At 29.8% G+C, this 72,089-nt stretch overlaps 6 protein-coding genes across 8 annotated transcripts; 1 reads left to right on the top strand and 5 right to left on the bottom strand.

Moving 5' to 3' along the window:
• The first annotated feature begins 35 nt into the window (after window positions 1–35).
• LOC126682401 (chloroplast protein FOR GROWTH AND FERTILITY 2-like) lies at window positions 36–3,208 on the top strand. The gene is made up of 2 exons (XM_050378064.1): window positions 36–423; window positions 2,016–3,208. Exons 1-2 carry the CDS (start codon window positions 118–120, stop codon window positions 2,853–2,855), a joined length of 1,146 nt encoding a protein of 381 aa, XP_050234021.1. The 5' UTR covers window positions 36–117; the 3' UTR covers window positions 2,856–3,208.
• A 1,461-nt stretch (window positions 3,209–4,669) lies between these two features.
• LOC126683287 (CDP-diacylglycerol--inositol 3-phosphatidyltransferase 1-like) lies at window positions 4,670–8,190 on the bottom strand. The gene is made up of 12 exons (XM_050379136.2): window positions 8,079–8,190; window positions 7,747–7,871; window positions 7,555–7,649; window positions 7,390–7,474; window positions 7,260–7,309; window positions 6,809–6,848; window positions 6,642–6,686; window positions 6,473–6,538; window positions 6,234–6,348; window positions 6,078–6,134; window positions 5,868–5,966; window positions 4,670–5,100 (listed from the first exon to the last, which is right to left on the bottom strand). The coding sequence occupies exons 3-12, from the start codon at window positions 7,619–7,621 to the stop codon at window positions 5,041–5,043; spliced, it is 684 nt and encodes a 227-aa protein (XP_050235093.1). The 5' UTR covers window positions 7,622–7,649; window positions 7,747–7,871; window positions 8,079–8,190; the 3' UTR covers window positions 4,670–5,040.
• Window positions 8,191–17,723: 9,533 nt separating this feature from the next.
• Window positions 17,724–21,330, bottom strand: LOC126681474 (uncharacterized). Its single transcript, XM_050377012.1, has 6 exons — window positions 20,509–21,330; window positions 20,179–20,400; window positions 19,992–20,049; window positions 19,421–19,858; window positions 17,886–19,375; window positions 17,724–17,792 (listed from the first exon to the last, which is right to left on the bottom strand). Exons 1-6 carry the CDS (start codon window positions 21,328–21,330, stop codon window positions 17,724–17,726), a joined length of 3,099 nt encoding a protein of 1,032 aa, XP_050232969.1.
• A 2,400-nt stretch (window positions 21,331–23,730) lies between these two features.
• LOC126682987 (beta-amyrin 16-alpha-hydroxylase CYP87D16-like) lies at window positions 23,731–29,326 on the bottom strand. Of its 2 annotated transcripts, XM_050378795.2 has the most exons (9): window positions 29,043–29,326; window positions 28,636–28,969; window positions 28,119–28,268; window positions 27,721–27,972; window positions 27,225–27,311; window positions 26,874–26,952; window positions 26,212–26,318; window positions 24,424–24,551; window positions 23,731–23,942 (listed from the first exon to the last, which is right to left on the bottom strand). In XM_050378795.2, exons 1-9 carry the CDS (start codon window positions 29,246–29,248, stop codon window positions 23,852–23,854), a joined length of 1,434 nt encoding a protein of 477 aa, XP_050234752.1. In that variant the 5' UTR covers window positions 29,249–29,326; the 3' UTR covers window positions 23,731–23,851. The 2 variants fall into 2 exon arrangements, with proteins under 2 accessions (XP_050234752.1, XP_055961639.1); XM_056105664.1 differs by lacking the exon at window positions 27,721–27,972.
• Window positions 29,327–30,369: 1,043 nt separating this feature from the next.
• Window positions 30,370–42,510, bottom strand: LOC126682988 (beta-amyrin 16-alpha-hydroxylase CYP87D16-like). 2 transcript variants are annotated; one of them, XM_050378796.1, is made up of 8 exons: window positions 42,288–42,510; window positions 41,673–42,006; window positions 41,044–41,193; window positions 34,627–34,878; window positions 33,778–33,867; window positions 31,618–31,696; window positions 31,438–31,544; window positions 30,370–30,729 (listed from the first exon to the last, which is right to left on the bottom strand). In XM_050378796.1, exons 1-8 carry the CDS (start codon window positions 42,482–42,484, stop codon window positions 30,511–30,513), a joined length of 1,428 nt encoding a protein of 475 aa, XP_050234753.1. In that variant the 5' UTR covers window positions 42,485–42,510; the 3' UTR covers window positions 30,370–30,510. The 2 variants fall into 2 exon arrangements, with proteins under 2 accessions (XP_050234753.1, XP_055962058.1); XM_056106083.1 differs by lacking the exon at window positions 34,627–34,878.
• An 11,674-nt stretch (window positions 42,511–54,184) lies between these two features.
• LOC126680065 (probable BOI-related E3 ubiquitin-protein ligase 2) lies at window positions 54,185–55,641 on the bottom strand. Its single transcript, XM_050375106.2, has 2 exons — window positions 55,103–55,641; window positions 54,185–54,977 (listed from the first exon to the last, which is right to left on the bottom strand). Exons 1-2 carry the CDS (start codon window positions 55,397–55,399, stop codon window positions 54,432–54,434), a joined length of 843 nt encoding a protein of 280 aa, XP_050231063.1. The 5' UTR covers window positions 55,400–55,641; the 3' UTR covers window positions 54,185–54,431.
• Window positions 55,642–72,089: the final 16,448 nt, after the last annotated feature.

The following is a 72,089-nucleotide window of genomic DNA, read 5'->3' as shown; positions in this document are numbered from 1 at the left end:
TTCCCTGCCAAAACTTTATCCTCACCATCAACAACCCCACCCCACCCACCCACCCACCCACCTCCTCTTCTTTTCATTTCTTCCCCAAAATAACAGGAAACTCACCAACAGAAGCCAATGGAAAGGCTTCTCCACTCTCCTTCTTCGTCCCCAGCTCTCAAATTCAACCTTAAACCCACCACCACCACCTCCTCCTTTCTCCTCCGACTCAACCGAATTGACTCTTCCAAACTCGGGTTTCCCCCTCTAACTCGTCCCGATTCCAGGCGATTCAACTCAGTCTTTTGTTGCAGATATGACAACTCATCGGCAACTCGTTCGGTTAAGGTCCCTTCTCTATCTCCTCTTCACCCAATTGGGTCTTCTCCAACATCCCGTTTGGAACCTAAGCAGATCGAAAATGGAACATCTTTGCAACAAAAGGTATTGTCTTTGACTTGTTGGTTGATTGTGCAATTTTTCTTTGTTTAATCTTTGTTGTGGTTCAATGTGTTCTTGCATCTATGTTGGATTGTTGTTTTTGCTTGATTAGAGAATAGATTTGATAATTTGTTTGTGAGTGTCGGACCCAGAATTTTTTATATATAAGGTGTGCAAGATTGTATCGAAAGTTCGTAAACTTTAAGGTGGTCTATAAATTTTAAGACGGAAAAACTATACTATTAAATTCCATATACATACTTTTTTAAAGATTCAAAATAATAAAATGGACAAGTTTCCGCCACTGATTGGAATTGTTAGTAGATTCTCTGATTTCCGCCAATTGAATTTTGCGTTAGAATGACTCTATAATTGTGGTGCAAAGACTATTTCTTTTTTGCAGTTTATGTGTTTGATGTCCTGAATTGGAAGATTTAAAGTGTTTTTTGTTGTTATTTTAAAAAGATTATCCAAAGTTAAATAATTTCATTGTGTTTGGTGAGAATTTGGATGCAAGGAAGCTTACAAAGTTTATTTGACTTACTTACAATTTGTAGACTTTTGTGAGAGGATTAGAAAATAAACTTTTGTAAAATGATATTTATAGTTTTGTGTGTCAAGAAATGCATTCTAGGTGGAAGCTTCAGTTGTAGATTTAGTAAATTATCGAAGGACTAATCATTTAACTAGGTTGCAAAAGGCGAATGGTTGAAAGAAAAGTGGATGTGATTTAGATGTCATGAATGTTTTTGAAAAAATAATATGATTTGTGCTACTTTTTCACAATGAGGACATAATATTTCAGAAGATTTTCCCCATTTGGTACTTGTCGATCGCGTAAGTTATTGGTTCGCGCACCTCCACTGTGCCTCAATACTGTTTTTAGTGAAGTAATGAATATGACTGTCATGAGATAATCCATTGGCTAAAGATTTAAAGTCGGGTGATGGTTCGTTAGCGAGTGAAATTGGAATTTACTGATGTGGTGCAAGTGTCTTTTATGCTTCAAGCATTCAATAGAAGTCCTTAACATAAATGCATGTGTACACTACCTTAAAGTTCAATGATTGGGTAACATTTCTTTGCCAGAGCTACTTTACGTCTCAAATGATTTAAATTTGGATTTTGTATTGTTTCTGATATTCTATTTGTGCATGATCTTTACTTAACGTATTTTCGCCTTTATTCAATGTTGTTCATACTTCTATTTTGTAACATTTATTGTTTGAGGTCACATTTGGCTTTAAGCACGTTATACAATGAATTTTATGTTATAAAACCATATATACTGTTCTTACTTTCTATTTTTCCCTTTTTACATGCATGGTGATTGTTTAATTGTCAGCAAAGATGCTTAAAGGTGGTGCAACTTACATGTGTCTGATCCTTCAGAACAATTAAAGTATACAGCTGAATATAAGAAGGCTTATGAAACCTATTACTTATATATCACTTTCAGAATGTCATGCGAATTTGAATGCAGATTAGCATTATGAACTGTATCAAAAAAAAATCGATTTTTTTTTTGCACAGTTTAGTGTTAATATGGCAATTGTTTCCACCTTTTCTCAATATGTATTTTAAAATATTTCCAGGCAGCTAGTCTCGGGACATTTGTGGTACTGTCAGCTGTCATTATGTTCTTAATCCATCCGGTTTTTGCTTCACCTGCATTCGCCACCTTTCAAACTGCTGCAAAGGCTGGGGGTCCTGCCGTTGGTGTAGGAGCCAAACTGATGCGTACTGAATTATTAAGTAGTGCTTGGACTGGATTCCTTGCTGGTTGTTTACATACTCTTTCAGGGCCTGACCACCTTGCAGCCTTGGCTCCGCTCTCAATTGGTCGTTCACGAATGGAAAGTGCTGCTGTTGGAGCTCTTTGGGGCTGTGGCCATGACGCTGGTCAGTTAATATTTGGCTTGCTGTTTCTATTGCTAAAGGATCGACTCCATATTGAGGTTATCAGAACATGGGGAACTAGAGTAGTTGGTTTTACGCTACTTGTTATTGGTGCTTTGGGAATTAAGGAAGTTTCAGAAGTCCCGACTCCATGTGTTGTTTTAGAAAATGGCGAATGTGATGTCAGCAGCGTCTATGGAACACTAGAGAACCCGACAGTTGGGAAGAAGAAGATTGGTTTTGCTACTTTTGCCACCGGGATTGTCCATGGATTGCAACCAGATGCATTGATGATGGTATTGCCTGCACTTGCACTGCCTTCGCGCTTAGCCGGTGCTGCATTCCTCGTTATGTTTCTAGTTGGGACTGTTGTTGCAATGGGAAGCTATACGGTATTCTTAGGATCATGTAGTGAGGCATTAAAGGATCGAATACCAAGAATTACGGAGAAACTCACATGGATTTCTTCTCTAATAGCAATTGCTCTTGGCCTAGCCATTATTGTTAGCCAATTTTTCGGGTTTAGCTTGTATTGAGCTATCTGAACTGATATTTGCAAGCTAGCAATTTAGTGTTAGAGAGCTCTTTAGAAATAGTTATTTATTTCCGGCAAAGAAATATCAACGGGAACTTGTCTTCTTTATTTTTGTGAGTTCGTTATTTTGATATAGAAGTGAAGCCTATCTCATGGGAGATCTTTGTATTCCTTTAAGATAGAATTTCAGTTTGGTTGAACAATTTTAAGTTACTTGTATGCCTTGTGGAAGTATGTGACCTTATAAGGCTAAAAGAATGGTAATGTGCACAAGTAGGAGATGTGCATTTGGTTCAAATTGAATTGAATTGAATTAAAATTAAATTAAATAGAATTAATAGATTTGGCTTTTTCTTTTTGGTTTGTATTCATATTCAGTTTGGTTTGTGTTCATACATTTTGCATATCAGTCCATGGCCAACTAGGTGGGAGTAAGACTGTAAATGAACAGAGCTGAGTTTTGAGGTGTATATGTTCAGTTTGTTACGGAGTTCAGTTCATGTTTGTTCGATTTTTGGATGAGGTGTTCATACTCGGTTTCTTTTTAAACTTTATAGTATTTAGGCTAAACCCATCTAGAGGCCCTTGTACTATATCATTTTTGTTCAAAAAGCCCTTGTACTATTTTTTTATTCTTCAGGTCCCTTTACTTACATAATTTTTGATTTTCAGGTCCTTTTTTAATTTTTTCCAGTCCCTCTACTTACAAGTTTTTTGTTCCTCCAGTCCCTCAAAAGGACATGAAAATCGGAATTTTGCCAAGTACAGGGACCTCAAAAACAAAAAAATAGTACAAGGGTTTTTTGAACAAAAATAATATAGTATAAGGGCTTTTAGATGGGTTTAGCCTAGTATTTATGTTCAGTTTATGTTTATTAACTTGTGTTTTTTTTTTTGTTTAGCTGTTAAACGAACTGAGCTCGTGAACAAGCTCATTTATACATAAACAAACGAATACGAGTTAAACACGAGCCGTATCTAAATGAACGAGCTAAACAAATTAAAAAAAATGTCCAGCCTAGTTTATTTTTATCAAAATTACATAATTTTGTTGAAACTATAGTTTTTTGAAAAAATTTATATAGTTTTTGCTACATTGTTTTTAGAAGTAAAAAATTATATAGTTTTATACAAAATTATGTAATATTATGATTAATATTTAAAATATTTATATTAAATTAAAAATCAACATATATTTAATATAAATGCAAACCTATAATCGAACTTATGTACAAGTTAGTTCACAAACTCTTACCAAGCTCCTATACAAGTTTGTTCACTATCTCTTTATCGAGCTCCTATATGAGCCAGCTCATGAACTTTTAATCGAGTTTATATATGAGCCCATTCACAAACAACTAAACAAGTTCATATATGAGTTGTTCATGAATATAAATAAGTCGAACTATCGAGCCGAATGTGCTCTATATAAGCTGCCATTATGTAAAATCAAGCTCAACTCATATATGAAACGGGAAACGCAACTTTGTCAAAGTTTCCGTACTTCTTAGAGCTCAATTTTAGTTTATTTACAAAAGCCGTAAGTCTAGGGTAAGAATCTCCCATGGATTCAAATGCCCATATTGTATATTGTATATCGCAAACCAAATTTGTTGAGTTCTGTAAAATTAAATTCAATAATAAATTTGTAAAATTGATTTGGCTTAAATATGTGTAATGTATAGTATAGACAATGAGTTACTATAATGTCTTTATACTCTCCCATATAATGGTAACCAAAAAATAAAAAATACCATCATAGCACCTTGTAGTACAGAATAATAGACATAAAATAAACAAAGCCCTAGACAGAAATTGCAGAATAAGTGGCAAACATTGAACATTTACTGCAATTTTTGTAAAAACTGTTGGAAAGCAATAGCTACTAACATTGCCTCACTACCCACGAAGCACTCTTCCTTCCTGCATTTACAGTTTGAGTCACCAAAAAAGAATTGAAACTAAAGTATTAAAATGGTAGATTACAATTGTAAAACTCGATAAACACTGTACCACCGTCCACTATTTAGACAACTAGACACACTTAGAAGCAAAATCAAAACGAGGAAAGTTGAAACATGTAATCAGTTTTTCAATGGATCGCCAACTGCGATGCAGTGCTTCATTTGCCACTTTAACATCATCTTGAAGGCCAGAAAAGCTATTACAACTGAATGCACAACGTGTTATGGCTTCTCCTTTTTGTTGATGTCATGCAGGACACATATATCAGCTGCGGTTTTCATCTGAAAAAACAGAAACAAGTCCATGCAATTTAGATCACAACAAAGTCGCAGTTTTAGTATTTAAAGGGAATGAGTATCATGGATATTGTAACCGACAACAATGTCTGCTAAATTCTACACTAACTCGAGAACTTAATTACATGTGTAATCTTTTGAGAAACAGAAATGAGAAATTAGTTATTCTAATTTTGAATTAACCGACTTTAATTACAAGTGTGCTTCTAAGTTGCTCCCTCCGGTTCATAATATTTGTCGCATTTTGAAAATTTTGTTTGGTCCATAATATTTATCACTTTAAAGTTACAAGAAAGCATCTGTTACTATTTTTCTAAGTTTATCCCGAGCAATAAACAGTTTACTTTACTAAGGTTAAAAGGATTAGCTAAATATGAAAATAGCAGTAATTAATATGGACAATTTAGTAAAAGTACATACAAATCAAGACATATTTATTATTTTCTTAATCTATGTGAAATGGACAAATACGACAAATATTATGGACCGGAGTCTGGCAGTAGGTAATCATTACGAGTTTGAACATTTTCTACCTTATAGGTTACAGTATAACCACTAACTGTAACTGAAAAGTTTAAGATAAAGAATTTTGTTATATGTTCAGGATTGGGGCATGCATGCGTCTTTTGCAATATGGGCCTTGCAGTACCAAATTCACGAATTCAATGTTCCATTACATCAATTTTAGAGTTCAAATTAAGAATTCCAATACAAGTTGCTAACAAAAAGATAAAAGGTTTACTGATTGCTACCTGGATGACATTTACAGTTTGCTTGATTGCCCATCCAAATAAACTCAGTCCTAGTAGTGATGAGGTAAATGAGAATTTCGTCATGGACGTTATTAGAACCTGAAATGGCAGCGAAAAGGAAAAAAGAAGTTATGAAAGCGAAAGTGCCAAGAGAAATGCTATTTACATGCTAAATGGAAAAATGATTATGGTTGTTAGTAAAGAGCTTACATTGGTTAAGCTCTCAGTCTGTTTTTCTGCGATGAGAAACAACATTATATATAGAACCTATAAAAATAATAGTTAGATGAAGAAAACAACGGTAATAACATGACTGAGTGAAATATAGAGACCAATAATTATAGACAGTAGAAAAGTCAGAAGTACCTCGCAAGCTACACAACAGTAAGCCATGAACATACGATTTCCATAGTAAGCCTTGAATAGCCAATTAGTGCTGTCTTTGACATCCTTATGGCTGGTTTTGCCTAATAAGAACGTACTGTAATTCAAGTATAAGATATACAGTAAATACTCAGCAAACTCGAATAAAAGGGTACATAACCATACAGAAAACATCAATCCACACAAGAATGATTTGGTATGTTCTATACACGATAAGTTACCTGTACATCTGCAGCCAATGACTAGCAATATCTAGGGCGAGCAATGACAAAAAAGCAAAGCCAGGTCTACACACACACAAAAAGAAAAGAAAAATCAACCAAACAATCTAAAAAATGCAAGCATAAGAGATCTTTCAAAAGTTTTGAACGAGAAACAAAAAACTATTACCGGTATACTTGGGAAAGTATTACTAGTAGACAAGCAGTGCTAATCCTGGATGGTAAACACATTAATTAAATGAGCCATTCAAGGAAAAATGTAAAAATCTAAAATTAATAGAAGAAAACTAGAAAAGTTCAAAAGAAACTATGAGTGTTGAGGGGGGAAAAATTCACCTATCAGTTATCATATCCAAAACAGCTCCAAAAGTCGATACTGGATAAGGAACATGATTAATGAGACAATCAACCTTATATTTGTTCATAAGAAACAATCAACTTCTGCTAAAATACATAAAACATTACATTTTTTTTTTCCCGGAAAAACATTACATTTGGAAATTTGAAATATCAGTTTTAGAATTCATCCTTTGTTGTGTCCTAAAAGTAAAAAGCTGCTTTCGAGCAACATTTAGGAAAATACTAGAGACACAAAAAGACTTCCATTAGGAAGATTTACGTTCTACTACCCTCTCAAGTTAAATACATCCGATGACTAAATCATCTCAACGATGGTAACAAATGACATTGCTTTTACGAATAAAAATTGTAAATACTCAACGTGTTCATTAACCGAAATTACAAGTTAACTTTGCATCAAACAAAAAGGTTAGAAATGAAGCGATACCTTGATTGAATTTACGGGCACACCAACCATCAATACCGTCACATACAAAGCTGAAACGGAAAAAGAATCACAATCATGTTAAATTACCCTTGCACACTTCATAAAAACCAAATAAAAACGTTAGTCTGACCTGATAAAATAGAGAAGGCTAAAGAGACCCTTGTTAGAAAAACAAATAGCAAAAGCAAAACAGTTCATAAGAACTCGTGTATACCCTGCACATATTCGGAAGAAGAAGAACCATTAAGTACATAAACAGAACCCATCAAATTTATCAATAAGAAAAAGAACTGACCAACTATATTGGGAATGTAAAGATAGACAGATAATTTGGTGTGTTTGGGTATTGATTTCTTGGCCATTTTGAAGCTTCTATACAAGAAGATACAACTGCAAGAATCCAAGATTGATCGTTTAATTAGAAACCCAATTGAAATCTGGGGTTTGAAGAGCAACCCAATTGAATTAGATTAAGAAAGATAGAAACCTGAAAGGGTTTGTAAATTGTTCTTCTTGGATTCTTTTCTTGGAGCAAGGCAGTGAGTTTCTTCTTCTCTCCACGCATACACAGCCTGTCGTTTTTTCACTTTGTGCGATTATTTTGAGCTGTAGCTGTACCAGTACAATAAAGAAAATAATAATTAATTAAACCAATACTTCATCAAAATCAAGAAAATGAAAAAAAAACAATACTTTATCGAAAGTCTAAACAAACAAGGAATTTTTATAACAATTCAAGAAGCGCAAAATCGCGATAAACCCAGAAATTTAATTGATTGATTCAGACGAAAAGATGAATAAACATGGTAGTTTACGAACCGGTTGGAGGGCTGGGATTGATTGTACGGACGAGGTGATTCGGAGATTCGCAATGGAAAGGTAATGGAATGAAGGAGAGTAAGTAGAGTTTAGCCTTGTCTGAGTTATACTAATCGAATGGTTCATTTGGTGCTGAACTTATTACAAAGTTAATACTCACTCTTAAGCTCTTGCTGATTTATTAATTATGATTATCTATAATTAAGTCCAAAATTTTATTTATTCATAAATTTGTTGCCGACTTTGGTCCATAATATTTATATGTGTTTTGATATATATATTTTTATTAAATTTTTCATATTAATAATAATATTATTTTAACAGCAACAAATTATTATTATTATTATTATTATTATTATTATTATTATTATTATTATTATTATTATTCATAGGATTGATCAAATAATATGCAAGAAAAAGGATACTGGACTACAGTTCAAAAAAAAAATTTGGCGCATCAGATTAATTTTTCTAAAGGCCTAATCACCCAAAAACCCCTCACCTTTAAATTTTTTTTCAATTCCACCCCGACGTTGAAAATTTGTCAATTTTACCCACTTTTCCGTTTTCAATTGTACCCCAATATTTTAATTTTTGTTAATTTTTTTACTTAAATGATGAAATCATTCAATTAATTAAATTTAAATATGAAATTAAATTCTTTTTTATTCAAAAAAAGTACAAATAAGTCCTTTATTTTTAAAAACTAACTAAAAACCATAATCAAATTAACACTAATTTAAATTCTTAATTAATTTAACTAAATTTAAATAAATTTTAAAAATAGACAATTAATATATGCGAGACATGGAGAATGTTTTAAACAAATTTCCAAACGCAAAAGACGTTAGTTTAATTTTTTAGGGTACAATTGAAACAGAAAAATGCAAAATTGGGTAAAATTGACAAATTTTCAACTTCAGGGCATGATTGAGAAGGGGTTAAAAGGTCGGGGGTTTTTTAAGACATTAGGCCTTTTCTAAAAGAATCTCCAAAAAGTCAGTAAAGTTAAATTTATGAAGAGCGAGAAATAATATCTGCTGTTGAGTTTTTTTTTAACTTTAACTCTTTTTATTCATTACTAGTTTCGCATTACGTGCTATGCACGTGGCTCGTAACGTAACTCGTCAATGTATATATTAATAAATTTTTTATAATTATATTAATTTTTTATTTATAGTTAATATTAAATTAGTTACGAATTTTTATAAAAGTAAATATAATATTTCGGTTATTAAATTTTTTTCCATACTGAATTTATTCTTCTTTTGGTTTTATAATAACCATAATTAAATAATTAACTTAATTTTATTAATAATATTTTTAAAAATAATAAGATTAAAATTTAAATAAGTATTGACCAAATACGGTATTTTAATTTTGTAGTTTAATCAAACTAAAAGATAGATATTCCTACTATTTTGGAGACAATTTAGTTATTTTTTACATACTAAAAACTAAATTGGAGATAATTTAACTAACTATTTTAATTAGGAATTTAATTATAATAGTAATTGATTAAATAACTAATTAGTATATGACTATAAAACCTTTATTTAGTAATAAACTGAAAAGGATTATTCAGTAAATTTGTCTGTCCCCCCATCCGTGTTTTTATATATAGTATAGATTAAATTGTTTAGTTTAATTTTGTATCAAATATTTTATTTTATTTTTAATACTATTTGGCAGTGAAAACTCTAATTTCTCGACTACATCCTTTTACTTAAAAAAAGATAATTACTTTTAATCTTTGAGATTTGTTTATGGGTCACTAAATAGAAGAGGATATACCACAAAATAAAGCCTAAAGCCTAACCGCAACAACAGGCCCCTACTACAAGCCTTAAGGCCACTTTCCTATGAGTTTTTTAGACAAATACACATTAAACAGTAAAATAATCTCACACATACCTCTTGACTATAATTAATTAAAATACATGGTTTGACTGAATTTTTTTTGCAAAAAGAACTTTTTATCTATAAAATTTACGGATCCGCTAATTTATGCCAGAGGTTCTCGTCCGGAGGTTTCACTGATTTAGTAAGGCTACTTGTAGATACATAAAAACCCAAATCAAAAGTATCAGTGAAACAATCGTCATCATCATCATCATTTAAATTTTAAAATTAAAACCGGCAGAATTAATTTAAAATTAAAACCAGCGGCGGAGGTTGATAGGACGGCAGAGGCGCAGAGGACGGACTGGTGGTGCGGACAACGGAGCTGCAGAGGAGGCGGATGTGTTGAGAGATGGTGGAAGCGCAGATAACCAGCTGGTTCAGGCAAAGGAGATGGAGAGGAGGAAGAGGCAGTGACGAATGGCGGAGGTGCAGACGTGAAGAAGATCACAAATAGCTGAACAATAAGTTAATGGTAATTTAATATTTTGAGTTCTTAGATAAACTCGAGAAGAAGTGAAAGAAACAAAATGAGGATTTGAGAAAATAATAAAAGTATGATCCATGGAGATATTTTTTCATATTGACCGCACCATAAAATAATTGTTTTCATGAAAAAGATGGGAATAAAAATAGAAAAAAGAACAGTTTTTTGAAGAGTGAGTTAAACAAAGAAGCTTCATTTGTTTAGCACCATAAACTTTACTACAAATTAGCTTGTTTGTTGAAGTTTACATGAATTTAATGTACAAATTTTGACTTATATTTATATCGAATTACTAAGTATAGTTTCCAACGGTTGACTATCAATTTACATAAAAAGCAATTTATTATTATTTATTTTTAAATATAATAAAATATTAAATTTATAATTTATATCGGTTTACTAAATATAAGTTTACCAACGGTTGACTATCAGTTTTTTTAAAAAACAATTTACTATTATTTATTTTAAAAAAAATTATGGGTTATATCGCTTTACTAAATATAAGTTTACCATCAGTTAACCATCAATTTACTTAAAAAATAATTTACTATTGTTTATTTTTTAAAATTATAAAATATTAAACTTATGGTTTATATCGGTTTACTAAATTTAAATTTACTAACGGTTGACTATCAGTTTACATAAACACAATTTACTATTATTTATTTTTTAAAAATTATAAAATTATTAAACTTATGGTTTATATCGGTTTACTAAATATAAATTTACCAACGGTTTACTATCAGTTTACTTATAAAGCAATTTATTATTGTTTATTTTTAAAAATTGTAAAATATTAAACTTATGGTTTATATCGGTTTACTAAATATAAGTTTACCAACGGTTGACCATCAGTTTACTTAAAAAACAGTTTACTATTGTTTATTTTTTTTAAATTATAAAATATTAAATTTATGGTTTATATCGGTTTACTAAATATAAGTTTACCAACGGTTGACCATCAGTTTACTTAAAAAACAATTTACTATTGTTTATTTTTTAAATTATAAAATATTAAATTTATGGTTTATATCGGTTTACTAAATATTAGTTTACCAACGGTTGATTATCAGTTTACTTAAACACAATTTACTATTGTTTATTTTTTAAAAATTATAAATTATTAAACTTATGGTTTATATCGGTTTACTAAATATAAATTTATCAACGGTTTACTATCAGTTTACTTAAAAAGCAATTTACTATTGTTTATTTTTAAAAATCATAAATCTTAAGCTTATGGTTTATATCGGTTTACTAAATATAAGTTTACCAACGGTTGACTATCAGTTTATTTAAAAAAAAATTATTATTGTTTATTTTTTAAAAAATTATAAAATATTAAATTTATGGTTTATATCGGTTTATTAAATATAAGTTTACCACCGGTTGACTATCAGTTTACTTAAAAAACAGTTTACTATTGTTGGGTCAAAAAATTGCTATTAACTTTATTACATATCACCTTTCTGAAATTGTTAATTTTGACGAATTAACCCAATTCAACAAGCCCTCTAAATGTAATCTCCAAATTAATAAATTTACAGCTAATTATACATGAATTGCAAGTTCTAAAAGGAAAATTGATATTTAAATTGCCATGAAAAGAAAACTCACTTAGAGAAAATGAAAAATAACATAAAAATTGTATTGTTACATTTTTTGTAAGGCAGATTACAATCATGTTCATGATTTTATAACTAACTTAAGCTAAGTGAATAAATCAAATAATGAATCTAAGTTTCTGTACTCTTATCATTTCAAAGGAAAACCAAAACTTGGAGACCATTGTTTGCAGCAACATTACAGTCAAACATCTGCACAATTCATTGGAGCATACCCCAGTCTAGACTTTTTTGTATCATACAGAATATGAAAATTCTACTGCTGATAATTTCCAATTATTGAAAGAGCGGAACGAGGAGTCCCGAGAATCGCCAAGCAAACAACTTCCTAAAAAATAAATTAGTAAACCCTTAGCAACCCTCTAGTAACCTCTAGTATCATTGGACTAACTCTCCATCTCCTATTCCATCAGCTGACACAATATTAAAAACAAATCAATATTAAAAACATTCAATATAAAAAGGATGTAAAGCCATAATTCTTGGTATTAAATTCAGCTCCACTCCCAACTCGCAACTTTCAGAAAACAAATCATTTGCCTCTTCTACACAACCCTCATCCCTTCCTCGCATAACCAAAAAATAAAGCACTATAAAAAACATCTGGTTGAGGCAGCTAATCGAACACCTTACGAGCATCCTTTGTCTTGTTGCATTTACGTTTACTAATAGTTCATTATTAGTTTGCTAAAAAAAACAAAATGTAAACATGTAGAACCAAAATGTTGCTGCCAAAGAACTTACTTGATATGATGCATCGGGTAATAAAAGCACATAGTAATCAATCCTACCTGAAATGATTTTATAAACAAAAAATATCGATTAACTGCGATTGAAATAATTGATTAATTAGAAAACAAAGTTAGGATAAAAGAATCACATGTTGGCTTTACCCAACAAAACAATGGTTTATCGATGGAATGTTCTTAGAATGAGTAAAAATATGGGGATATGCGTGATCTATTATGCCTCTTTTTGGTGCAAGGCTTATTCCATCATACGCCATTCTACTAAGAGTAAATATTAAATCAAAGAATAGAATTCATGACTGAAAATGGGGACTAAGCTATCTGCATGTGGATTCTGTTTAGTGCTAATTGCACATAAAGTTCCAAAATTATTTTTCTATTTTAACTCCTAGAACAGTGCTTACCCTAAAGCCAAGTACAAGATCTCCAATTTTCACCCTGGGGAATTTTTCTACACCAGTTATTGTACTCTAATACCAATCCCAGCAACCAAAATATCCTTGCCAACTCTTTCAAAATTGATGTTGCCAACTTTTTCAAAATATCCTTGACATCCCTAGACCCTATTAATAAAACTTGAATATCACATTAACAGTAGATCTAAACCATATGAAAAATAGAGCAATTGATTGTTCATCAATTTTGACACAACACAAAAGACTTCAAATTTACCCGTAGTCCACTTAGCTGGACTACAAAAAAATAAAGCAAGCATATTTCAACAGTTACTCTGCAACAAGCAGTTCTCTATATTTACCAACGGTTAACTCAAGGTTTACCAACAGTATTATTAAAATTAAATTCATTGGTATACTATTAGTAAAACATTCATACATTTCATGCAACATGCAATCTGTCATCTAATATTAAGCGTTTTTAAAAGGACATAAACATTCAAATTCATACTATACCTCTTAACTTGTGGATAGAGTTTGAGAAAGTTGACGGCTTTAACCACGGAATACTTGCACCATTCCTTCCATCCTTGCTTCTCCACAAAATCCTTTTCATGTCTGAAAAGTGCTTCTGCATAATAAAAGAACTCCACCTAATATTCCTGATAAAAGAACTTCACCTAATATTTTTGAGGCATTTTATCAAACACATCATAAGCAGCAATTTTATACAGCATGTTTAGTAAAACACCAAGCTAACTCGATCCCAATTCTCTCAAGAACTGATGAACACTAATCCAATGTAAACAATTTGTATAACTGGAATCAGAACAATAACGTTCTGCTTTCCGCATCTTGCCACAATCTGTTATAACATAATCAATATTTAATAATTCAGCAGATAAATTGTGATTATCTAAATTATCACTTCCGATGAGCTCAAATCAGAGTCAATCAACAAAAATCTAGTCAGCAATCTATAAATTTTTCGTCTATCACGATTCGACATTTATGAAATGAAGTGAGAAATGATCGGAAAACGAAAAACCGTCCGGCAATGTAAAGCCAAGCGACGCAAGAGAAGAAAGCCATGAAAATGGAGGATTTGGAGCTCTGTAAAGGCTTGGATCTCCATAGCCGACCAGATTTTGATGAAGTTTGAAGACAAAGACGAATTGAACAGAGAAAAAAAATCGTAATTTTCAAGAAGAATATCCGCAAAATTTAAAAAGAAAAGTTTAAAAAGAAGAAACGCTCAGTTTGTATCGTATTTTTGCAATAAAATTAATTGGGCTGTACTCATGAGAATATTTAGCACTTTCTCCGTGCTGGGCCTAATTTCCTCCTTTCCTATCCAACCCTGGGCTCTTTTTAAAATTACTTAATATTTAGAAATCTTTATAAAAATAGAATATTTTCTATATAATTTATCAGTAAATTATTAGTAACTCGTTGATAAATTAGAGATAAAATGGAAATTTTTGCAAAATTTCAAAAAATGAGATATACAGAATAATTTTCCAACAACAACAAAGTCTATACAAGCCAAAAAAAAACACGAACTTTTTTCATAAATAACCAACATTGCCAAATTATTTATAAGTATACGGCTTCTACTCTTTAATCTCTAAAATACGGTACACAAATGAAATAATATTTTTTATATGGTTCACATATATACCCTTCCTCTCAAATAAATTCTCATAATTATAATTATTTTTTCTCTCATCATTATCAATTTCTCTCATCTCCCTCAATTCATATTTTCCTTTCTCCGTCATTCCACCGTTCCACCTTTGTCTCACTATCGAAGTCATTTTTTTATTGTATTATCTCCATTCGTTGGTATTGTCGTTATTTTCTATTTTCATTTCATTAGATTTGAAGTTTATCGTTTTTCTTTTTCTTTTTTTTTCGTTTTAAGATCTATAATTTGTTTATTTACTTTTTTATATTACATTAATTTTTCATCATTAAACATGTATAAAATATTATCTTTTTATGTTACATAAAATAATTTTATGATCTATGGAATAAAATTATGTTAATTTTGCAATTTTACAGTGTTTAGTTATATTTCTATGTTGTTTTATTCTGCAGAACGATTTGTTAATGATGGTCGATTGCTGAATTATTGTAATGTTACATTATTGTTGATTTTATGTTGATATTATACTGATAATCAGTTGATATTTGTTTGATTTTAACATTGACAAAAAAGATAATATTATCCGTAAAATAAACTAAAAAATAAAAATTAAACTGACTTGATAATAATATGTTAGCATTGGAAAAGAAGACAAATAATAATATTGAATTATTATAATGTTGTAACGTTGATATCATGTTGATTTTTGATTGATATTTATTGATTTTACCATTGGTAAAACAGTAACGTTGTTAAGTTATTGTAATATTACACTGTTAATATTATATTGATATTAAGTTGATATTTAGTTAATTTTAGCTTCAGCGAAAAAGACCATGTTGTACGTGAACTAAAATAAAAAAATTAAAATTAAATTGAAACAATGTTAAAAAAATATAAGTTAGTATAAAAAAAGATTTAAGAATTTAAATTAGTTAGTTTATTAAATGTTGTTGATATTAAAACTGACGAAAAACATCAACACTTAAAAAAAATTAAAATAAAATAAAAAAATAAAAATAAAAAAATAAAAATAAAAATAAAAATAAAAATAAAATATATGATAAATATTAAGTGCAGAACTATAATGGTAAAAAATAAATAGTAAATAAAATGTTAAAAAAAGAAAGTTAGTATCGAGAGTAATTTTTTTAAAGAATAGTATATAAAGAAAATAAAATTTTTATAGAGCGTAAAGATTTAAAAGAGATAGTAAAAAATTTAAATGTTGTAGAAAAACAGTATTTCATATAAAAAGCCCAAAACACTTAATTCTTGTTATAACATTTGCTAGTAGTATCAATTTTTAGCTTCGTCAGAAATTGATTGCGAGGAATCCTTTTCTTTTTGGTAAGCCCATCCGGTTTACAAGGCTACGCCCTGACTAATCCGGATTCGACCCGCGTCGCGCACCTGGCATGGTGGGTGAGTCTGCCAGTGGGAATTTTCTGCATTCACAAGGACTCGAATCTGAGACCTTGCTTAAGCGATACCAAGCCGCTTACCATTTGGACCAACTCCCGTTGGTCGAGGAATCCTTTTTTGATGGAAAATCATCTCATTTCTTGCTCTCCAGATATGGTAAACAATAGCACTGATCATCACTTTCCTTCTTCGAGCTTGATTGCTTTTACCTCTATTCCTTCTACAAAATTGACTAACCTCCCTTCTTCAATATAGAATAAGTATATAATACCTAAAACCAGCAGAACTTTAGAACAAAAATAATTAGAGAAGCTGTAATTAAATAACATATGATCGATGTTCTTAGTTGTATTATTGCATAAGCAGCAAGTGCCATTGGAAACAATCTTCCATTTTACTAAATCGCTTTTAGTCTGCAGCCTATTAAGAAGAGCAATTCAACTGCATGCTTTGAAATATTTTCAAAAAAGCTAAATCAAATAACACTAAAAGATTTTTCTGTCCAAAGGCATTAACTTCGTTCCCATATTATTGATAAAAGACTTAAGTATAGTCATTAAAAAGGTCAGAAAGACACAATGGTTATTCTAAAACTCACAAATCAAAGAGTTATTGGTAACTTCAAAATTTTCAATATTAACATTGAAAAATCTATCCACAAAATATTTCCCTTGAGCCTAAGGGTCGTGTACCAAAAAAAAGAATCTATCTCTTTTGCCTAATTTGTATTCTAAGAAAGGAGAAATAATTGGCCTAACTTTGAACAATTTTTTCTAATAATTATCATATATTTTATCAATTCTACAAAAGCTAAGCTTTTTAAGCATATTTGAAATGACTCAACTCGCCCAAATAGATGGCTTCAAAGAAATTAGGTTTCAAACATTCTTGTTGACTACTGCTTGGTTCTAAATATGAATAGATTTGACACTCAAATCATCAATTTTCTTCATGTTATAAATCATCTCCCAGCAAACTAACCCTCCTTTTTTGAAGAATTCAAACCATGCCGGCCAAAGAAAGTTTTTGCAGATGTCCTTAATTTTTTTAATAAAAATATTTTAATATAGAAAAATTAAGCACCAGGTCTCTGTGGAGGCTAAGAGTAACTGACTTGATAAACTACAGTCTGTATAAGAAAGGCATTTAAATGTTCAACTAGTGATTTTATTAGTCATTCTCTAAATCAACCAGTTATAGTGCTTCTTGGTCACACTAGTTTAGATATTTTGTGGGTTTTACCCTTTTTGAAATTCAAACAGTAGCTCCCTTTTCTCATCTATAGAAGAGCCATTAAAAAGAGGCACTTTTTTTTTGATAAATGATAAGTAGATTAGCTCATCCACAAAGAAGTGGAAGGCAAAAAAGCGTCAAAAAAGACAAAGGAGCAATTAAGAACTATTACAGAAAAAATTCACACAACGGAAAACCTCATTTCCGGTGTAAGAAAAACCATGGTTTCGCGCTTTAAAAAACTCCACCGCTTTGCAAATGCAAACAAAAACCAAAGAATTAATATCCACCGTTTCGTCTTCAAAAACACGTTTGTTTCTTGCCTTCCAAAGGTGCCAAATACCAAAAAACCATATGAATTTCCAAAGATTACGGTGACTGCCATCCGATAAAGAAACCCAATGAATGAAAAAATCCTCCAGAGATAGAGGTGCCAAGCAAAGTGACAATGAAGAACTATGTGGATCCCGGATTCGTCCTTCGAACAAAAAAGACAGGAGGAAAAAGTAACATCAAGAACGCCTCTTTTTACCAAAGTGACATTCGAAGAGATGCGATCACGAGCTAGTAACCAAGTAAAAAATTGAATCAGATGAGGTAGAATTTCCTTCCAAAATCTCGGCATGAAAAAGGAAGAATTCAAATGATAATTAGAACAAGACCTGTTATAAACCTCCCTCAATGAAGCTGCTGTAAACAATTTATTCCTTCTCCAAGCTGCTTTGTCCGGATAATGATGCAAGGACTGAATAATTGGCAGCTGTTGAATCAAAGAAGTAAGTTGCTGCTGTTCCCCAACTCTCAGTCTACGAGCCCAGCTGAAATTCATAAAACACTGTTGTTGAGCGTCAAAAATCAAAGCCACGACAGCGTCCTTGTTCCTGCAAAGGTTATACAAATCTGGATATAAGATTTTCAAAGGAGCGGACAACCAACAATCCTCCCAAAATCTAATATCATTGCCCTTTCCTAGAATCATTGTCACTGACCCAAAAAAGCAACTCCAAATATTTTGATCACTAACACACGGATAGAAGATCCCTTTCCATAAGTGCGAATAATGCTGCACTTTTGATTTTTCCAAATCAAACCAATAATTTATGGATGAGCTATTCGAGATGACATGAAACCAAATCGAACTACGATCACAAACCAGCAGCTTCCACATCCATTTCATAAGTAAACATTGGTTCTTAAATCGCAGCGGCGTAATATTAAGACCCTTGCTCGAAAAAGGAACGCAAACATCCGACCAAGCCACCTTACTAAACCCCCTTCTATTTGTATCCCCACTCCATAAAAATCGTCTCATTATTCTTTCGAGAGAATTTGCTACTGCTTGAGGATTTCGAAAAGTACACAAGTAATAGACGGGCAAACTACATAAAACCGATTTGATAAGAGTAAGTCTTCCTGCAGGGGACAGTAAATTACCTCTCCAAGTAGATAGCTGCGAAGAAAAGATAGAAATAACCGGATCCCACATTTTGACGCCAACTGCCCTCTCAGATAAAGGGAGGCCAAGATATGTAATTGGTAATTCTTCAATTTTGCAGTGCAGAATATCTGAAGCTTTATCAAGCGAAAACTCGTCCACGTTTAATCCAGTAATAGAGGACTTGTGATAATTAATCTTAAGCCCAGAAATCAGCTCAAAACATCTCAAAATGCGAAGCAAATTCTCTATCATTGTTAAATCATTCGGGACAAATAAAAGGGTACCATCTATAAATTGCAGTATAGAAATATCCACTTCCAACTCTTCTACATGAATACCAGAGAGCAAACCCAAGCTAGCAGCTTTAGAAAAAATAGCTTTCAGACTCTCCACCGCTAAAACAAATAACATAGGAGAAATAGGATCTCATTGTCGAACACCTTTATCCATAAAGAAATTCTCAGTCGGGCAGCCATTGAGTAAAATAGATAGCTGAGCTGAATCGAAAAAAGAAGATATCCAACTCATCCACTTGGTGTCAAAATTCATTCGTTGAAGCATTTGCAAAATAAATTGCCAAGAAATACTATCGAAAGCTTTCATAAAATCAAGCTTGACTAAAAAAACCGACTCCTTTCTCCGCTTTACAAGATGAATAATTTCAGTAGCAATCATATGACAGTCATGAATACTTCTCCCTTTAATGAAGCCAAATTGATTTTCAGATATAATAGAAGGGAGATCTTGAGAAAGTCTATTGGCGAGGACCTTAGAGAGCAGCTTAAACACACCATTAATCAGACTAATAGGTCGAAAATCCTTAATGTCAGAAGCTCCTTGAAATTTAGGAATTAACACTAAGAAAGCAGTGTTAAGACCTATAGGAAAAGAAGCCGAAACAAAAAAAAAACTCATGAAAAAGGTTAAGAAAATCATTCCTGAAAATTTTCCATGCCTTTTTGTAGAAAAAATAGTTGAGTCCATTGGGGCCCGGAGCTTTGTTATCATCACAGCTCATAAGAGTGGATAAAATCTCCTCTTCGGTGATAGGGGTTGTAAGATTGGCAGCCTGCAAGTCGGACAGTGACTTAATATCCAAAGCATCCAAAGAGAAGATGGACTAAGAGTTCCGCTTAAAGAAAGCCTTATAGAAAGCATGTGTTCGCTGCTTGATATCCAAAGGCGATTTAAAGCAAACATCATCGATATAAAGTTCCGAAATAAAATTGCCTTTAGAATGTATCGAAGCCACTGTATGAAAATATTTAGAATTTCTATCACCATGAAGGTTCCAATTAAGTCTCGACTTTTGATGCCAAAGAGATTCGATTTGAGTTGAGAGATGATTAAAATCAGATTTCAAGCAGGAAAGCTTTGAGATATCATTCTCGCTAAGGCTGTGAAAATTTGAAGACGACTCCTAAGAGGTGATTTCCGCTTGCACCGAATTCAGCTGAGTGTTTAAGTTGCCAAATACATCACGATTCCATATTCTGATTAAATTCCTAAGCTCCCGTAATTTGATTACCAAATTCGCTGTAGGCAGCCTAAGAGTAATATCTGACCACGAATTAGCCACAAAAGAAAAGAACTCCTTATTGCTCCACCAAGCATTGATTGACTTGAAAGCTTTTGGACCCCAATCAGAAGCCACATCTGAGCTGAATAAAATGGGAACGTGATCTAAATAAGATCTTGGCAAAGCTTTCAGCACATTGTTTCGCCAAGAGGTAAAAGCAGCCGGAGACAAAAAACACCTATCAATCTTCGACCTTGAAATACTGTTCTGCCAAGTAAAGAACCTGCCTTGCAAAGTAGATTCAACTAAATTGGATGCCGAAATAAAAGCTGAAAAATCAAGCATCGAAGATGAGAAACTATTACAATTAAGTCTCTCCGAAGGGTCCAAAATCTCATTGAAGTCACCCACAACAATGCAAAGGAAATCCGTGTTAAGCTCAGGAAGAATATCACGCCAAAGAGAGGCCCGCTCTGTAGAACAGTTACCAGCATAAACCAACACAAATCTAATATGGATGTCTAACCAAACAAAATCCAAGCTAATCCATCTATTAGCTTTAATAATTCTAGAAGGAGAAATAAATTTCAGATTCCAGATACAAAGTAACCCTACGGAAGCACCAATGGAAGGATCAAATGAATAATCAAAATCTAGATTAGGCCATAATAAACGAATTCCAAAATCATCAAATGTTTCTTTTTTAGTCTCGACAATACCCAAAAGAGAGAGATTATTATTAAAAACCAGGGAACGAATAAATCGTTGTTTACGAGCAAAAGATAAACCGCCTCGACAATTCCATGAAACAAAGTTAAAGTTGTAAGACATCAGAAAAATGACAAAACCTGGAGGCGAAATCAGTCTCAAACTGATTTCGAGTGTTCCTGAGCAATTCGTTGCGTAAGAAGATCCATTATTCCAACTTCATTATCCGGCGAAAATAAACCAAGCTGAACTCCTGCATTCCATGTTTTACGCACTTCTGATTCCTTTGAATTAAATGCAAAATTTCTTCTGTTGCGATGCCGTATAATGGCATTGGAGAATGAAGATCCAGAGCTTCCTGGAAGAGAAACTGAAACTGTGGAGCAAATATTTCCTTTCTTGTCAATACGTTTATGTTTACGTCCCTGTTCGATAAATCCAACAAAACCTGCAGGAGTGTCTCCAACCGAGGGCCTGAACTCTGAACTTTCTGCAACAACTGAAGATTTGTCCCTAAGAGTTGGACTCATCGGGCTCAGGACAAAGGCTGGAGAAGAAACATCAGAGAGATCCTTACCCGCAATAGAACTCTCTCGATTATTGATCAAAGACTTATCTTGATCAGAAAAGGAACTGTTACTTTCAATGGAATCATCAGATGAAAGTGAATGAGTATCTAAGTTCTCCCAATCTTCAAAACCAATAGGAATGTCAGATTCCGAAACATGAATCAAAAACTCTCGATCATCAAACATAAGAGGGATCGACTCATGAATATTATCCTTAGTTGTGGCAACTAAAACTGAACCAGTATCCAGCCTCTCCTTCGATAAAACCATCGGATGGACCGTAATTGAATCCCCAAAACGATTTCCTATTTGCATGAAAAGATCCTCGACCCATGCACTAATAGGAATTCCCACAATGTTAAGCCAAATATATCTTCCCTTGCTCATCGCAAATCTGTCAAAAGGTTTGCAAGATATAAAAAAATCCATCAAAGAAGGGAAACTAATTGTTTCAAATGCTGCTCGGACTTCTTTGGAATGAAATTGGATAATTAATTCTGCTCCCCCCAGGAATGATAAGGCTTCAAACACAATCCCTTTGCTCTGAAGATAAGAAAAGACACGTAACAGACATCCCAAATTCCTAACAGTAAGAATTAGCAAATCTGAAAAATCATTAACATGAATAGCAGCTTTTGGGAAAACCACGGGATCATTATTCAGGACTTGAACATACGATCTGTTGTCTCGTATTGATGGATTCTTAATCTGCTGCTGCTGCGAGACCTGTTTCTGAGCTGGACGTTGAATTCCTTCCTTAGGGTTTGAAGTTTGTGAAACCTTAGAAGGATACCTAGCTTCAAAAGCCCTGATCTTGTAGTAACCAATGCTGGCAGTGATTAAACGGGCTCTCACTGTACTAAAATTTTCTTCCGGATTAGGTCTGAAGAATCCAAAACGCAAATTCCTGATATTACGTTTCCTTACCAACGAAACCCTACCCGCTACTCCGAGCTTCAGAAAAGCTTGCTGCAGATGTGTGTAAGTCCATGTGTCTGGGTAGTTTTCAAAATAGAAGACAAGGGTTGGTGGGGGTGGTGGCCGGAGATAGTGTTTGGTGGTGGTTGGGTTAAGATTTTTAGGATTAGGGTTGCGGGGTTAGAGAGACATGGTAAATTTTTAGAATTGATTAAAAGAGGCACTTTTTTAGTGCCATAGAAGAGAAGGAAAAATACATAGATAACCTTTTATTTCTAAACAAATGTTAGTTTGGCTACCATAATATTACAAATAAAATTTTAGTAACTATTTTATTAAATTTTAATCGAACACATATAATATAAATGTTATACATTAGGCGGTAAAGACTGTTAAATAATCTAATCCATTATGTTTAGTCAAATTTAGGAGCGGACCTAAAAAGAGTTTATGATGGACAATTGACCATTTTATTATTTGATTTTTTTAAAAAAATATCAATATAAAGGTTAATATTATAGTTTTATTGTCCTAAAATTTGAAGAATTGACGACCTTAAATTTTATATTTTGCCAATTTTATTCATGTTATAAATTTTTGGTACAATTTTATCCATCTTAAAAAATATTTCTAAGTATGACACTGGTCCAATTATTAATATTTGAACCATATTAGTTGGTTCAAGTTTAAACTCATTTGGATGTAGTGATACTGATATGGTCTAATGCCTTTAACTAGGTCTTCAGGTTCAAAGTTAATCCAAGCCTATTTAAACCATTTTTTGTATGTAAAAACGATTGTGAACAATAGAAAAAATTGATTTTGTTTATTTGTATTATTATGTTTATTTATTACTCCCTTTTTTGCTTTAATTGGATTATAAATCAAAAAAAGGATATCCATTGTCAAAAATTGAATATCAATATATACAATATCATTTTATCAAAACCAAAATTGCTTCATAATGCAACAAAGAATCACTAATAAAATTATATAAAAAAATACATTCGACATGGCACAAATAAAATCATTATCCTTTTAGAAATCCATCAATTTTTCTTCCAAATGTAATAAAAAAGAGTTAATATTATTCATAACACAGATAAAATTAAAAGAAAATATATCATATATATCCAATAAGCTAGCAACTCCTATGGTCAATTCTTTTCATGCAACTTAATGTGAATGCCATCTCCAAATAATAACATAGGTCTTCTACATAGCTTTCCTTCCTTGATATATGTCCACCTATCAAATTCCACAAGTAAAAGACATCATAGGATTAATTAATGCAACAATTTAAGAAACGGATCAAAAAAACTTAATTATTCAAAAATATTTCACTTTTTCTGCTTTTTCTACTTTTTTTATTATATTTTTAAATTTTTAAAATTGACAATTTATGCCGATTCTCAATTTTTTCAGTTTGAATTTACTACTTTTCCGAATTAAATATGTTTCAATTAGAAAATATTCAAACATATACATATAGTCTAAATAAACTCTTAATATTTTTAAAACTACTAAAAGTGGCAATATAAAACAAATTTGATGGAAATTTTTTGTTTTCAATTAGATACATATAAAAAATTATTTTTGGTTTGATTCAATTTTAGATAAACAATTGTGAAATATTCATAAAAAAATTCAAATATAATAGAAAAATAAATATGGGATATTTTTAAACGAGTAAGCCTTAAATAAAATATACATGAAAGTATGAGTTTACCTATATTTGGTGACCAACACATGAAGGAATATGGAGAGGAACACTTTACTGTACTCTGCCCCAGCACATTGTCTTGTTCCTCCACCATATGGTGTGAAATTCTTGGATATGCATTTTGAGTCGAGGTCCTGTGTATCCGGTGACGAAGTCAAACCATTATTTTAAATAGGGCACAACTTAATTAAAAATAAATGAATATAATACACTAAAATATAATTATTAAAAATTTAAAGAAGGATAATTTTATATAATTTAAATCTAATGTCCTAAAAAAATTCGACCTTTTAACCTCTTTTTAAATTCACCACGACGTTATAAAATCATCAATTGTATCTAAATTCTCATTTTTCACTTTCAATTATACCTATAATTACTAAATTAACATCTTTTTCATTGAAAAAAAGTTCAAATGAGTCATTTATTTTGAATCTTTTAAATAGAAAAGAGTTTAAATTAGTCATTTATATGAGTTTTTTTTGAATTTTTATAGAATGAAAAAGAGTCCAGTTTACAAAATTAGATACAATTGAGACTCAAAAATGTAGATTTGGGTACAATTGATGATTTTACAACGTCGGAGTAAAATTAAAAAGAGACTAAAAGATTAAGATTTTTGAGATATTAAATTTATAATTTATTAGTTTTTAACTTTTTAACTTTTTTAAAAGTAATTTCCAACATATATTTTTGAGGCCCTACCTTGGCTTTGTCTCTGTGTGTTCGCCATCAAACAATTGCCCAAAAATTAATTTTGTATAAAAAATATAATTTCTTGCTTTTAAAGGGAACTGAAAAAACAAATAAGTCGAGCTTGGCTCGAACTCGACTCGATTTTTTTGAGCTCATCTTGAATTTTTTTTAAATCGATTTCGAGTAACTCAATACCCTAACCTTTACTAATTTATAGCCTAACAATTGCCAAAAATCAATCTTATGTAATTTCTTGATTGTAGTCTAACACCGAATTTATTTTAGCAAGAGAACTAGATCAAAAAGAGAGAGAAAAAAGTATAAATAATGATAGAAGGAGCAGTTTGTTCATTCTGCCTACATATATTCTTTTTGTAATCGGGATTTGAATTATATTTTTGCTTAATCTATCCTAAATTTTTGTACTTTCTATTTTTTTATTTCGTCCTTATATATTTTTGTTTCTTATTTAATCCATATACTTTTAAAAATAATTTAATAGAATTTTTTTATTTTTTTATTTAGTTTTTGTAGTTTCAAAAACAATTTTACTTGATCACTCACACTTCTGTATTTTTATTAACAAAAGAATTTTATAAAATTATTCTTAAAAGTATAGGGACCAAATAAAGTAACAAAAACGCCTTTTGAACTAAGTAAAGGAAAAATAAAAAATACATAAACCTTAAGATATATTTTGTCTTATATCTGTCTTTTTTCTTTTTGAGTTATTTTTTCTAAATAAATTGAAAACTTGAATCTCTTTAAAATTTTCAAAAAGCAGATTCTGATTTAAATCGAAATAGATTTTGAATATGTTTATTATTTGGATTGGAATTCCCTCAAGTTCATTATTAACTTGAGGGGGTCATGTTCACGATCTACACCGTTCATTACAAAATGAACGGTGTAGATCAAAAAAGCACAATTTTAATTAAATTAATTTATTTTCAAAAAAAAATCAAATTAGTCTACACCGTTCATTTTATAATAAACGGTGTAAATTTTCACATGACCTCTTCAAATTCAAATGAATTTGAGGGAATCCTAATCCTATTTATTTTATTATGTTGAAGATTTTGGTGAAATTATGCTTACATTCCAGCGCCAAGGATTAAAGACGAGTGGATCCTTAAATGTCTCTGAATTCATATGGCAGGCAGAAGCTAGAAGCATTATTGTCCAACCAGCAGGAATCGTGTATCCTTCATGAATATAAAAATATTACAAATCAATCTATGAAATTCTCATGAAACAATAAACTAGTAATAAATCAAATGTTAAAAATACAATAAACATTTCAAATTACTCAGAAAGAGTACATAAGTTCTTTTTCTCAATAGCTTGAGTGATTTTTTTTATCTTTTGTGGATATTAAATTTGATACGTCACTCAATTTTCTCCTAATTACGAAAAGGGTATTAAGTTTAAAACGCTAAAAAAAGGTTACTAAATTTTTAAATTATTTCAAAGGGATGTCACCCGGGTCAAAACACACTAAATTTTTTGCGTTTTTGCCTATATGGCATTACCGGAATTATAAAAGAAGGTACAGTTACTTAATATTCTTTTTTGATAAAAAGTATAACTCAGAATCATTTTTCTAATTCGTGATAATTTTAGTGATTTTTTTTACGATGGTGACCTTCCGTTATAAAAAAATTATGACTGTGAAGTTTATTAGCGATTTCAATTTTTTTTTTGATAAACTGAGTGATGTAGATAATTTAATATCCCCTTTTGCCTTAATCAAAATAAACCTTTGTATTGAATGTCTCTGATTGCTCTTCGCATCACTCCTGGTGTAACATTCGAGATCCTAAGAGTTTCTTGTATCACCTATTTCATTTTTTAGGTTACAACATATGTAATAACACACAACATTAGATTACTGTAATATAGTATTCATAAAAAAATACAGTAATATCACATGTGAAAAATATAATGCATGAATACATATCAGATTTTATTTTTAGTAATGCTTCTAAAATTTTATATACATAACTTATTATTTAAAATATATATCATTTCATACTGATTTGCGTATTTTATTTTAATAATTTCATTTCTATGCAATATAAACATAGTTGAGATACGAAGAAATTACATACGTGAGACGTGAATTTCATAGATTTATATTGATCCCACGTAATTGGCGAATCCGATCCATTACTTTTGAGAATCTTCTCATGTTCAGCCTGTATAAATTATCAAATCAACAATTAAATATATGTCATATTTCTAAGACTTAAATGCACAAAAAATCACCAACTTTCGCGTGTTTTTGGTATTTAACACGAACTTTTAATTTTGGCGTAAAAATACATGAACTATCAAATTTTTGCATATAAGACCAAGTTTGCATTTTTTTCAAAGAACGATGTCGTTTTAAGGCAAAAACGGTGCCGTTTTATGGGGAAAACGGTGCCGTTTTATGCCCAAAATGATGTTCGTGTTATTATTGCAAAAGTTATATAGTTCGTGTATTTTTATGCCAAAATTAAAAGTTTGTGTTAAATACAAAAAACACGCGAAAGTTGGTGATTTTTTATGCATTTAAGCCTATTTCTAAATTATATTTTTTCAATATTATAAATATGGCTGTACCATCAACTCTTCAACAACAGATGGATTCTCCGAAAGGAACTTGAAGAGTAATGCTATAATTACAGGAACTGATTCGGATACGGCAAATAAACTTCCGAAAAGGACCTGAATTATAAAATCTTTTGTAATAAATTTTTCTTTTTCCATATCTTTCAACATATGATCAAGAACATCTTCTTCGTTTGTCTCCTCAGTTGAGTTGCTTCTTTCTTTTAGGAGATTCTCTAATGTGTTCATTATCTTCTTTTTGACCTAATAACTCAATGGAATTAAACTTATTAATAAATACATGCTCTATAATACTCTTAATTAAAAATAAATTCAAGACTACCAACTTTAATTTTTAAAAATAAATAAATACAATTATAATATGATGTTTTTAGTTAATTAATTCTAACCTCTAGGCTTTGACGGTATGGAGTACCGGGAATATTCAAGGGAAATGCCAAAAGAGTTTCTAAAAATTTTGCAAAACTTTCACCCATTTTATAAGATGATTTTTCAGCATCATAGCCCAAAAGAAACTTTGCTGTAAAAGCTTGGAATTCCTGCAATCATACAAAAAATGTAATTATTTATTAGGAATATTCTTAGATTCGGTTTCTAATTTCATATAGGTAAACGACATAATTCAAGAATAACGGAATGCTTATTGTTAAGGTAATTGTGATTAGGGTTAACAAGATAACCACCGGCGAAACCAGGGTAGGGCGAGAAGCCTAGGACCGGTGCTTCTGCCCCCACTCCCAACACTATGATTGTTCCATTCAGCGATTAGCATACTAAGTAATCTCGTCTCCCCCTAACTTGAAATCCTAGACGTGCGTATTTAATAATAAGGAAAGAAATTCCATTTACTTGTAATAAGTAGCCGAAGAAAAATTGTCGAGACAGTAGCTAGGGATAGAAGTTTACCGATGAAGCCGAACGTTTCACTTCGGTAAATTCTTGAGATGACCATGAATGTAGTATTTTGTTGACAACATCTTGTATTTGGGGAAGAAAGTTTTCCTTGAGCTTTTCATTACCAAAATGATTCAAAAAAAGGCTTCTTATATACTTGTGAATATAAGCAGTAGCCCCACTTGTACTTGATTCACCCTCTAGTACAAAAAGCTTGGAGTATGTATCTAAATACCAGAATTCCACCAATCTCCTTTCTTGATTGACTACGTAATGATTGAATTCAGAGTCGGCCGAGAATACAATAGGATGCCCCGCCACGTTACTTCGAAATATAGGTCCGTACCTGAAAAATATACATGAATAATGAAATAAATCGAATCGAATTGAATTTACATGGAAAATATATAATTGTTTACCTATTGATTCTTCTCTTTATGAATGGATGAAGATCAAGAGAATAATTGGGAATTAGTAACTGAAGAGACTCTCCAATTATAGGCAATCCCATGGAACCAGGAGGAAGAACACCAATGCATTTAGGGTTTCTCCATTTCTTGATCCAGTAAGTCAAGTATATGATCAGCATTAGGGTTAGAAAGAAGAAGATGATTAAGACTGACATTTTCAGAAACCTAACTTCTTATTTGTTTATAATTTTTCTTTTGAGATGATAAACCTACTTTTTTTGGTGAATGTATATATAATGATCATACCAAAATTATAATTAGTTGGTCCTTATAAATTGCATTCTTTGTGCTATAGGTATTAAAATTGCTTCCACTTTTGTTTGGGCCATGCGAAACTCATTTTTTAAAAACTTGAATAGGATCAAAGATTGTGAAGGGTGCTGTTAATTAATGTTTTGTAAAAAATAATTTAAAGTAGACATACTTGAAAATTTCAAAGTATTATATGATTTAATCTCATTGAAGTATTCATGGCTTAAAGTTCAGCGTTTGTATCTTATCTGTCTAGAAATGTTATATTTGAAAATTTGAGAAGAGGAAAATGAAAAAAAATTATACAAAAAAGGCTCCAATTTTTTTTATTTATTCAGCTTAAAAGTTGAAAAATGCCATTCTGCAGTAGATTTGAAGAGTATATAAGTACAAATTGACTCTTTTTATATTTAATACTTAATAAATTAATAGTTTCAATAATTAATTAAATTCAGAAAACAAACTTTGTTCCATGTTGAATAATTAATAATTTTATAATTAGACTTTAAAGGGTTAATTCCAATAAACTACCAAACCTTTACGGATTTTGTCAGTTATAACCAAAAAATTTAAAATCGTCTATTTTACCCAATTTTGGGATATTTGAAACCTTTTTTAGCCATTTGTGAATAAAAACATAAAATTTCCTATTCGCCAATGGGATAAACTAACCGATTTTGAACGATTTGCAATAGAAAAAGTTTCAAATATCTTATATCATTCAAAATCGGTTAGTTTCGTTCATTGATGAATGACAAATTTTTCGGTTTTATTCACGAATGGTTAAAAAAGGTTTCAAATATCTCAAAATTGGCTAAAATAAACAATTTTTAAAGGTTTGATTATAATTGATAAAATTTGTAAAATATTTGGTAATTTTATTGAGATTAACCCTTTTTAATACCATAAATTTAGAATTTTTGTTATTGAAGCAATAGATTTTAGAAGTTTATTTACCGGTACTACGCCTAAACAACAGTATTTAAATTATACGGCTCTTAATTATGATTTCCGCTACATCAAATTTCCTGAAAAGGTTGCACCAATTTATTATATTAATTAGATATAATATTACATACTACACTCATTTTCATATATACTGATCATCCAATAATTTTATTTTATACTAAATTATAAATCCTTCTTAAAAAAAGAAAAATAGTTTCTAACTTGGCGTGTGTAACCTAATGTAGACACCATCTCCAAATTCTAAAAGAGGACTTCGTCTGATTTTTGCTTCTTTAATTGTTGTCCACTTGTATTTGGTCACAAGGACATGCAAAAATATAGACAAGAATACTCTGCTATATTCCGCTCCGGCACATTGCCTATTTCCCCCACCAAAAGGTGCGAAATTCTTCGATATAGCTTGTTGATCCACATCCTACAACAATTATCAACTACCAAATTAATTAAAATCGGCCAAATATAGTGCTACATTATATATAAAAAAAAAAGATATTGTGCATATTCTCGTAAAATTATTATTTATTCTTATTAATTCATTCCAAGTCGGATTGGCTCATAAAGAGAAAACACTATTTTAAGATGCGAATTTAAGACCGAAATTTTGCTTATTTAGGTTAAATTTAAATAGTAAATTATAAAAAAAGTTTTATGGGTTTAAAAAAGTCAAATTTTTATGCCATAAAAAATTTATGAATATAAATTTCAAAAAAAGATAAAAATTTTAAAGTTTGATATGTTTGTTTCAATTCGTAAATATAGGAGACTATAATTCTAAATTATATTTTAGAAACATGTTTAACAAAATGATACAAATTATGTATATAGAAACTTATTTTCTATATATTATATAATACTATGTGATTTTTTTATGTATATTTTTTTTTATAAGCCATCCGGTTTTCCGGGTTTCGCCCTGACTAATCCGGATGAGACCCGCGTCGCGCACCTGATATGGTGGGTGAGTTTTCCAGTAGAAATTTTCTGCATTCACAAGGCTCGAATCCAAGAATTTGTTTAAACGACACCAAACCACTTATCACTTGCACCAACTCCCATTGCTGATTTTTTTTATGTATATTGATTTTTCGTTTTGATTCAAATAACTATAGTATAATATCCTAACCTTCCAACGCCATGGATTAAAAACAAGTGGATCCTCATATATGTGTGGATTCATTTGGCAAGCAGAAGTGACAACCATTATTGTCCAACCAGCTGGAATTGTATATCCTTAAACATCATAAACAAAATCAAACAATTAGATAGCTGAATACTATAAGTTAAGCCATTAATACTGTAATACCTTTGTATTGAATGTCTTTTTTTGATCTTCTCAAGAAACCAGGAGTAGTATTTGCCAACCTGAGAGTTTCATTGATTACCTGTATAGTAGTATATGTTATGAATTTATCCAAACAAGACATACAAATTTGGCCAAAAACATATTTGGATCCTGCACTATCACTTTTTTCCAACTTAAGTCCCCAAACTATAAATCATTTAAAATAGGTCCCTGCACTATCCAAAGTCTCTGATTTAAGTCCCTCCGTGTCATTCCATTAGAGAGTGAGATACAAACGCTTGACTCTGAGTTTGGTTGTAGTTAAAATTTATGAAATTAAAATTTTGAGTCCTTACACTATAATTTTTTTACCATTTGAGTCCTTGCACTATAAATCTAACTTAAATTTTTAATTACTCAAAACTAATTAATTCAAAATTAATTAATTTAGTTAAATAAAAATATGATATTTTAAAGATTGCGAGGTAGGCAGACAATTTTTTAATATATTTAATTTTTTTATAAAAATAAAAAATTAATTGTATAAAATAAAACATTAATTGTATAAATAAAAAAAATATTTTTATTTAATTAAATTAATAAATTTTAAATAATCAAAATTTTAAATTTAATTGCGAAAAATTTATTAATAGTTGGAGATGATTCTAGTTTTGGAAATGCTAAAAAAATTTAAGAACACTAAAAAGAAAGAAAATAAAAATTATTGTTAATATTATTTAAATTATGTGATAGAATGCCTTACAATTGATGTCTCTAATAGTGTAAGGACTCAATTTGGAAAAGAATGATAGTGCAGAGATCAAAATAGCATTTTTGATATGTAATTGTTAACGTCATCCACATTTCGTTAACTTGCGCAACGATAGGGAGTTAAAATAGATGTTTTTAATAGTGCATGGACTTATTTTAAACGTTTTATAGTTCAACGACTTAAGTTGGAAAAGAGTGATCGTGCGGGGACCCAAATATGTGTTTGGCCTACAAATTTCACAAAAACTACCATCAATCATTCTATCCAAAAGCATGTTTTTAAATATAGGTTAAAAGGAATTCAAAAAAAAAATATAGGTTAAAAGTGATGTGAGTATCCAACTATCGTTATATTTTATATTAGCGATCAGATTTTGATTTTTTTCATTTTGATTACTAAATTTTAATTTTATTTCAACAGAGTTTTTCCAGTCAAAATGATAACCCGGATTTTGTCACTTAGCAATCGTTTTTTACTTGTATTTTTCTAAAAAGTTTATCATTTTTATATAATTGCGATTATACCAGGAGTTTTTCGTCCAAATTATACATATATATCAAGTTTTTAAGTAAAATGATAGTAAAATCTGGCTGCCACATATGCAGCTTTTGCCGGAAAACCTCCCGTTGAAATACAGTTTAAGTTTAGTGACCAAATTGAAAGGAAATTGAAGTTTAGTAACAAAATGAAAAAGATCAAAATTTGGTCACCAAATGATATATGCCGATAGTTTGGATATTCCTAATGTCTATTACCCGATTATAATTAAGCAGATATAATCATGAATTATATCGTATTTTCCAAATCCAACATTAACTTTTAATTTTTATAACTCAAAATACAAGTTTTGATTTTTCTTTTTCGTAACTCATACCACTATTGAAAATCCTATAATCGACAATGGTGTGGATGTCGAAATATATCTTATATCTTTTTTTTGACACATTGATCAGATTTTTAATCATTGATTCTAATTGAATTGAAAAATTTAAGTTTTTTTTTCTATATTATAAAAATGTAAAAATTCATAGTGAAATTAAAAAGGCAAAGGTACAAAAAGCCCTTTCAAATTAGTCAAAATAAGTACATAAGCTTTTTTAGTTTTTTCTTAGCCATTTAAGCCCTCAATAATTTAAAATAATGTAAATAAACCCCCACTCTTTAGAAAAAAAACCCACAAAAATAACTAAAATCATGAAGGGCTAATTGTCTAAAAAAATAAACTAAAAGGGTTTAAATGTTCTTTTCAAAAAAAATAAAGGGTTTTTTTGCACCATTTAAAAACATTAAAGGCTGAAGTGGCCAAAAATCTAAAGAAAGACTTATGTGTGATCCTTTTGAATAACTTAAAGGATCCTTTTATTCTTTTAGCCAAATACATTTAAGTCTTTAAAATGTAGAATCCTAACCTGAAGTGTAAATGTCATTGATTTATACTCATTCCAAGAAACTGATGTATTTGATCCATCTCTGTATTTGAGAATATTTTCATGTTCAACCTATCAAAAAATGGGCTATTAGTGTCAACTGAGTTAAATATGGATAAATCATGTGATATTCATTTAAACAAGACATTTAGCTATAATTAAAATTAAATTAACGAGATTTTGTGCTGTAACCTTCTAGAAAGTTTAAATTTTTGGATCATCAGCCCAAATTAAAAAAAAATTAATGTTAAATAAAATTCGTAAATTGTATCCGTTTTTTCAATTTAATCACAAACTTTATAATGTGTCAAATGTATGCACGGAATTGTAATTTTTTTAATTCATACATGAGCTCGTCTCCTTCACTGATATGATTTTGCTCAAGTGGATATCATTTTTGACTCTCACATCAGCATACAATAACCTCGTGTATCGAATTGAGAAAAAAATACGATTTATTGCATACATTTGAAACATTTTAAAGTTCGTTATTAAATTTTAAAAGAGAAAAAAATGAGAAAATTTTCACTTTGTATGTTCCTTTTTTAAAAAAAAAATTTAGAAAATTATGCTTTGTCATTTTTTAACAAAATTATACTTTTCTTATTTCTTTTAAAAGAGTATGATTTTTTAAAATGTATCAAAAAATTACCAATAAATAACCTAACAAAAATTCACAAATTATCTATGAAAATCGTATTTTTTTGCAAAGTAAGTGAAAGCAAAGCATATTTTTATTTAAAAAACGCATATATTTTTAACAGTTTGAAAAAAATATGTAGTTTTATAAGAAGACTCAAAGAAAAATTGAGGAAATTTTAATTTGCATACGATTAACTCTTGTAGGACTAGCGGATGATCAGAAAGGAATTTGAAAAATAATGTTAAAAGTGTTGAAATTCCTTCAAAGCCAGCAAATAAGCCAGCAAACATAAGATTAAGAATCAAATCTTCTGTTAAGAAATTCTCTTTTTGCATATCTCTCAGGGCTTCATTTAGGAGATCATTTCGACCATCTTTGTGTATTGACTCTCGTCTTTCTGTTAACACTTGCTTCAACATCTTCATCATCTTCTTTTTATTCTGCCATCATGTTAAAATTATTCTTTAAAAATATATTTATATCAATTTGATCATAGTTATAGATATTTTTTATAACTAGAAGCGTTTATGGTATGGGAGAAATTGCTCCCACATCCTAGCAATTTACTGCTCAATTTGAATTACAGTTCATTGATTCGTAGTTATAGATATATGAAAGGAAAAATATGGCTCGTTTGTTTTTATTACTCACTTATGTCATGATTTTACAATTTTATCATTTTGGTATTTTTTTATCTTCGCCAAATTATGCAGTATCATACGTCCATATATAAAAATTTAGGCTTAATAGTAAAAAAAACCAAACCTTTACGACTTGTTGTAATTATATCCAAACCTTTTAATTTTTGCAATAATATTCAAATTGTATTTTTTGTTGCAATAACATCCAAATTGAAAGAAAAAACGATTTTAAAATTTTATCAATTTTAGTCCGTTTTTATAAATTAATCCAAACATGTCTATATATAATCTTTAACTGGCATGACAGATGTTGTGTATGCTATATATGATGGATTTTATGTACAAACGTGTGATATTGCATAATTTGGTAAAGAACAGAAAATAAATGGATTGGGATTCTCTCAAGTTCAAAATGAACTTGAGGGGTCATGTTCACGATCTACACCGTTCATATACAATGAACGGTGTAGATTAATTTGATTAAAATTGTACCTTTTTTATCTACACCGTTCATTTTATAATGAGCGGTGTAGATCATGAACATGACCCCCTCAAATTCATTTTGAACTTGAGGGAATCCCAATCCAAAATAATAACATCTAATAGGCCAGGTCATCTTCATCTATTCTGTTACTTCTTCTAGAAGTAATGCAGTTTACAATTTCTGCATTCTGAGCTTCTCATTGGTGGCTTCTCTTTCACCTGGATTGCTGATCTGACAGAGTTGAGCTTCTTGCTGTGCACATGTGAAGATTGTTGCTGAATGCATCTGGACTGATCTTAGTTGTTAGATTCATTTTAATAGCTTAAGCTTGTATCACACACTGAATGTGTGTTTTCTGTTTCTGTTATTCTCCTTGCCACATCAGCAATAGTTAGTTATGCTGATGTAGTATAAAAGGAAGCCTTGTATTCTTTTATTGGTTAATGAGAAAACAATTCATTTTCCTATTATGGTATCAGAGCAATTCGCTCTCTAATTTTCTCATTCATTTTCTTGATTGCCAAACAGAAAAACGGTTATTTTTCTGATCATCTTCTTTCTCTTGTTTTTGAAACTCAAAGCTTAAAGTCTAACAATGGCAGATAACTACAGACCTGAAGATATACCTTCAAGTCCTTATTACCTTCATCCAAGTGAAAATCCTTCACTTCTTCTGGTTACAAATGTTCTCACTGGTCCTAATTACCATTCGTGGTGTAGAGCTATGAGAAAAGCTCTCATATCGAAGAACAAGCTTAGGTTCATCGATGGAACAATTGAAATTCCTGACAGAGATCATGCTTCATTTTATGCCTGGGATAGGTGCAATAATATGGTGTGTTCTTGGCTGACAAGAGCTGTAAGTGATTCAATCTCAGATAGTTTATCTTGCATAGACAATGCCATTGATGTTTGGGAAGATTTAAGGGAGAGATTTTCTCAAATTGATTCAATTAGAATCTCTGATTTGCAAGAAGAAATTTTTTCTTTCAAACAAAATAATCTGTCAGTAACAGATTATTTTACTCATCTCAAGATGTTATGGGATGAGTTTGCAAGTCTAAGGCCTGTGCCTAGGTGCTATTGTGTTCCTTCTTGTTCTTGTAGTTTGTTGAAAACTATAAAGGATTATTCTGCAAATGATAGAGCAATCAGATTTGTAAAAGGATTAAATGATAACTATGGAGTTATCAAGAGCCAGATTATGATGATGGAACCTCTTCCTCCTATAAATAAAGCCTTTTCTATGATAATCCAACATGAGAGACAATTTGGATTAATCAATTCAAATAATGATGCTATTGCTTTTATGGCAAAAGGAAACTCTACTGATAATCATGATGATTGTGGTAGTTCTAAGCAAGGAGAGTCATATGTGAATTACAGCAGAGGGAACTTTCATAATTCTGGAGGTCATGGCAACTCTGGAAACTATGGAAAACAGAGGAAATTCAACTATAGTCAAAGCAAAAAGCCAATTTGTTCTTATTGTGGCATGGAGGGTCACACTGAAGACATTTGCTATAAAAAGCATGGATATCCTCCAAACTACTTCAAAAACAAGAGAAACAACATTCCTCAAGCTAATCAAGTTGAGTTTGATAATCAGTATGAACATTCTAGTGCAGACTCTTATGATAGGGAGATCCCCTCTAAGAGTGAACAATCTAATGCTCAGTTTCCTTTCACAAAGGATCAGTATACAAAACTCTTGGCTTTGATTCAACAGAATGGTGGCAGTTCTCATGTCAACACAATTTCATCTCATTTTAAGCCTGACAACAATCCAGGTACTGAAACACATTTTTGCTTTATGACAGAAAAGTTTAAATGCTGTGATTGGATAATTGATACTGGTGCCACAGATCATATTACTTGTAATATGGAATTATTCAAATGGTCAAAAGTTGTAAAAGGTATGGTTGTTAAACTACCTAATGGACATCAGGTCCCTGTTGACAGAATTGGTGACATTCAACTTAGTCCCTATCTCATGTTAACTAATGTACTATATGTACCTGCTTTCAGTTTTAACTTGATATCCACAAGTAAACTGACAAGCTCATCCTCTTTGTGCTTAATCTTCTATCAAAATGATTGCATAATTCAGGACATGTTCAAGATGATGATGATTGGATCAGCTAAAAAGGTCAATGGACTTTATGAATTACAACTGAAGACAGCATCTCTGTGTAATTCTGTTACTACTCAACCATTTTCAAATGCAGACTTATGGCATTTCAGACTTGGACATCCATCAGCACAGAGGATAAAGAAGATTCATGAATTAGATCCTAGAATAACATGTTCTAAGAGTTCAGTTTGTGATTTCTGTCATATGGCAAAGCAGAAAAAGTTACCATTTCCTGTTAGTGAATCTAAAACAGAAGATATTTTTGAGATTGTTCATATGGATATTTGGGGTCCAGTCAATAAAGCTTCTCTTAATGGTCACAAATACTTCCTAACTGTTGTTGATCATCACAGTAGATACACTTGGGTGTTCTTAATGCAACATAAGTCTCAAACAAGACAATATGTGCAGCATTTCTTCTCTTATGTTACAACACAGTTTTCTAAGAAAATCAAGGTTCTTAGAACTGATAATGGAGCAGAGTTTAATATGGTTGATTTCTTTGCTGAGAAAGGAGTAATTCATCAAACTTCATGTGTTTATACACCTGAGCAAAACAGTGTTGTTGAACGAAAACATCAACACATACTTAACATAGCCAGATCTCTCAAATATCAAGCAGGAATACCAATTTTCTTATGGAATCACTGCATAGAACATGCAGTACACTTGATGAACAGAATACCATCTCCTGTTATTGATGATTGCTCTCCATATGAGATTATTTTCAGCAAGAAACCAGGTTATCAGCATTTGAGAGTGTATGGTTGTCTTTGCTTTGCTGGCACACCTCCTGAGCTTAGGAGCAAATTTGATCCTAGAGCAGTAAAAGGGATTTTCATTGGCTTTCCAGCTCACACAAAAGGTTATAAACTCTATAATCCTGTTACTAAACGTGTTTTCATTTCAAGGAATGTGATATTTCATGAAAATTGATTTCCTTTTTTAGAAAACACTGCACACAGATTTTCACAGTGTGTTCCTTCAAATGCTCCTTCCTTTTCTCATACCATTGATCCTGCTTTTGATTCACCACTCATACCTTCTCCATCTGCTCCTATTCTTCCTCCAAATTCTCCATGGAATTCTCCTCCTGTTCTTCCCACTCACACTAATCCCATTTTCCAAACTACTGATTTTCCAGTTCTCAGAAGAAGCAGCAGAACAATAAAATTTCCCTCTACTTTAAAAGACTTCCACTGCAATCTTCCTTCTCATTCAGCAAACCTTCTTACCACACCACACCCTCTTTCAAATGTCTACACCTATTCAAATCTATCCCAGACACACAAAGCCTTTTCAGTAGCTCTTACTGCTGAAAAAGAACCTACATCATATAATGAAGCAATAAAACATATTCACTGGCAAAAAGCTATGGAAGCAGAACTCACTGCTTTAATGGATAATGGTACATGGTCTCTTTCAACTTTGCCAACAGGAAAACAACCCATAGGATGCAAATGGGTGTACAAAATAAAGTACAAGTCAGATGGTACTATTGAGAGGTATAAAGCAAGGCTTGTTGCCAAAGGCTTCACTCAACAACCTGGTTTGGACTATAATGATACTTTTAGTCCTGTGGCTAAAATGACTACAATAAGAACCTTACTTGCTGTTGCTGCAATTAAAGGTTGGAAGTTGGAGCAATTAGACATCAATAATGCCTTTTTGCATGGTGACTTGCTTGAAGAGGTTTACATGACAGTTCCTCCTGGTTTTCAAGCTTCAAACAAAGTCTGCAGGCTTCACAAATCCTTGTATGGATTGAAACAAGCAAGTAGACAGTGGCACAACAAATTAACTGAGGCTTTAATATCCAAAGGTTTTACTTCTGCTCCTTCAGATCCATCACTCTTTATAAAACACAGTGAGCATTCCTTTATTGCTCTACTTGTGTATGTTGATGATGTAATTTTAGCCAGTGATTCTTCTTCTGCAATCTCTGATGTCAAGACCTATCTACATGACCTTTTTAAGATAAAAGACCTTGGTTCTCTGAAATATTTTCTAGGACTGGAGGTTGCCAGGACCACTGCTGGTATAAATCTCAGTCAAAGAAAATATACATTAGATCTTTTATCAGAAACAGGCTTCTCTGATGCCAAACCTGTTCCCACACCAATGGTCAATTCTAAAAAGATGTCCAAATCTGATGGAGTGCCCCTTTCTGATGTTCATGTTTACAGACAATTAGTTGGCAAGCTGTTATACTTATGCACAACCAGGCCTGATATTCAATTTGCAATTCAGCAATTATCTCAATTCATGGCTTCTCCCACTGATGTTCATCTCAAAGCCATTCATAGAGTCTTGAGATATCTTAAAGCTTCACCAGGCAGAGGAATCTTTTTATCAGCAAAGTCTTCATTGCATTTACAAGGCTTTACTGACTCAGATTGGGCAGCATGCATGGACACAAGGAAATCAGTTTCTGGTTACTGTGTTTTTCTTGGAGATTCATTGATTTCATGGAAATCTAAGAAACAATAAACTGTTTCTAGATCTTCATCAGAAGCAGAATATAGAGCTTTAGCAACTCTTACTTGTGAGTTACAATGGCTTCTTTATTTGCTTAAAGACTTGTCTCAATCTCATCCTCAAGCAGCTGTTATCTTCTGTGATAGTCAATCTGCTCTCCAACTTGCTCATAACTCAGTTTTTCATGAGCGTACTAAACACATAGAGATAGACTGTCATGTGATTAGAGACAAACTTCAGAAGAATATAGTTCATCTTTTACCTGTTGCTTCTGCTGGGCAACTAGCTGACAGTTTCACCAAAGCTTTGGCTCCTGCTTTGTTTGATCAGGCTGTTTCCAAGCTAGGCTTACAAGACTTGTATGCTCCAGCTTGAGGGGGCATAATAAGCCAGGTCATCTTCATCTATTCTGTTACTTCTTCTAGAAGTAATGCAGTTTACAATTTCTGCATTCTGAGCTTCTCATTGGTGGCTTCTCTTTCACCTGGATTGCTGATCTGGCAGAGCTGAGCTTCTTGCTGTGCACATGTGAAGATTGTTGCTGAATGCATCTGGACTGATCTTAGTTGTTAGATTCATTTTAATAGCTTAAGCTTGTATCACACACTGAATGTGTGTTTTCTGTTTCTGTTATTCTCCTTGCCACATCAGCAATAGTTAGTTATGCTGATGTAGTATAAAAGGAAGCCTTGTATTCTTTTATTGGTTAATGAGAAAACAATTCATTTTCCTATTAACATCAGCAAACAAAATTTTAAAATTATGATATATTGACAAACGGGTAAAAAAATAAACGGGTCATATTTTATGGATAAATAAGAATATCTTTTCTATATAAAATCATGTGCCGCTTAAGAATTACAATTACCTTTTGACATTGATGGTATCTAGTGCCTGGAATATTCACAGGAAACGACATAAGACCATCCATAATTGTAGATAAATACTCACTGGAATCGTCACATGAATTCTCAACCTCATAACTAAAAATTAGCTTAGCCATGAGGTCATAAACCGCCTGAAATTATAATAAAATATATTAAATGAAAATAAAAATAAAAACAAATGAATAAATTAAGGAAAACTTTAGGGTCAAATACTTTCTAAATAATTTTATTTTCAAATTATTCTAAAATTGATGCTGAATTTCAATTTGTTTCTTTAAAATCACCAAATTTTAATTTTTGTTTTTTTGAAAAAATTCTGATCTTAATTATCTTATGTGGCCAATTTAAAAATACTTATTACGTTGACAAACATTATCAAATTATATATTTTATTTAAAAATACATACGTCCTTATGTGGTTAACTATTGACGTTAAAAAGACTAATCAAACATTCTAATTTGAATAGCAGCATCATTAGAATTAGATTGGAAATATATTTTTGACACACAAAATTATAGTTTGATGACTTTAAAAAAAAATTAAGTTCAGTAGCGTTTTTGAAATAACTAAAAGCTGAGGGACACAAATGTAGTTGGTCGAAAAATTTACCTTGGATGAAGCACGTTTAACACATATAGATTGTTGAGATGACCATGATCGTAGAGTTTTAGTGACAGCGTCTTGAATGAGAGGGAGTAGGTTTTGTTTAAGTGTTTGAGAGCCAAAATGATTCAAGAAAAGGCCTCGTCCGTACTTGTGAATGTAAGCAGTGGCACCGTTGGTTCTTGTTTCACCGTCCAGTACAAACACATCAGAAAATGTATCCATGTACCATTGTTCCACTAATTTCCCTTCTTGAGAGAAGATATAATGGTTGAAATCCGCGTCGGCTGAGCATATAACCGGTCGCCCTGCTACACTAGTTCGAAATACCAAACCGTATCTACAAAACAAAATTTACATTTATTACCAAACCGTATCTTAAAAGAGTACGACTCTGAGAAACAAAGGAAAAAGAATACAAACTCAAGAAAGCTAAATACAATCTGGATTTCTGTAGAAATCGGCGTTAGCATAGAAATGAAAAACTAAAACATTTAGAAACAAAAACCGCTTAAACATCAAATTTGACACGAGTTTCTCCTTGCTCGAAAATTCTTCTACTACAATCTTTCAAATATTCCAATAATTGATGACTATATAATTTAATTAGGATTTAATTACCTGTTGATTCTCTTTTGGATGAATGGATGAAGCTCAAGTGAGTAGCTAGGAATTAAAAGTTCAAGGGTCTCTCCAATAATAGGCCATCCCATAGAACCTGGAGGTAGAACACCATTACATTTTGGGTACCTCCATTTTTGGATCCAGTAACTCAAGACAATAACTAAAATTGCACCAAACACCAACCCAATTGTCATCTCCTTATGTGTTATCTCAATGATATTACCAGTTTAAATACAATGATGAGTAGGATTAAATAATTAAGCACACGTTCATGGCGCCTGTAAATCTTTTAAAATATAAAAATTCAATGCTCAACTAACCAAATTAAATAGGATGAATTCCATAAAAATCATAACCTTTAAACGAATTTTTATTTTAATCAGAACCTTTAAAAGTTGGCATTTAAAGGCACGACCTTTTATTTTGTTTCAAATCTATCAATAAAGTAAAAGTTGATGTATTTTTTCTAACAAAAAATTACTAATCCTACATACTCTACTCGAATGATAATAATATTTGGTGTCGATTTATAATTTGGATTTTTAGTTAATGGTTTAATGAAGAAATTAGTCAAAAAATACACTAAAATGATAGATTTAAAGAAAAAAAAAGGTCATGGTTTTATATGGCAACTTTTAAAAGTCGTGATTAAAATGAAATTTCGTGTAAAAGTGGTGATTTTATATGAAATTAATCCTTATTAATTGGTAATTCTAATAGTATTTGATTTACATTTCTTACTTCTCTTATAATCTTAGAGTTTAAACTATATATATGGGAATAAGTATTTTAAAAATTTAGTATGTTTTGATTTGAACATTTTTTTATGAATTTGATTTGTGTGTTTTTAATAAACTGTTAATTTAATTTAGTATACTTTAGCAAATTATCGGCATAATATTATTCATACAATTTTATTGTATATATTTTTCCAGAAATTAATTATATATAACATTTATTAAAAAATGGATTTATTTTTTTAGAGATAGATGTATTCTATGTTACTTGTTAGCGGAATTAGCAGAGATTAATTAGTATTTGCATATACTTTTTAAACAGGGCAAATCACGGTCTGGAAAAGCGGGGTTTGAATTCCCGACCTCATGCACTGGTGAAAGAGTCTTGGCCATTGTGCCAAACCTTCACGGGCAAAATGGATATTAATTTGCATGCAACTTCAACTTTTTAATTTAAAATGAAAAAAATTGAACAATTTATTTCTATCATTTAGATTCTGTGTTTTTTTTTGCCAAATGTCGTAAAAAGGCCAAACCTTTTATAAAAGTTTCATAAAAGTCCCGACCTTTCAATTTTGTCGATTTTGGCCAAAAATAAATTATTTGGTTTCAATTATGGCCAACTCTCAATTTGATTTCAATTTGCCTATGTGGCGCCTATGTAGCATGCCAGATATTGAAAGGTCAGGAGTTTTTTGAAACCAAATAATTCATTTTTGGCCAAAATCGATGAAATTGAAAGGTCAGGACTTTTGTGAAACTTTTGTGAAAGGTTTGACCTTTTTACAACATTTAGCCTTTTTTTAATGCTCTGATATAATTATTAAGTTTACTTGAACTGCTTAGTAGAAGTTGATTATGATTAACAAAATTGATGTATGAGACTGTCGAAAATACATTTTTAAAATATTTCTATCATTTTATCATAGTTCTGGACTATAGTGATCAATTGCCCTCTTTAAAAATTTAAATTTGTAAAGATTTAATAGCTATAGCGAAAAAATTACGAGTTTTAGCATGTTTTATAAACTTAACATGAATGATTAAATTTGATAAATTTGGACACCGCTTTTAATTTTTTGTACTTTTAGGACCGTACAATTTTCCGTTAGAAAAATATTGATGTAATCACCGGAACGGTGATTATTCTGGTGTACCCATCAGCATTTTTCTGACGAAAAATTGCTTGGTGTCTAGAATTATAAAAGAACTTATTGTTCGTGTAGAATTTTATCAAAACTAAAGTTTCATGTTAAATTTGAAAACACGCTAAAATTTATGATTTTTACGCTATTAAACCATTTTCCAATTATATTACTAGTATAGAATTAAGTATAGTTTTAACCATCTTAAAAAAATTATTGTATCCGTTAAGTTTACTTTATTTTTATCATTAATTATATATATATATACCCTCCTTGTATATTATATTTTATCAACCTTCATAAACAATAATAAAATATATATTATTATATTTTATCAACCTTTATTATTATACAATAAGTTCCAATTATATAATACTTTGATATTGATCATATCTTCTATAAATTATTTTTTGTATATAACAATATTTAACAACTACACTTCACAATCTTTGATGACATTCATATTTTACAAAAATGAATTTCGCGTGCCCCAAATAATTTAATATTCTCCTATGCCAAGCTAATTTTTAAAGTTCCAACTATTTAAATGTACCTAATTAATTAATGCCAAAAGAGAAATGGTTAGTCGTCACAAAGTATTGGTACCGAATAAAGTGGAAGCAATTTTAATACCTATAGCTTAAAGAATGCAATCTATAAGGGCCAGCTAATTAAATTTTTGGGATGATTGTTAGGTTTAATTAATTACTTAACAATTATTCACGTTGAATTTTACTTTTATTTATATCCTTACATAAAAAAAATTCTACTTTTATTTGGATTTTGAGATTTCGTCTCTATTCCAAATTAAATAAAATTGACAGTTTAATTAATTTAAGCATAAAAACATTAAAAACAATTAAAAAGAAGAGTTACATCATATTTTTTTATATTTAAAAAAATATAAACAAATCCTTCATCTTTAAAAACATTCAAATAAATCATAATAATTGATTATTTTTCTAAATTTTATTAAAAAATTAAGTAAATTAAAAAACACTTTTGATCCACCACATACTCTTACCATTTACATATCTGCTGTCGTCCACCAGAACCTAATGGGTCTTTTTGTAAATGAAAAATTGTAATTCTTTTAACTTAATTTTTTTCTTAGGTCCTCCTCACCTGAGAAGAGTAGTTGCTCCTCCTCTTCTTAGAGAAGAAGGAGTAGCTCCATTTTCGTCTTTTCCACATGAAAAAGACGAACTTTCTAATGGCGAAAAAAAAATTCAGTTTGTCTTCTCCACTATTGGAAAGACTGTCATGGTTTCTCCATGAAGAAACCATGAGATTTGATATCTCTATGGAGAAACCACCGGATGATCTGGTTTCTCCATGGAGAAACCATATCTGGTGTTTGGATCAACCATATTTGATTTTTCGGAGAAGTTAAATATGGTTTTGGTTTGTTGGAAAAGCATTTTTTATATTTTTTTATAAATCGACTCCGTTTGTGTAAAGGATATTTTCTTTACGGTTTTTTATTTTAAAAAATTAATAATAATTAATATAAATTAAATAAAAATATTACTATTATTTATTAAATTTTGTGAAGAAAAGGGCTTTTTTATAATTAAAGAAAAAAGGCTTTTTGCACTATTAATAACATTAACGTCTAATTAGAATATAAGCTAAAATGAAAGATTATTTTAAACTTTTTTCTAAATGAAAAGAGGCCAATTTAATGCTTTCGGGGTAGAAGCGAAACCTCAAAATCAGAACAAGGGTACAATTTGTTTTTTTTTTCTATATCAGGATATAAATAAAAAAATCAGCATGGATGGTTTTTAAGTAATTAAGCCAACAACATATTCACATAAAGAAAAAAAACGTAGGGTTATTTTCTAGGCTCCTTTTGTAGACTTAAAAAAAATATAAATAAATAAATAAGAAGTTAGGTTTTCTAAAATGTTAATTTTAGTCGGCTTGTTCTCTCTACTAAGAAATGGAGAAATCCTAAAAGCAAGTTCGGTATCACATATTTTGGAATGAAAATTCTATTTGCATACCAATTATTTGGTTTAACATCTGTCGGAGTCTGTTTTTAACGAGTAACATATAAAATAAAGATTAGATTGTTAAATGAACATTAGCTGTCTAATGACCATTCCAACGATAAAGTTAGTATTCGACGTTTATTATTGATAGCTTAAAAGTTTTAAGTAATAATCATCATGTATTCTGATGGGCATACCTCAAACCCCTTTTATAATAGTAAGGTCAAGCCAATATCTGATAGAGTCTGGATATGATTAGAATTTCTATTCCATAGTAGACATATTTTGATTAGGATTTTTTTGGTCACCTTTTAGATGGTTCGAGAGTCTTCTAAATGATACTAGAACCAAATTGATAAACGTTGAATCATGTTCAGACAAGGAGTATGTATTTGGATAAGATAAAATTTTGTCTGAATTATCTGAATGATTCAGAGTACATTTAGACCGAGTATTAAGAGGTTCAATCTTAACAGGAGAATCCTATGAGGTTTGTCCTTGAGGCGATTCTATAGGAATTCGGTGTTCAGTTTGATATAAAGTTGTTATGCTGTACTTGATAGGGTTCGGAAGCATATGTCCGGTTTTTGGACCGATAGATTCGGTTTTCATCAATACAGAAATAAAAATAATAATATTTGAATCGAATTCCATAAGGAATCCATTTTTAAAGAATATATGGATCTTAATACCTATAAAATTATGGTATTAGAATTTTGTTTTCTTTTTTATTGTTTTTACAAAAAACCAAAATGAAACTATTTTTTGTATTTTAGTTATATAAAATTAAACAAAAACTAATTTATGGGTCGGAACTCAATTAGGGATCAGACCTCAATATGGGCTCGTGTTTGGATAAGGTTATGTCAAAAATTTAGTTCGATTCAATTTGATTTGTTTGGTTCAGACTTAGTTCGGTTTAGTTTGGTGTTCTTTCTCCTAGTTTCCTGGAATTTCATGTCATTAAAGAGGTTCTTCATTTAATTCTCTTGAAATTCATCCATTCAAAAAAAAAGCAAGAATCAAGAGGTAAACAATTATTTTTGGAAGGCATTGAAATGCTATTTTTAATCAATTGAATTGATTTTATAATTCATATTTTAAAGCACAAACTTATCTTTCGAGGTAACGTGGCAGGTCGACTTATTAGATACTTGGTGGATCCAGAATTTAATCATTACATGGTGCATTGTGCAAAAAATATTTAACATGCAAATCTTTAAATTTAATAAAATACATTCTGCTAGGTCTGATGCTTTAATTGGTTTAATCAGAAAAATAATTGGATTTTTGTTTGGTTAAACAATTACTCTATGATTAGAATGAAGGTTTTAAAAATCTAAGCAAAATTAATATTAGTTATTCTTCTAAATTAAATCAATCGCAGAGGTTGGGAGATTAAAAGCTTGAACTTTGGTTTATTTTTGATATAATATAAGTTGTACAATAACAATAAAAATGTTAGCTATTTATAGGAAAAAACTTAACAAGCATATTCTATTGAGGTTTTAATTGCTTATTTGGATAGATACAAAAATAGATAATAAAAAAAACAAATTTAAATATGTTTTTGGGCCTTAAAACCCATATAAGCCTAGCTCATCTCGTGGGTTGTCTATTTGGGTCGGCTTCAAATGTAATCTATCAAGAAAGGAGATCGATAGAATTTCGGTATTTACTCTAAGGGGCGTTTGGTTGGGGTAACCTCTTATACTCTTTTGGCACTCTATTAGTGTTTTGAATCTAATAATTGCTTTTAAGAGTTTGCAGAATAAAGAGTTAGTATGGGAATAATCAGATTTTGATAAAATCATGGCATTGCAAAAAGAGATTTTATTTTGATAAAGTAGCAATCTTATACATAAGATGGATTACAATGTTTGTAATTTGGAACAGGGTTACTATTGGATCGCTCATTAGTCAATTTATTTGAAGATAATCAGACGTAAAAACCAGTTGTATGCTACAATTGTAGCAGAATATTTTTTATCCAAAATTTATGCAAATTCAGGTTGTTCATGTCACATGTATACCAATTTTAATTGGTTTCCGTCTACAACCGAATTGATAGTGGAATTGTAGTTATGGGCAACGCCGGTCAATACATGTAGAATTTTTGGTATTGCTTCAGTCAATGGCAAGATGCATAATGAGGCAGTTAGAACAATAATGTATGTTCAACTTGTTTTCTAAATGCACATGTCTAGTATCTGAGTATATAAAACAACGAGTTTTATGACTTATTTGACGATGAAGTGAGATTAGATGCTGCACTTGTGATGTATGCTCATTGGGTTGGTCGACTTATTGATACATATATTTTGTATAGCATTTTCCAAGTACAATTATTAGTAATATTTCATATTTTTTAGAAAATTATACTTGGAAGGTGTCCATTTTATAGATTATTGCTTGTGGAGTGAAATAGAGCGATTTGGAGCGTTTTCGTGAAAATTCGGAAATTTAAGCGTTTTCTGAAATTTCTTGCTAGATTGTCTGATTTTGGCGAGTTTCAGAATTTGACAAAATTTCATAACTCGATAAGGAGGCTTTCTGTCAACCTCCCTTGCCGAGTTTCATAGAGTGACGGGGCGGCAATTCTTCACAATCCTGCAAAGATTTTCCCAAAAATTAAAAGTCTCCAAAATTCCATTCCTACGCGGATTTCGACTTGAAGTGAAATTCTTCTTGCAATATACTTCTTGAACTTCCCCAGTATATAAATATGACTTAAGGCTATGTAATGTGTCTAGTTTTTCATTGTTTTTAGTTTATAAACAATTTATCTTTCAGTTAATTTCTTTTTTAATCCTTAGATCTAGTTTTGAGATCTAATCCTTCAAAGGCTTTATATTTAGAATATTTTCAAGTTTTTATTTAAGTATTTTTATCTCATTTCCATTGTTCAATTACGTTTATTATTAATTATTGTTTAGTTAATTTAAGCATGTGTAGCTAAATTTTTTGACTTGGAATATTGTGAGTAGTATGGATGCTATATTTAAAATCTGAGAACTAAATTACACATCTTTCCTTGTTATATGCAATCTGCATTATTGAGTTTAATGTTTGTGATTTGGTAGCTAACAATTGCATGAAGATAGATTGAATTGTGAGGAGGGAATTTAAGCAATTCGATTGGAAGAGATAACCACGACATAATTACAAAACACGAGTCAAATCACCTTGTTTACGTTATGAGGTTTATGTGAGTAACCTGTTCTTAGTGCTTTGGTTATAATTGGGTTATCTTCTACGGTTTTATAAGCTATGACAGGAAGAACGATTCGGGATAACAATTTATAATCAATAAACAGCAATATATGAAGAATGAGTTAGCAACTTTTGATCTATCCGCTGTTGCATGTAATAATTAAACTCGATTGATATGATTTAAATTTGTAAGGTATTGGTAACCCATACGAAAGCAATATTTTAGGTTGTTTATTATTATTGTTTTTATTCATCAGAATTATTTTCTGTTTTATTAGTTTAATTAAATTTCTCACCAATTAAACCTTTGTTAGTTCGAATAATAATTAATTAACTATTTTGGTACTAGATTTAATTTCCTGTGGACACTACTAGAAAACATCCATTTAGCGACGGATATTTCCGTCGCTAAAAGTGTTTAGCGACGGACAACGTCCGTCGCTATATATTTGGTCGCAAACAAAATTTACGACGGGACGAAAAAAATTTCGACGGATTTTTAAAAATTTAGCAACGGATTTAGTGACGGATTTAAATCCGTCACTAATTTCTAAAAATAAAAAAAATAAAAAAAATAATTTTTTTTAATTAAAATCGTAAAATTCAGTATCATTTAAACGGTCGCCAACCATCACTAACCCACCCGCGATAGACCACACTGTCATCGACCCACAATTTTTGTAGACTTGCCAACTTCCCAGTAGGTCACCCATCCTCCCATTACTCCACCTATATCTCTTTAATCATAGAGTTCCCTCGCGCGTAGCTCCATTTTACCCAACTTATATTTTTGTTATATATCGATGTGTTTTATATTTAAATATAACTAAAAAGAAAAAATATTTACTCGCACACTTTATCCCCGCATAATAATTAATTTTATATAATAATTAATGCAATATAATAATTTATTTATTTTTTAATAATTTTATTATATAAGAATATTAAATAATTATTTTTTAAATAAATAAATAATAAATAATATTTTTTAAGTTTTTTAGTAAATAAATAATAAATAATTTTTTTATAAAAAATAATCATATTTTCAAAAACAAATTAATAATGTTTTTTAGTTAATTAAATTTTAGCGACGGATTATGAAATCCGTCGCTAAACTCGTCTCTAAAATTGATGAGAATTATTTCGGCAATTTTAGTGACGGATTTTGAATCCGTCACTAAAATTGTCGGGAAAATTCCCGCCAATTCTAACGACGGAAAATCCGTCGCTAAATTTGGCGGGATAACTCCCGTCAATAATTTGATGAGATTAGCGACGGATTCAAAATCCGTCGCTAAATGTAATTTTAGCGATGGATTTTGAATCCGTCACTAAAATCTGTCGCTAAAAGCAGAATTTCTAGTAGTGGGATTCGATCTTTATTTATCACTTTATTACCTGATTAATCGATATTATTCACTTGTAATTTTGAGCATCACTTATGAAGATTAAGGGATATGCTACAACCTCAAAATTTACTTTTTGATTTAATCATTATAGCTAATAATGATGTTTGTTTCTCTTATCAGTTTTAAGACCAATAAAATTTAGGCTTAATTACTTAAAAACCGCCCACCTTGAACTTTTTTTTCGTTTATACCATGACCTAGGAAAAAATTCATTTATACCCTGACGTATGTGTTTATGTTTCACCTCTACCCCGAGGCATTAAATTAACCTCTTTTCATTTAAAAAAAAGTTTAAAATAGTCCTTCATTTAAAGAAAAATTTATTTCTAATTAAACTCTAATTAGTTTAGGTTAAAAATGAAGAACTATTTTAAACTTTTTTCTTAATAAAAAGAGGTTAATTTAATGCTTCGGGGTAGAGGTGAAACATAAATACATACGTCAGGGTATAAATGAATTTTTTCCTAGGTCATGGTATAAACGAAAAAAAAGTTCAAGGTGAGTGGTTTTTAAGTAATTAAGCCTAAAATTTAAAACTTCATAAAATTTTGATTGATATATCCAAAGATAGCAAATTTTGGAGTCATTTTGATTTTAACAAGTTGAAGATGTATTAGAAGCTTGTATGGTCCTTCTCAAAAACCTTTTTTAAAATAAGTTCATTTCGAACTTAAAATGGAGAAGGTGCAGTATAATGGTAATCACAACTTATTAAAAAATTCAAGTTAAGGTGAATATTATTGAAATATGCCTAAAATTCCTATTTATACTAGAAATTTATTAGTGAAGTATGTGTGATGAGGAATTGGCTAATTAGGAAGTATAATCCAAGCAAGATTAATACCCCTAATGCCATATGTTTTGTAGGAGAAATTTTTAGGTAGACTCGGTCTACCACGTCATCCGTGGATTAAGCCAATCATATTATAACACCTCATTAAAATGAGGGTATTCTTGTAATATCATCATTAAAAAGTGTATGCAAATAACAAACAAAATTACAAGAACACCCTCATTTTAATGAGGTGTTAGGATATGATTGATTTAGTCCACGGATGACGTGGTAGACCGAGTCTACATAAGAATTTCTCGTTTTGTAGAGAGTTAAACATTTTGTTGTTTTTTCTTCTATTCTCCATCAATTTAGTATTTCTTTTAGTGGATAGCTAGATTTTTTCACCTGTAGATGTACGCATTCATGCTGAATCAGGTAAATCCTTTGTGTTATTTATTTAATTTGTTATATATTATTTGTTGATCATATCCAAAATTAAACACCTACCGAATAGTTTCGATTCTGTTTTGCATATCAATCCGGTTATAAACCGGTCACGACAATTTGTATTGAAAATTCAACGATCGGTATTCATATTACAACGGAGGAATATTAAAGAATCAAATTTGAAATTTCATATAAAATAAATGGATTGGGATTCTCTCAAGTTCATTTGAACTTGAGAAGGTCATGTTCACGATCTACACCGTTCATTGTAAAATGAACGGTATAGATTAATTTGATTAAAATTGTGCTTTGATCTACACCGTTTATTTTACAATGAACGGTGTAGATCGTGAACATGACACCTCAAGTTTAAAATAAACTTGAGGGAATTCCAATCCAAAATAAATTATAGGAACTAGTCTTTATCCCAATTTGGTATTTTGAACTCTTTTTTCTTATCAAAGTAGTTGTTGAACTTTAACAAAAATATAGCAATATGTTACTTACGACCAGTTTAGCCTCACAAGAACGTTGGCCATATAAAATTCGGTTTTAAAATACCTTAGTTAATTTTTAATTATATAAAAATAAATTTCAAAATATCTCATTAAAATGATATATGTGTAAAACTAAGTTTCAAATTTAATCCATGTAGACTCAGTTAAGTGTGCACATAGAGAAAGTCAATTAAACCATTTTAGATAAAAAAATTATATGATCAGCATTTTTACGATGGTAATTGGTCAGAAGCATGATAAATATGTGGATATAAATTTTTAATGTTTAGTAAATGATTTGATAAAAATAGGGGTGAGCAAAGTATTTGGCCTATTGATTTAGCCGACCGAAGCGATGATATTTGGTTGGTTTGTTTTGGTGCAAAATATGGGTTCGTTTAGTTTGGATTTAAGATTTAAAAATTCGGTCTTGGTTATTAGTTTAGTTTGAAATTTAAAATATCTAAATTAATCAAACTGCCCAAATAAATCAAAAAATTGATTCTTTATAATATTTTTTAATTTTTTCCTTGTATTTTTTAACCAAACAGACCGAACTACCAACCTATTTGGTTCGGTTCGGTTTTAAAAAATTTAATCTTTTTTTCCGATTCGATTTCAGTTAGAATTTCATATTCGGTTTGATTTGACTTTAAGCATTTGGTTGATCAGCTAATTTGGTTTTGAGAATTTTAGTTCGGTTAAATAAACAGACGAAATGCTCTCCCCTAGATAAAAATAAGAGTTGAGATGTTGAATTAATAAACATAAAAGACTTTAGATATCACTAATATTTCTTTTTTGTACAAAGAAAGAGGCAAAGCCTTAAACAAAGAAACTAATCTCTATGAATAATACCATAAAGATCATGGGCAAGCCTAGGAAGCACACTAATAGCCAAGCCTAGGAAGCACACTAATAGCATGGGTATCATGAGAAATATAACCAATAAGGGAGTCGCTGCTAATCGAAGCGAGATAGTCCGCCGTAAAGTTAGCTTTCCGATATATGATAGAACTTAACCACGCAATCTCTAGCCAACATTGCCCGAATTGCAGCAACAATGCAAGAAAATTGTCATGCATCAGAGATATTTCTAATATTCTCAACCACAGTCGGGTTATCGACTTCAGAAGAATTTTCCTGAGCCCGAGCCTCCATCCAAGTTGAAGACCATGAAGCACATCCCTTAATTCTGCCCGATAACAGAATCAATACCGATAGTCATTCAGAAACTACCTAACCAACGCCCACCATCGTCTCTAACGATACCACCTGCTTTGGCATAACCTGTAATCGGATTACAAGCACCATACGTATTTATATACTCTCTTGAATATATCTTGAATAACAACAAGAGAGTAGATTATATTAACTGTTCATTTCAATACCCTTTTCAGATTTCCCTGGTCAATAAATTTGGGTAAAAATATACTGCCATGATAACGAAAGATTCAGTTTTTACACCTCTGGTAAATTTTGGTCTCAACCCGAATATTTATTTAATTCTTATTATACAAGGTTAGTGAATCTGACAACTCTTTCACGCTCTCCCCTGTCACTGTTTTTACTATTATAACAAGTCTTGATCTGAATAATCAAATCAAATCAATATTAATATTCCACACACAAATAATGAAACCCATAAAGGCAAAAAAAGGCCAATCAATCCAATTAAAGAAAAAAAGATGCCATCTTTTCTTTTTCTTTATTTTTACTTTTTACCCCTTGTTCTGTAATTTCCTTCCAATCCATTTTGATTGCTACCACTGCAAAACTACAATTTTAACATCTAAATAGTAAATACAAAAAGGATTCTGTGATTTTCCATCAAAAAATAAACAAAAATCTAATCTAAAAATGACCAAATACCAATGCCCTGCAAAACAAGGCATTGAATTGAGTTTTTTACCTAGAAAATCTAAACTATTAAAGCCTCAATACTAGCCTTCTTTACTGTTTGACAAACTGGGCAACAATCAAGAAAAGCTTCACAATCTTTGCATGAACACAGATGCCTACAAGGCAGGAATAAAATACACGAATTCCTATCATTACACCCTCTGCATTTCTTCAATCTCCCCTCCCTGTCATCATCATCATCATCAATAATTATTACCCTGTTTTCTTGAATTGAACCTCTGTTTATGTCATTATTACAGCAAGACTCTGCATCTTCTGCTCCATTATCAAAGCAGCATGAACCCTTTTTTTCTCGTAATTCATCGATTGTGTTGCTGAGTGAAATAACCATTGATTCCTTTTCTTGTGATATTCTTTGCCATTCTTGATTTTCCAGTTCTATTCTTTTCAAGAAATCTTCAAGCTCTCGTCTTCTTTTGTATCCTTCTAATATTTCCTCATCTTTTTGTCTCAATAACGGCCCGGCCTTTGATTCTATTATCTTCATTAATGAGACCAAATGTTGCTTCCTCTGTTCTTGTAATAAGAATCTCAGTCTCTCATTCTGTATATCATAAAACCAAAACAAACGATGAGTTATAACTCAAATGGTATAAGCGTGCCGAAGTCGCGGTTATAATAAAAAGAATCAAAACAAATACCAAGAAAACAAAAAAGTTTATTTCTAACCTGTAATCTGATGTAATAATCAATCTCTTGTCTGTGTTTCTCATCATAAGCATCCATGATTTGAGAATAAGAAGCCATTGATGGGGTTTTCAGAGGAGGAGATTCAAGAACACAACCAATGTTCATATTATTAAACTGTTGCTGTTGTTGTAGATGATGATGATGATGATGATGATTCAGCTTCTGTTGCTGCTGTTGTTGAAGATGGGGATTGTAAAAAAGATTTAAACCGCCACCACAGACATTATCCATCCAATCTTGAGAGCCACATAATGCAAACTGAGCTTCTACTGCCATTTTTTTCCCCTCAAAACCTAAAAAAATTGAACTAACCCAACAAAATTTTAAAACAAACCCAAAAAAAAAGCACAAACCCTTTAATTGAAATTTCTTGAAAGCAAGAGCATGATCACTATTTAATTTGTTTGGGTGTGTATAAAATAAAATCAAAGTGGTGGAGATGGTGTTGGTGTACTATTTATATATAGGGAGAGAGACAGAGAGGAGTGATGTGGATTAATAATAGGAATCAATGGGAGGATTTTTATTTTTGTATAAAGTAAAAGTGGTAGACTAGAAAAAAAAGGTGAGGGAGAAAATTAAATTTGTTTTATTTTCGTGTTTCCGTAAATATTACTATGTCAGCGAAACAAAATGAAAAAGTAACATAAAATACATTTTTGAAACTCCATAATATTACATTTTCAAAATTAAGTCCTTTTAATTTTATTTGTAAAATTGAGTCCCTCCACTTTTGATTTTATAAAAATTAAATTTTCCGTCAAGGAATTAAAATGGAAGAAAGGGTCAATGCGCTCTCTGAACTTGTGACACGGGATCATCTAACCCAATTTATACTTTTTTGATCAACTATCCCCAAAACTCTTCATTTTTGGGTCAAATAACCCGATAATTTATATTTTTATTTTAAAAAATAAATTTAGAATAATTATATCGTAATAATTAGAGAAATATCTAATTACGTTTTTGCATTCATCGCCTCCGATTTGTATTTTACACGTTTTAAAAATATAATTATGGGGTTATCGACCCAAAATTGAAGAGTTTTTGGGTTCGTTGCTCAAAAAAGTATAAATTGGGTTAGATGACCTCGTGTCACAAGTTTAGGGGGCGCGTTGACCCTTTGTTCAATTAAAATGCGTATACCCCACGGTCCACGCGCTGTTAGTGCAACTAGAATAACATTTTTATTCATTTTTTAAATTAGGCATAGGTATTTTTATTTTTGTTGAAAGTAATTTATTAATTGGGTTTTTTAGTTTGATTTGACACCTTTAACACTAATGACTATAAAATTAAAAGTTTAGGGATTCATTATATAAACATTATATAAAAATTATAATGAAGGGACTCAACTCAAAAATATAATCGTATAGGGACCTAACTATGCATTTTGCCAAAAAGCAATAAAGAAGAGATGTATGGGACGCGGTAAGCAACGACGTACACATGCAGATTTTGTGACTAAACTATCGGATCAGATGCCTCAAATATTTGATTATTTATTTTAAAATAAGAAATTGAATTCCAACAGAGACTCTGAATTAGAGCATCTCCACTCTAATGCTAAAATACCTCACAATGCTATAATTTAGCATTTAATATAAAAAACACATCTCCATTGCACTTCTATTTCATGTGCTAAATTTAGCATATGCTAAACATTGTGCCAAATTTGTTAGAAAGTTTAGCATATGCCAAATTTGTTTATATCTAAATTATTTACAGATTTGCCATTAATAATGATAATCACTTATAAAATTATAAATTTAGCATTTAGTTTAGCATTTTGCAATGGAGTGAATTTCAATAATATGTAATATATATAGCATTTTATCTTATTTTGTGTTAAAAATAGCATAAAAAATACAACATGCAATGGAGATGCTCTTAGTCAGTTTTTCATTATTATTTTGGAAAGAGAATCAAAGATTTGTCAGTTTGGTCATTTGGAAAGCCTGAATAATAGCATTTCTTTATTTTTTTATTATGCCAATTTAATTTTCTACCGCATTAACCAACAAAATAATAGGTACAATATTACTAATTCTTGAATTCAAAAACTAAAAATAAAAAATAAAAATTTATTAGTTGTACCTTCCATGATAAGGCAAAGATTATCTAGGGTGATTATTCATAATTGCAAAACTAATAAAGTCATAGGCAAACAATTAGGAAATATTTTCTGAAATAGGAAGCCAGCATTTTAAGAGTTGTTGTCCTAGAATTTTGGTTGGAGATGGATAGACTTTTCCTAATCTTTTATGGACAATTTTGCATACCAAGCAATCTTATTTATTCAAATTATAATAGGATAGCATACTACTATTTTTCTTAGGGTGTGAAACAATCCTAGATCGATTTATTTGAATATAAAATAATTAGTTTTTATTTTAAAAAACCAAATTAGAAAAAATAATTTTAGATTCTTATTATGGGTGAAAGTGGTTAAAATGTATGATATATTATTATTTAGTCTAAATTTAATTTTAAATTTTTTTAAGATTTACTCTTGTATTTTGGTAAAATCAAAGATTGAATCAAAGGAAATTTTAATCATCTAATTTGGTTTGATATCTATTTCCTAACAATTTTTTAAAATTTTCTTTTGAAAAGAACCAAAAAACTATTGCACACCCTTATTGTTTTAAAATTGATTTTTTTACTACATAACTTTAACAAATTTTAACATCAAATTCGATATTTATTTCATCATGTATGATTATTAATTTTTTGACTATGAAATGATTTGTAGTTGAGGTAAGCCTTTAATCCTAATATTTTTAATTGTAATTGAGTTATTTTAAATTTGTTACAAGCTAAAATAGAAAAAACACGATCACATTTGCTATAATTTATATATTTTAATAATTTACAATTGTAGTATTAAATGACTTATGGATGAATAAATTTTAATTCATTTAGATAAAATACCAAAACATTAGACTAAATAACAAATTGTCACTGATTGTTAGTAGATTTTGAATAAATTAATGAGAGATTGACATGATATGTACTTCCTAGCAAATAAAAGGCCGAACACATATGTATATCCCTAAATTATATATTTTAGCCCGTTACACATCTTATTAAACCATCAGTTGATTATTGTACACTTTATTTAATTATTAACCTGGATACAATAACGTTGGCAATTTGTGATTTGTATTCTAATTAATTAAATATTAAATTTAAAACACTCAACTGTGTATGCATGTTTTGATGTCTATATGCATGTTGTTATATTCCAGTTAAATGAACTTCTAAATAATACGTCAATGAAGGCAACTTATCAACTCGTTTCCTATATAATTATACAAAAACATAATTAATTAATTAGCGCAGTTGACACGAAATTTCAACCAAAATACAGCATCTTTAATTGCATTATTGCTACTATTTAAAAAAAGTGAAGAACTCATATCATGGTAATGTGACAAAGGAATTTTCAAACGAATTATAAGACCAAAAAGATAATGATATGTGATGTACTCTCTCATAATTGAATTAAAGCTGGACTTATCCAAAGATTTCCATTTCACTGTTTTTTGTTAATTTCCCCTATTTTTAGTATTCTTTCCCCCATTGTAACATTTAGATAATGATTACCCATACGAATCTGTCTTTTCTTAAAAGTAAATAACAAAAACGAAAACTACTTACATGAATTCTAAACGCTAAGAAAATTGCATTTTATTTTTCATAAACCAAGAAAAATCAACCATAATTAATAACCATTTCTTGAAGGGAATCTCGAACTTAGTCATTGAGTCGGATTTGATGGATGTTATTCTGAATATTAGAAATCCAAATCTTTCAGAGGAGGATGTTCTAATTAGCGTGTGGACTTAGTTAAACAGTTTAGTAATGTTATTTTTATTTTCATGAGACGATCTACGAATCAGGCAGCGCATGGTTAGCACAAAATGTCCGTTCCATTTCAAGTCATCAGGAATAGTTTAGTCATTTTTCTGAATTTTTCACAAATGTAACTGCTATTGATTATTAATAAAGTCCTACCACTACTAGAAAACTGCTGATTAGTGACGGATTTTAGCGACGGATTTTGAATCCGTCGCTAAATCCTCAAAAAAATTGGCGGGATTCCTCCCGCCAACTTTAGCAAAGGAAATTTCGTCGCTAAAATGGCGGGACAAATATTTATTCTATTAAAAGAATAATAATTTATTAAAAAAAATATTTATTTAAAAAAATATTTGTTAAAAAATATTTATTTATTAATAAAATAATTATTCATTAAAAAATATTTATTTATTAATAAAATAATTATTTATTAAAAAATCAATTATGTATAAAAAATAAATATTTATTAAAAAATAAATATTTATGAAAAAATAATAATTTATTAGAAAATTTATTATATTAGAACGCGGTAATAAAATGTAAAAGTAATAATTTGTTATTTTTATTTAAAATAAGTATTTGAAAAATAATTTATTAATTATTTATTTAAAAAATAATTCTTTTATAATGTGGTTGTTAATTGCAGGAGTAAATATTTATTTTTTTAGTTATATTTAAATATAATATACATAGATATGTATGAAGAATCTGAGCTGGATATACAATTTTAAATTTGTATATCGTCCCTCCTATTTTAATAACATAATAAAATATTGATTGTTTGTGTTAGAAATGATACAAACTAAAGCAGCAAACCAACTTTGAAAGAATGTTAAACTTAACCATATCCTTCACAAGAAAGAAACCCCAATAATTTTTGTGGCCCTCTATCTAGTGATATTTAACAACTTTGTTCTTTTTCTTTGTTTTCTTTGTCTATTTTATCATGCTGTGTTTGAATCATTTGTTTTTATAAATTACCGAGTCACGTAGAGATGAATGAGTTAGCTTAAATGCCAACAATGCCTTGAATTAATTCAAATCAAATAAGAACAAAAGTAATTTTTTTAATCCTCTTTAAGTATCATATATATATATATATGTCAAAAAAACTAAGTAATGTACTATCGACCCCCCTTCCGCCCTTTCGTCAACCGCTGGCTGGCCCGATCCGTAAGCTGCACCCGCCTCATTCCTGTTCGGTCCTTGGTCAACATATGTAGGTCGGATCTGGTCCTAGAGAGATGAGGAGTAACTAAAAAAACATTTAATGATTACTTCTTGCTTTACCTCTTTATTTTATACTTTTTTTATCTTTTTTTGTTAGAAAGTTTACGTATTTATCTAATTTAGATAATCTAAAAACAATGTTTGTATTTTTACATAGAAAAATTAAAAAAAATATCTTACATTTTTTCAACTTTATGTTTTTACTCTCAGAATTTAAAAATTTGTGATTTTACTCCGTTATCATATCAGTATCATAAATTTTATCATCATCGATATCATAAACATTATCATATCGGTTTAATAATTTTTCTGTAAAATTATTTTATGTACTTTATCATACTATTATCATAATCTATTTTCATAACGCTATCATAAATATATCACTAACATTATTATAATGTACTTTATCATAACGACATCATAAATATTATCATAACATTATCACGATGTACTTTATTATAACTTTATAATAATCTTTTATCATAATTTTATTAATATTTTTATCATAATCTTGTAATACTACTATCATAATTTTATCATACTATTACCATAACTGCATAATACAAAACGTAACCTTATCATAAAATATTATCATATAATAATGTTATGATACCGATATAATAATATTACGATAACGATATGATCAAAAGCGTTGTTCTTCAACAGAAAATTGTTTTTTTTTTTTACAGAAAATCATCTTTTATGCAAATTTTTAGATCTAAAAATTGAAATAATCATTTGTAATTAATTCGAAACTAAAACAAACATTAGAAATCAATGTCTAAACTGATTTTATTGGTTTTTCTTTGAAATTGCGATTTCAAAGAAATATTTTAGAAAGAGAAACATAATAAAAATTGTACGAATAAGTTCTAGACCAATTTTTGAAAATTTAGAGAAATAAAATCATCAAGAAAATTAAAACTAAGTAAAATCACTGTGTCGGAGAAATAGTGGAGGAAGAACAATAAAAAATAGAGTAAGAAAATAACTATTAAAAAGACAGTAAAAATTTAAAAACACAAAAAAATGGAAGTATTTGTTATATGTTTTATGTGTTAGAGAAGAAAATTATATTATTTCTAAAAATATAGTATTTTCATCAATTTTTCTTTTTTCACTCTCTTATTTGATATATATATATATATATATATATACTCTTTTTACTTGTGAAACTTTTTAAAACTAGTTGCAATTTTTTTGAAATATTGTAATATATTGTAAAATTATGTGAGATTTTCTTTTAATTTTAAATTGATGGATTTATTTTTGGGTAATGTCATGAAAATTCAGCACATGTTTTCTCAATTTAATCACACTTTTTTAATACTTCTCATTAAAATATACCAACTTTCATTTTTTTCCAAATTCATACACGGTGTTGACGTGACATTCATCCATTGGTACAATTTGCTGAGGTGTAAGTTTTTTTTAACCAATGAATGAGTGACACGTCAACATTATTTCATATTAAAAGTTAGCGAAGTTTTCTATAGGCGATGATCAAAATCGATTACATTGGTTTTCCCCAGTAGCCTTTCTTAGCGGACGTATGAACATGGTAAACAGAAAAGGCTGGCTATCGACTACTGTCCGGTTCTCAATAATAGAAGATAGCTGACTTGGAAGTAAGTCCCTTCTTAAAAAAAATCGAAGAAAAAATATATATTTCAAAATATTATAAACCTCGAATAGGTAAGAATCATTTTACAGACTAGCAATATTTGAAAATAATATACTAATATTAAATTACTTTATCAATTTTTATTCTCAAAATTTTAATAATTCAATAGTTTTATTACTATTATATATTCCATCATATTCTAATTTCTAGTGTAATTCTTTTTAACGAAAGCTGAGTATGTTTTATTTATTCGTAATCTATTTAATAATATAATTATTCAGTAAATAAACTCGTATAAATTTCTTTATTTTTATTTATTAATTATTAATAATATATATAATTATTTTACATTTTTGTCAAAAAAAATGATGGATGGTCTGCCGGTGATGTTTTGGAAATTAAAGAAAAGAAGGCGTCAGCAGAGTAGTAGACAAAAGTTAGGAAATGAGAGACGGATGAGTATGGTAATGGTTATGGCATTGCACAGTGTGTGGTACGATGACTCGACCCTCTCCCTTTGGCCTTTCAGGGCGGCTTCCTTGTGACTTCACGCTGCAATCCATGTGCACCTTTCACTCTTTTCTTAAATTCATTGCGCAATTCTCGTTTTTGGCACTAATTTATTGACTCTACAAATGTATGAACAATTTAATTATGTGTTTGTAATTATTCTCAAACTTTTTTTGGAAGGAAGTGTAATGATATGATGGATGATTTTCTTTTACATTTACACCTATAGGGTCTCGTATCCCCATTATTAAAGGAAGGATCTTACAACCCCAAAGCGCTCATGAGTTGAAATCACGGGTTCAACAGTATTTATATATGCAAACGTTTAAAATTTTGTATCAGAATTTACCTTCTGTAAAAGACCTACACGACTCGAGTGGGGATTAATCTAAATGTAAAAGGTTTAAAGGTGTCGTCTCATAGTTGAGACCCGTTCAGAAAATCTCATGGACCCTGTATTAAAAAAAAAATCCTACGCTTGCATCTTCTTTTCAATTAAAAATAAATTAAATTAAATATATTTGGATTTATTTCAGCAGGAGTTCAACATTAGAGGAGTAATTAACACTATTTTTAAAGATAAAAAATAGGTTAAAAGGAACTTAAATTAATTTAAACTTAAAAAAATATTTATTTATAAAGAACAGTGTAAATTTATTAAATTTAACTTTTTAATTTGAAGTGACCTTAAAAAGATTTTGACTCAAAATTACTCGCTGTTTTTTTTAGAAAATTTAAAAAAATTAATGTTGTTTAAAAAGATACATTTTATGTTCCAAATTAATAATAATAAGACAAATACGAATGCAAGATCTTTTTAATGGGTCAATTTATAAAAAAATATCACACTTGAAAATTATTATTTAAAATGAATTCGGTCAAAATACACTGTACTAGCTCAATAATAAAAGTGAAACCTAAATTTTCCTCGAATAAGTATATCCAAATCTTTTTATATCCCATTCAAATGTGAAAGTTTCATTAATTTATTTCAATTATAGTGAGATCCTTTTATTTACAAATTCATTTTCATTTAGATATGAACATCTACAATTAAGTTTTTATATAAATAATTTAAAAGATAAGAAAATGATATACTCCTTTCTTGGAAGTTTCATTCAAACAAACACCTCAAACCTAATCAAAGAAAACCATACTTATTAATCTGCCGACCAAAAACCAAACCTACTTATTCATTTATTTTATTTCTGATTGCTAACAAATTATATGCATATGCATGTAGACTTCATGATCTAGAAAGAGACAACACATAAATTGTTGAGAAGTGTTCAAATTTTCCATGAAAAAGCAAAGGTGGATCTTGTCTATAAAAGATGGGAATAATTATAAAGTTAGACCCACCAAAGAAAAATTAAAATAATCACATAAATTCTGACCGTTTTGATGGGTTGAGCCTTTCGTGCCCCAAATTATGACTTGAAGTTGAGGTGCTATAAATTGCCACCCTAGCCAATGGGTCCTATCCATAACCGATTAAAAAAATCAATTTAAAGGAATTTTCAATTTTAAAAGTACCAAAAAACATAAAAAATAAACTAGATATAACACATTTAAAAAAAATATGGTCAAGAAGTAAAAATATATGACATATTATAAGTTAGTTTTAAAATTTAATATCTCTTAATTTTATTAATTTTATTTTTGATTCTTAAATTAATTTTACTTTAATTTCAAAATTATTTTATATATTGCAAAAAATATCAAATTTAATCTTTTAATTCAATTTTTTTTTAAAAATTCAATCAATTTTAATATTTTATTTATTATACATCGCCTATATATAATATGTAAATAAATAAATAGGACCATCTGATTATCCATCTCAGGAACAGAAATGTGACATTTATGGATTATATAGGTCAGCCATTTTTGTCCATCTGCAAATATAGACTTGACTTGGAAACGTAATTTGGAAATTAATTAAAAAGGTGGTATGGTCTTCATTTAATAATAATATATAGTCCCTTGCTGGGTTCATTATTTGTCTCCTTCTCTCGCAGCACCCACATGCACGTACACTTGTTGAGTTCTTCTACTTTTGGTATTGCTGACAATTATGTAGCGATGTGTGGTACTGTTACACGTGGATTTATTTCTATTTTTTTTATAATTGAGCTAGTACAATGTATTTTGTATTATTGTTTCATTTTTTAAAAGACAACATGATTTGGTTCCACCTTTCCCAGTGGGGAACTAACTCTTGCATGTATTTATTGATGAAAATTATAAGGGAAAACTAAAAAAAAAAACTTTCATAGAAAGGATAAGTTAAACCCTATTATAAAATTTAGTACAAAATAAACCTTAATCTTTTAAAAAGTTCTAAAACAAACCCTCCATCTCTAATGGTGCTAAATAAATTAAGAAAAGAGGCTAATTTTATTCCTAAACTTTAAAAATTGACTAAACAATTAAAAATCTTATTATTTTTTACAAATAAGACAATATTTTTAAAAAATAAATATTTTTTATTTTTTATTTTTTTAAAAATAAAGTAAAAATTATATTATTCATATAACAAAAGAATTAAAATAATTTTTTTCTATATTTTAATTTTTTAATTAACTTAAATACATAATTTTGAAACATGCGATATTTATCATATATTAAATAAATAATTGAATAGATATACATAAATATTAGTATTATACAACAACGAAAAACAATCTACAATTAATTTTTAAAATTCAAAGTACTTAAATTAATGAAGATGATGATGAAAATATGTAAATTTTAATAAATTTGTGAATCGATTATATTTAAAAAAATAATGAGCAGATTAATTATGTCATTATTTTCATTATTTTAATAGTATTATTATGTAAAAAATAATAATTTTTTTACTATATCTATTAAATTAAGTATACATAAATGAAATTAGGTCAAATTTTTATACAAATAAGAAACATAGTAAAAATAATAATGATCGCTTCGAATGATTAATCTTATTTTTTTAAAAATAATGATTATAAGGATATACAAATGAGATTTAGGTATACAAACAATATTTGAAATTAATTATAGCTTTTATGTCAATCAGGTATTTATTTTTTATATATATAATCAGTTCATAAATTTATAAAATTTTAGAAATGTTTATCACCTTCTTCACTAATATCACTTATTTTAAATTTATAAAAATAATTATATTAATTTTTTTTTCTGTTATATAACAATAATTACATGCATATTTATTGATTTATTTTTTGAATATAGAATGAATTGTGCCTTAAAATTATGTATTTAAGTAAATTATATAATTAAATATAGAAAATATGGCTTATGTTTAATTTTTTATTATATGAATAAAATAATTTTACTTTATTTTTAAAAAATTAGTATATAATAAAAAAAATTACATTTTAATTTTTTAAAAAACATCAGGCTTATTTGTAAAAATAATAAGATTTTTAATCATTTAGTCAATTTTTAAAGTTTAAGAACTAAATTAGCCCTTTTTCTTTATTTATTTAACACCATTAAAGATGGAGGGTTTGTTTTGGAACTTTTTGAAAGATTGGGATCTGTTTTGTACCAAATTTTACCATAGGATTTAGCTTGTCCTTTACATGAAAGGTTGGGTTATTTTTATAGTTTCCCCAAATTATAATTTTCAAGTTTGTAAGTTCATCAATTTGAGGCATGCATGTGTTTGATTTAATTAATATTATTGCTTTTATTTTTCTTGTGAACTTCATCATTGCAGCTAAAATTGCGCCATATTGAGAAAGATTGTCTATATTGATGGGTATGATTCTATATTATATTATGAGCCTGTTGTACTAATGAAATATTATTACTATGTAATTGTAAAAAGACTTATTAGTGTACTAATTAGTAGATTAGATTTAAGTTTTTTTAAATATTTGATGGTACTAGAACATGATATGATCGATGTACGTAGCTATTCATCCTTTATTCAAATAGAAATACATTAAATACCTTAGGCAGTAAGGAATTGTTCAATGAAGTTACAATACAAAGTCAAAAAATATATATTTCAATTAATCCTTAATATTCAATATGTACTACTATATATCTTGATGTAATCTACTAGTGGTAATGCACAAACTATTTATTTAACACAGCTGCTTAAGATCTTTCTTGACCTAGTTTGCATACGTGGAATACAAATTTCTTAAGTACCAATATCTTTCATTTTAAATACTTCTAAAAAAATTATATTTGTTATAAAATTGCGGGTTCAAATCCAACTTTTGCATCATATAGTAGGATTGATAAAGATATGTAACAAAAAAAAAATATAATGTTATTTTATGTAAGTAATTTGTCAAAGTTTTTGGATAGGGTGTCATGCCTAATTTGTCAAAGTTTTTAACGAATTATGATGATTTATTGGGTGGAAAGTGGGAACATAACCCATAATCTATTAAATCAATATTAATTTAAAAATATTATCGTTTACTGTTTTTAGAATTTAACTGAAATTTTGATTTCTCGATGAAAATGTTCGAACCAATCACATTTTTTTCATTGAAATATTTATATTTGTTACTATAAATTTTTTCTTGAATAGATGACCAAGTTTGAATGATAAAATGAATCATTGTATTAATAGATAATTCCAAATACATAATGACCTTTTATACAGGGAATTAAATATACTGCAAAATATTTAATAACTAGTCGTAAGTCCGTGCATTTGCACGGAATCTAATTAATAATTATATTTTTAAAATAAGTTTATTAAAATAATGGCTAAAATCTAATATTTTATATTATATTAAATAAAAAATAAATATTTTATTCAATTTAAAAAATTAATGAAAAGCACCTATTAATATTACTTGAAAAAAATTAAAATAAGTATTTTATTTCAATTTAAAATTCACAAAAATATTGTTGTATTCAATTTGAAAAATTAATGAAAACTACCTATTAATACTAACTTTAAAAAATTAAAATAAATATTTTATTTCAATTTAAAATTCACACAAACACTTGGTATAAGTATTTTATTGGAATTGGAAAACTAATAGAAAATTATCTATTAATAATTACTTTTAAAAATTAAGTAAGTATTTTATTTAAATTAAAATTTCATGAGAAATCTCATTTCATCCTTTTGAATTATATACATATATAGATTTTCATAAAGTTATCATTTGAATGACAATATAGATTGAAACATATCATTACATTAGAAAACTAAAAACTTTATCCATATGTAACAGAGAGAGCATGCAGATCAATCCTATAAATATGTACTAATCATAAAATTAGAGCGTGCATATTAATCCTACCAACACATAATCAACAATTTGTAAATAGTATTGAGAAAATATCAACTTGCGCATCTATGAATGTTTATGTTATCAAATACTATAATTTATATTGAAACATCAAATTATACTATAAATCAACTATTGTGAAAAATTAAAAATTAAATCAAAATTATTACTGAGCAATTGATCTATTAAAAGCGGAACAATATAATAGAAAAAATTTGACATTGCCAATATATATTACGGAGAATTTAGATCAATAGATACATAATTACAAGAAAAATCTGAAGCATGCAATTAAGAATAGGCTGAAATCTTTCTAATGACAACAACAAACATTAAAATTTAACTTTTTATAATCAAATCAATTCATATGCAAATGTAAGTAATAACTAATAAGCGTCGGAAAAAGAAAAAAGAAACTCCAATAGTGCAGGATAAAACAAACAGTGCTATAAAAAAACAAACATGCTTATATCAAAAATGTTTATAATGAGGTATTATAAATAACATTGCATGACAAACCATACATTACATAGTTTGGTTTTGGAATTTTTCATAACATTGCATAATGAATATATCATTATTATCATCAGTAAACATGACAAATAAAAAAAGTACTTACCAGCCGTGATGGTCATTAGAGAGATTATAATTAGGTTTCTATAAAATTATAGTAGTCATAGTAGTCTATACAGTGATTAGCACGTTAAAATGAGTAGTTTATTTAGATTAGGAAGTTTATATAAAACAATTAAACATATTTTAAAATAAATAAAACTGAAATAAACAGTTTTAAAAAAATAGAAATTCATAAGGTATTTTGAAAAAGATGGGAACTAATAAGAATGTTGTATTTAATGAGAATGAATGAGAGACCTCTGTTGGTCCTCTCAATTATATAATATATAGATGCAAGTTAAATGTGATTGTTGTTGGCAAATAATCGCAAGTGTATGATATCGCTCAAGTAATATAACTTGGAAGACCAAGTATCGATCCCACAGAGACAATGGACTTAATCACTAATTTCAAATATTCTTTAATCGGCTAGCTAGAAAAATCAATAGGGTTTTGTAATTTAATTAAACTAATATAAACTGAAAACAAATAATAAAATATGATTTAAAACAATAAGATTAAAAAGTTCAAGGATTGATAATCCCAAATAAATAAGTAAAATTATGGAATAGGATTTCTTAGTGATTTTATCGCGAATCGAGCTATTCTAAAGCACCGAATCCCGCCCTCTCAAGCCTCAAAGATCCGAATAAAATCACAACCTAACTAACTAACCAATTATTAACTCGCTCTCACGATATTAAAACTGAATTAAATAATCAAATTATAATTATGAAGCAAACTCAACGACTACCTAAATTCCAACCCGCTCTCACGGCGTTTTCCTCTAAGTTCTTAATTATCTATGTCTATTTAATTAACAATCTCTCAATTAGTTAACTAAACACAAACTCATGAACTAAGTAGCTAATTTAATCCAAGCAATAAGATTAATAATTAAGACACGATTTAACACTAATCCATCCAATCCAAATAATTACCAATTTATAAGTTCATATCAACCCTCGAACAAGGGTTTTAGTTACTCATAATAAAACTGAAACAAAACAAGAAGGATGATGAAGAAGAAAGCATAATTAAATAATAAATACCGGAGTTGTCAATTTCGGAAAGAATCGTCTTGATTAAGCTTGAAATCTTCAACAATCGTTTTGCAGAAACTAATTATAAACTACTTATAAACTGCTGGAAAAAAAACTAAACTAAAAGCTATTTAATGAAAACTAAATTATAACTACTCTAATCTAATGTCTAATCTATTCTACATCTTAAATTAAATCTAGTACAAGGTCTTTATATAGTAGGAGAAGTTCCGGAGTCTTCTAATTCGTATTACAAATCAATTTGTAATAGGAATTGTAATTGTAATTGGAGGAGGAATTTCAGTCCAATTCAAAGTCTGCTGCACGTGTAATTCTCTTCTTTCCCGTTCGGGAAGCCATAGTTCCGTTCGTGACATGCCCAATTTTCTTCTTTCCCGAACGGGAAGCCATAGTTCCGTTCGTGACATGCCCAATTTTCTTCTTTCCCGAACGGGAAACCATAGTTCCGTTCGAAAAAACTGCAGACCGAAAGCTTTGAGATTTGATTTCTTCTTGAGTCCCGAACGGGACAAGGCCTTCTCGTTCGGGACTCATGCTCATTCTGCATGGTTCCCGTTCGTTAAACCTTTGTTTCGAACGGGAACAACCCCATTTTTTCTCAGTCTCGTTCGTGAACTTCAATTCCTTCGTCCGCAAGCTACGCTTTTACTCGTACACGCAATCCACCATAAATTTGCCCCAAATATTCGTTTTTCACCTAATTTCCACTGAAACACTAACAAACACTATTAAACGTAAAAACGCCAAATAATGTATAAAAACAATACTACACATGATGAAAACCGAGTAAAATCGACCCTAAATATAGGAGTAAAATACTCCTATCAATTGTATTCGTATACTCCCCCTCAAGCTGGAGCATGTAAATCACCTATGGCTAACTTGCGTCGTAGAAAAAGAAAATGATATTTGCTAAGGGCTTTAGTGAGTGTATTGGTCGTTTGTAAAGTAGTAGTGATGAGGAAGGGATGAATAATACAAGCTTGAAGCTTTAACACCATGGCAGTCAATAACAATGTGTTTTGTTCACTCTTGAAAAACGGGGTGGAAAGCAATGTAGCGAGCAGCTTGATTGTTACAATATAAAGGTGAAGTATGTATTAAAATAATACCAAAGTCTTGTAATAAGGTCCATAACCAAACAATTTCACAGGTGGTGGTTTCTATGGCTCGAAATTTAGCTTCAACAAATGAATGTGAGACAATGGTTTGCCTTTTACCTATCCACGAAATAGGACTAATGCCAAGAAATGTGCAATAACTCGTTGTTGACCGTCTTGTTATAGAACAACTTGCCCAATCAAAGTTACAATAGGTAGTAAGTGAAAGCACGTGAGAGGAAGATAAACAAATTTCCTGTCTAGGAGTTTTTTTTAGATAGTGAATGATGTCAGCATTTTTTAAATGCAATTTCTAAAGGGCATGCATGAACTTACTTAGAATATTGACCATGAAAATTATATCTGGCTGAGTGATGGTAAGATAATGAGCCTACCAATCAATCGACGATAAGAGAAAACGTCTTCTAGTAAAGAACCACTGGAATTTGAAAATTTGAGATTGAGTTCTATAAGAGTATTTGTCGGTCGAGCATATAAGACCATCACCAGACAATAACTCAAGGACATATTGTGTTGGCTCAAATAAATACCAACTTTAAAGAGAACAATTTCAATATCAAGAAACTATTTAAGCGAGCCTGAATCTTAGATGCGGAAGCGACTAATGAGAAAATTCTTGACTTGGCTAATAAGATGTTGATCATCATCGGTAAATACCATGTCATCTACATAAAGTAAGATAAATACAATAGAAGAGTCATGATAAAGAGTGATCACCTTGTGATTGAGTGAATCCAAAATTAATTATTGCATGAGAAAATGTGGCAAACCAATTGCAAGATGCTAGTTTTAACTCATATAGTGACTTGTGAAGTTTGCAAACTAGAGAACTCTCCCCCTTTCGATGATAGCCGAACAACAGAGGCATATAAACCTCCTTGTCTAGTATTCCATGAAGGAAAAATTATAAACGTTAAGCAGATGAAAATGCTATCGTTTAGCAGATGTATTGGCTAGAAGAACTCTAAGAGTCATTAATTTGAAACTAGAAAAAAAATTGTTACAATCAAATCTCTTTGACTTAGATAAATTCTTTAGCAACCAGACGTGTTTTATGTCGTTTAATACTACCTTCTGAATATTTTTTAAGTTTGAATAGCTATTTACAACTAGTAGATTTCTTATGAGGAGGTAGTGGAATAATGGACCAGGTTTTAGTCTTTTTCAAGGCATGTTATTCAACTTTAATGTCTTGTCTGGTAGTTATACTTTGAATGTGGTTGGATATTTTTTTTGGTTGGTTAAGATGTAATGATAGATGATGAGTTATTTATGAGGGCTTCAAATACATATTGGAGATTCATGGTGCTTGAGAGGATGGTGTTTCAGCTAGAATATTAAATTGAGTTTAATTTGAGGATGGTGTTTCAGCTGGAATATTAAATTGAGTTTAATTTGAGGATGGTGTTTCAGCTAAAATATTTCTGGGTTCAATTTGAGGATGTTGTTTCAGCTGGAATATATGAAATTTTTTTATCTTTTTTTTTAAAATTAATGACTATAACTCTAAACATGATTTACAAGACCATAATTAATATAAATAATATAAAATAAAAATTCTTTTTTCTATGAATAAAAATGTATTAAAAGAGCCAAAAGGAGTGGCAAAAAACCTAACTCAAGATATTAAGCATAAAAAATATATAAAAGATGTACACTATAGGA

This window comes from Mercurialis annua, linkage group LG5 (assembly GCF_937616625.2).
Source record: "Mercurialis annua linkage group LG5, ddMerAnnu1.2, whole genome shotgun sequence".
NCBI classification, from domain to species: domain Eukaryota; kingdom Viridiplantae; phylum Streptophyta; class Magnoliopsida; order Malpighiales; family Euphorbiaceae; genus Mercurialis; species Mercurialis annua.
The sequence above is the reverse complement of the archived record's forward strand: the minus strand, read 5'-3'. Positions and strand labels throughout refer to the sequence as shown.

Coding starts and splice junctions, on each gene's coding strand:
- LOC126682988 (XM_050378796.1), bottom strand. CDS start 42,484: ATGACAATTGGGTTGGTGTTTGGTGCAATTTTAGTTATTGTCTTGAGT. Junction 33,868..34,626: donor TAGTCCTACAAGAGTTAATC/GTATGCAAATTA, acceptor ATTTTTTGATAG/GTTGAACATGAAAATATTCT. Junction 31,697..33,777: donor CAATGACATTTACACTTCAG/GTTAGGATTCTA, acceptor ACTACTATACAG/GTAATCAATGAAACTCTCAG.
- LOC126683287 (XM_050379136.2), bottom strand. CDS start 7,621: ATGGCCAAGAAATCAATACCCAAACACACCAAATTATCTGTCTATCTT. Junction 6,687..6,808: donor TTGGATATGATAACTGATAG/GTGAATTTTTCC, acceptor TTTACCATCCAG/GATTAGCACTGCTTGTCTAC. Junction 6,539..6,641: donor ATACTTTCCCAAGTATACCG/GTAATAGTTTTT, acceptor GTGTGTGTGTAG/ACCTGGCTTTGCTTTTTTGT.
- LOC126681474 (XM_050377012.1), bottom strand. CDS start 21,330: ATGTCTTACAACTTTAACTTTGTTTCATGGAATTGTCGAGGCGGTTTA. Junction 20,401..20,508: donor GGCTGCCTACAGCGAATTTG/GTAATCAAATTA, acceptor ATCACCTCTTAG/GAGTCGTCTTCAAATTTTCA. Junction 20,050..20,178: donor CGGAACTTTATATCGATGAT/GTTTGCTTTAAA, acceptor TCCGACTTGCAG/GCTGCCAATCTTACAACCCC.
- LOC126682401 (XM_050378064.1), top strand. CDS start 118: ATGGAAAGGCTTCTCCACTCTCCTTCTTCGTCCCCAGCTCTCAAATTC. Junction 424..2,015: donor GAACATCTTTGCAACAAAAG/GTATTGTCTTTG, acceptor AAATATTTCCAG/GCAGCTAGTCTCGGGACATT.
- LOC126682987 (XM_050378795.2), bottom strand. CDS start 29,248: ATGTCAGTCTTAATCATCTTCTTCTTTCTAACCCTAATGCTGATCATA. Junction 28,269..28,635: donor TGAAACGTTCGGCTTCATCG/GTAAACTTCTAT, acceptor GTATGATTGCAG/GAATTCCAAGCTTTTACAGC. Junction 23,943..24,423: donor GTGTTGGTCACCAAATATAG/GTAAACTCATAC, acceptor GGAATTTGATAG/GTGGACATATATCAAGGAAG.
- LOC126680065 (XM_050375106.2), bottom strand. CDS start 55,399: ATGGCAGTAGAAGCTCAGTTTGCATTATGTGGCTCTCAAGATTGGATG. Junction 54,978..55,102: donor ATTATTACATCAGATTACAG/GTTAGAAATAAA, acceptor TATGATATACAG/AATGAGAGACTGAGATTCTT.